Source organism: Lepisma saccharinum, unplaced genomic scaffold, assembly GCF_977018435.1.
Source record: "Lepisma saccharinum unplaced genomic scaffold, izLepSacc3.1 HAP1_SCAFFOLD_608, whole genome shotgun sequence".
Taxonomy (NCBI): domain Eukaryota; kingdom Metazoa; phylum Arthropoda; class Insecta; order Zygentoma; family Lepismatidae; genus Lepisma; species Lepisma saccharinum.
This window is the reverse complement of record NW_028143281.1, coordinates 7,621-79,709: the sequence shown is the minus strand read 5'-3', so window position 1 is coordinate 79,709 and position 72,089 is coordinate 7,621. Positions and strand designations below refer to the sequence as shown.

At 36.2% G+C, this 72,089-nt stretch overlaps 1 protein-coding gene across 1 annotated transcript; it reads left to right on the top strand.

The window, feature by feature from the left end:
• Nucleotides 1-33,068: 33,068 nt before the first annotated feature.
• On the top strand, nt 33,069-61,307 carry LOC145983064 (protein sidekick-1-like; the record flags this gene model as incomplete). The annotated part of the gene is made up of 9 exons (XM_083116340.1): nt 33,069-33,126; nt 34,544-34,662; nt 42,413-42,596; nt 44,293-44,598; nt 46,104-46,336; nt 54,599-54,671; nt 56,100-56,311; nt 57,176-57,381; nt 61,172-61,307. Coding segments are annotated over exons 1-9 (1,527 nt in total), but the record flags the coding sequence as incomplete, so codon positions are not given.
• Between the last annotated feature and the right edge of the window lie 10,782 nt (nt 61,308-72,089).

The following is a 72,089-nucleotide window of genomic DNA, read 5'->3' as shown; positions in this document are numbered from 1 at the left end:
GTCTGCTGAGCGTTCAAAACTTGAAAAGGTTCCGGTTATTTCTTGCGTCACGAAGTACCTGAACTCAATCGCTATGTAGTTACAATCTAGTTTTCTGATTCACCATTCCCATTTTCTTATCTCATTCCGAAAAGGAATGCCCTTTGATAAGGAAGGTAACTTAAATGGAGACCAATCTCTTCACGTCCTGGACGATATAATGGAGCGGTCCGACAACCGTGAAATTTTTGTGTTGGTTACCTGTCGAATCGCAAAATATATGAAGGTGTCGCACTTCGTCGTCCAAATAATTACAAATGAAGTTGAAAATGAAGGATGAAACTTCATCGGAATCCTTCTTCCCTATGAACTCTGGATATGTAAGAAGAACTGATTTTCGGAAGAGAAGGTGTGTACATTGAAGGAGTACATAGATAGTTCTCTCTTGTAATATACGTCATTTGTATTTATATTAGGCAATGAGACATTTTTTTTGAAAATCCATTGCAATAGCCTCTACATTCTTCTCCTGTGTGGTCATCCTACGAACCGACCTTTTCCGGTCATAAAACACCTGTGCACGAGTTTTGTGTAACTGGTTCTCTGTAGACAATTTTGTTATTTCAATGGTGTCCTTGATAGAGTCTAGACTTTTGAGTCTTGCAGTGAATTCGTCGCACGCACTACATGTGTCCGACCGAGGATATCCGAAGGATATGTTGAACCTTGTAGTAAATATAGTACGATACGAATCATACGAGACTTTAACATGGAAAACTTTTCTTTGAACATTGCAAATAACATGGAAATATTCAAGTCCTCATGTACATATATTTCTTTTGAATCATGAAGTCTATAGTGACTCACCCTTTCTTTAAATGAATAAATATGTTCCTCAATTTTGTTAAGTGTTTCTTTACGTAACTGCCGATGTTTTGACGAATGCTTATCTCGTTTATCAAAAGGAGCTATGCTATTACACTTAAGAGATTTTTGAGTACGCCCCAGTCTTCCTTTACTGATACCATGCACTGCAGTAGTTGTATTCAACCCGGTTCTGCGCCATCAATAGGGTCTCAGTGTTGCCAACTCACCCCAAGAAAATTTCACCATGTGACATTTTACGGGCGAAGCTAACCTACAAATAGGAGTTGGCAACACTGAGTAGTTGCTTCTCAACGTCTTGGAAAACGTCTTAAGACAAATATCTTAATCTTTAAGAAAGTCGACTTCCGGTATGTCAAGATGTTACTTCCGGCCTGTCAAAAAAATTTTCTTAAGACAAATATCTTAAGACGTTTTCCAAGATATTGATTTTTTTGGCTCCTAATTGAGCTAGGATGATGATTTTAGGTTTGTTGGATAGGATTCGACAAGAACTATTTGACTATCAAATAAAATCGATTCTACCCCCTCAAGTTTCTTAAATACAGACATTTTTTTTATTTTTTGAGAAACTTGATTTGCTGATACGACACTGTTGTCCGGGCTATCGAGGAGCATCTGGAATCAATAAACGGTAGATTGGAGGATGTGGAAAGCGAGGTTCGAACCAATGTAAACACTCTGAACGCCAGCATCGACAATCTCAATCCACTGTTGTCATTGAACTGTACAGCATTCCAAACAGGGAATTTTCCTCGCTCTTCCATCCGGGTGCCAAACTCTACATGCTGACTCCTGCCAAAGCCAATCACCAGTTTTTCCTCGCTGGCACACATCAGTTCGTCAAGGCTTCATACTGGTCTTTGCCTCACGCAACCCACTACCCAACCATGACCGTGACGAACATCAGTGACGAACCTAAAATAAGAGGAGTGGAGTTGGTCGATTTCATCCACCCCGAAACTCGCGAGACTGCCTATGCCGAAGATGCCACTCAAATTATCGACATAGAAATAGGTGACAAGCTGTACATAGAAAACCCGGCATTGTCTGCAGCCAGAAATCCCATCCAAGCTATATTCTTATTTTCGCGCAAAGTCTAGGCAGGCTATTGTGAACGAGCTGCACAAACCTGCACGGCGAAACTACAAACGACTGGCGGTAGTGACCAATGGCATAGACGACCTGTGGGAAGCTGACCTTGTGGAAATGAGCAGTGGCAATTTAAAAAATTTACATAAAATCAACAAGGGATACAAGTATCTTCTCACCGTTATAGACACATTTTCAAAATTTGCGTGGGCTTTATCCCTCAAGGCAAAAACAGGAACCTGTGTAGTGGAAGCTTTCAAAAGTATTTTCGATGAAAGTGGCAGGTGACCTCGATTTCTTCAAACAGACAACAGAAAAGAATTCTACAACTCTGTTTTTCGGCAATTTATTCAAAAACAAAATATTCAACATTACTCCACCTTTAGTCATATCAAAGCCAGCATAGTGGAACGTTTCAACCGAACTCTCAAAACACGCATGTGGAAACAATTCACGCTTCAGGGGAATTACAAGTGGCACGACATGCTTCCGGAACTTGTTAACAGCTATAATCACAGTTTGCATCGCACGATAAACATGAAACCAGCTGATGTCAACAAATCTGATGAGCGACGTTTAATTTCCACGGTTTATTGCCCAAAGTACAAATTTACAAGCAAGACACCGAAATAAAAAATTGGAGATCAGGTGAGAATCAGTAAAGTTAAGCGTGCGTTCGAAAAAGGCTTCACTAAAAATTGGAGTACGGAACTTTTCACCGTATTTCGAGTCTTACCCGGAAACCGTCACACGTATATAATAAAAGATAATCGCGACGAAATTCTGAAAGGAAGATTTTACGAAGAGGAACTTTCTAAAACAAAATACCCCGACACGTATCTTATTGAAAAAGTATTACGTAGTAAAGGTGACAAACTGTTGATGAAATGGCTGGGACTCGAGGGAAAATGTTGGATAGACGCAAACGAGGTGATTGTGTAACAGGTGTTTGGGATGTGGTACGGCGACTGCCAGATTTTCCATCGGAACGTCAGGATAGGAAAAATGGCCAGCTTCTACCCGACAACATTCGCTGCCTCATTGTTGGACCTTCTGGATGTGGAAAAAAACGTTACTTATTGATAATTTTCTTCTTGCACCCAACTGGTTAAACTGGAAGAACAGGCACCTGCATGTTTTCTCCAAAAGTTTGGAGCAATCGAAGTATCGCCAGCTGTCGAAACTGTACGAGGGACTAGGCATAGCTATATTTACTTCTGAAGTGATACCACTAGACTGCTGTCTCGAAAATTCGGTGGTGGTTTTTGACAATGTGATCCTGGAGAACCAGAACGAAATTCGCAATTTTTTTACTCAGGGTCGGCACAGAGGCATGGACTGCTTCTTTCTTGCTTAGACTTTTTCCAAAATCCCCAAGCAGCTACTCAGAGACAATGCTAATTTTATTTGTTTGTTTCGTCAAGACTACACCAATTTAAAACACGCTTACGATGATGGGGACATAAACTACTATCAGTTTTCCAAATTTTGCTCTTCATGCTGGAACGAAGATGATTTCGGATTTGTCACAATCGACATGACGAGGAAACCCAATAACGGAAAATACAGAAACAAAATTAATAATTTTCTAAACGTTGCAACGTTACAAGAAAGGTCTTGACCTATTATAAAGAAATACATACAAAAAAAATGAAACGCAAACTTGCAGACGACAACCTGAAGCTGCGTAGACTAAAATCATTATCCTAGCTCAATTAGGAGCCAAAAAAAATAATATCTTGGAAAAACGTCTTAAGATATTTGTCTTCAAAAACTTTTCTTGACAGGCCGGAAGTAACATCTTGACATACCGGAAGTCGACTTTCTTAAAGATTAAGATATTTGTCTTAAGACGTTTTCCAAGACGTTGAGGAGCAACTAGTCAGTATTGCCATCTCCTATTTGTAGGTTATCTTCGCCCGTAAAATATCACATGGTGAAATTTTCTTGAGGTGGGTTGGCAATACTGGGACCCACTTGATGACACAGATCCGGGTTAAAACAACTACTAATGTTAATTTTTATCAATATTAAAATTACATTCATGTTTTTAGTGATATAATCGCAGGTAAAATCAATGATCTTAAGTGGAAGTTTCTTTCTTGCTCTGAACTCAGCCGAAAGGCATTTCGCACCGATCTAATACATTCTCCAATACATTTCAAAATGCAATTGATTGTTTCATGTCGATAATTTGATCAATGCATTAATTCTTGACGCTGAGACGATATTTTCTGCAACTACCTATTCTCTCCTCTCCTCCCCAGTTCTTTGATTTCTTCTACCCTGCTTCTCCTCTGTCTTTTTCACATATCGCCTTGCCTACTTTTGTCGCAACTTGTCTCCATCCCACCCTTCACTACTCTTCTTATCTCCTCTCCTGTCTTCGATTTAGGACTCTTCTCCACTCCTCTCGTCTACTCCCCTCCTCTCCTCTCCTCTCGTTTTCCTTCTCTCTGCTCTTGTTTGCTCCATTTTCCGCATATCTCTTCGAATCTTTTTTCCTTTCTTCACGTCTATTCTCACTTTCTTAGCACTTATACTTTTCCTTTTTGTTTCCACTTTCTTCTCTCCTTTGTCACCTTTCCTTTCCTCTCACCTCTTGTTGATTGTTTTTATTTTTTTCGCGTATATCATAAATATCTATCGTGCCTGTGGCAACCCTGAAATTGAGCCTAGTTCTACAGGCAACCACCAATCCATTGCCTTGTGTAAATTGGGTTGCCTAGTTTAAAATGTCGTTATCCTAATACATGTGAGAGATACTGTACAAGGTACTACAAAATAAGAAGTGCATTGGCATTTTAATTTTTGTAATTTGACGTCTCTTTTTGCCAATTTTGGCTAATGTGGAATTAGGATGACTGATGGTTAGTCACAACCATAAGTACAGTGCAAGGCAATGGAGCGCCACAAGCACCGAGGCAAAGTGTGTGCTGACCGAGCAAGAAGAGAAAACGTTGGAAGAAAGTAAACGCCGCGGGTCCCTTTGTAAATATTGACTGTTATTAAATTACCATTATTGCCAGAGTAGTAGTATTTACAATATTATAAACCCCACTTACAAGTGTAGAAAAGAAGAGGTTATTTGATTGAACAACCCGATTTGCTTACACTTAAAACAATGCTAAGAGGGGCTTATACCCCAATTCTTCAAGTGTGATATGCTCTGAATTTTTAAGAATTTTGAATTCTAATGTAGAAAAGAAGAACCCCCTCAGACAGATTTGCCTATACTTAAAACAATGCTAAGAGGGGCTTATACCCCAATTCTTCAAGTGTGATATGCTCTTAATTTTAAGAATTCTAAATTCTAGTGTAGAAAAGAAGAATTCTTAACAGCCTGATTTGCCTTTACTTAAAACTAAGCTAAGTTCCTATAAGATTTTATTGTTTATAGTGTGTTTCTCTGTCAAAATCCCAGGAAACTTGAATTCTAGTGTAGAAATAATAAGCCCCCCCCCTCAGATTGATTCTGCCATATGTACAAAGGCTGAATCTCTCAGTTTGCAGTCTATAAGATTGTCAAAAATATGCCCCTCTTAATATTGTTTTAGATACACTTGAAATTAAGCGAAAAATATTTATATTCTCAAGCAAAATTTCCCGATCAATACATTAGGACAAGAGCGGGCAAGCATAATTAATTACTTGCATGTTTTTTCTAATCTTTTGATCAGTTCCATGTCCCAGCAGGCAATTAATTATGCAGGCCTGGGAGATTTATATGCGTGCATGTATGAGATAAAATCTACATTGTACCCTTTTAGGGAAAATCCCCCCCCCCCCCGTACATGCCTTCATGGTATTGACTCCAAGGGAAATTCTCAGTAATGAGAATATTGGCCCCTTGCATGTTGTCAGACAAGCCGGAGCACAATTCTGGTCTTGTCTTGTTGTGTTAATATAAACCCGAGCGGGACTTACAGAATATTCATTGCACAATTTCAAAGTCCAACTTTGAATTGTATTTAGCTGATATATAGCTCATAACTCCTGGGTTCTGATATTCAATATGTATTGCATGTGGACATAGTCCCATGGCTTATATGTTTTATAATCAAGGCTTTTGGGTTTAAGACCCCCCCATGGAGAAGTGTTAACATTGTTGCCTTGTAAACAAGAGCTCTGGGTTTGAGTTCTGGTAAAATGTGAGGCCTCCCCTGATGGCAAAGTGTTAATATTGTTGCCTTGATTTTGTTTTGGCTACACTTAAAAACTAAGGCAAAAGCTCTTATGAGCATTTTACTTACACAATAATGTAATGTAATATATGCTTAAATACTTGTTGCTGTTATGTTAATATGTTACCTGGAATATGCTCAATATTTTAATTGGACACCAGCCTCAACTCATATATCTAATACTAAGACAATGTACAATGTAATATGCAGAAATTTTTCTAGAATTGCTCTGTGACTCTCTCATTTCTTACATCATAAACATATGATTTTTCACCTATGAGAATAACACTACATATGGTGTCATCAGGTAATGCCTCATGGAATTCACAGATAATTTTAATATTTGTCCTGTCATTAACCACAACTTGTTTCCTTTTTGAAGTGTTGATTACAAACATGGGTCTCTGTGTTTTGAATTCATCTGGTGTGTAATACATGTCAGTATTGCCAGTAGTGACCCTTGTGTATGATGTAAATGCCTCATATAATTTGAGGAAATCATCCTTGGACATGTCTAAATTATAATTTTCTCTAGGAAATACCTCATTTCTGCCATTTTTAAGATATATGTTCTTGATGTTGCAGTTATCAAATTTACTTGAATTTTTTTCCTGATTATTGTGTCTTCCAGTCTGAAACAGTACCACCACAAAATCCGGCATGTCATATTGTATACTGGAGAATGAATTTGTAGCATCAAACTCATAATAAGTACCACTTGCGGGCTTCTGTACACATTGATATGTATAAAATTGTAGAGGAATCTGTGGATTTTTTATTATATCAGCTTTGTATTTAAGGACATAACTGGCTTCATATTCAACAACTGGGATTCTTAGCTCCATAGTCTGAATAATGCACTTGCCCTCATCAGGTAGGGTATTAGGCAGAGCTTCCCCTGTAGAGTTTATTGCATTGTACCTCATCAAAGCATTATTATCATTGGCAGCTCTTCTAAATGTGATTCTTAAACCACCCTTCCACATAATATCTTTGTAATCTGAGAAGAATCCTGGCAACAGGCGCATAGGGAACAGCACTGTGTGGCTCTTGGATATAATTTTTTCACCAGCCTCAAATCCACCTATTTTGTAGTAAGAAGCCTCGGTTTTGGATAATTTTAGTGTGGCCAAAGCTGTGGAGGTAATGCCGGGATAATCTATTCTGTTTATAACAACACCATGCTTTCTGATCTCAATTTCAGAGAACAGATGCGGCACAAAATTGTCCACCAATCTTATATTTGAATTTGCCGGATAATCTGTTCCATCGAGCTTTACAACATCAAATTTGATGTATAGATCTGCTCTGTGGGGGTGTATAAAGCCATCCCCTACATCAAGATCAACCTCAATCTCTGTATTGGGTTGATTTAAATTTGCAAATGTCCTCCTGTTTGGGGGGAATGATTGTAGCTCATAACTCTCAATATTTTCCATTTTTCTTGTATGTATTTTTATTTAAATATTAATCTCTATGATTGCAGTTGTTGTGGCTCCAGCAAAATCAACTAATTCTTCTTTTTCATTAGTGACCATCAACTCAATGTAATCTATTCTATTATGACACACAGGAAAATATAATGTTGGGGATGGATTGTAGATGATGGGCTCCATGAATTCAGAGTTAGGTTTGAATGTTGCAATAATGCCAGTTTGTTTGTGAGTGCCTATGCCATTTGATTTGGTGATCATACCCTCGGCCACATTACAGTGAATATTCAGAGTCTCTATGGCTAAGAATTTAGGTATATTAATAGCAGTGTGTTTGATACCTGGTTCAAGTTTTGTGTTGTTCTCAAAGCCTAACAGCTCTCCTATAGTACCCAGATCCACTGTTTCTGTAGCAGATACAATCTCTACTCTGTAAGTGACAGAATTTTGAGTTAATACTATACCTCTGGGTAATTGAGCATTTAGAGTGGACAGATTATACTGCCCTGGAGTGATGACAATATTTTGATCCCCAACTCCAATTTTGTTGTTGTGGTGTGTAATATTAGGGATCAAGTACATGCCATAAAATGCTCTGAGAGCTATTGTTTTGGGATACACTATATCATCATGTAATTTGAGTTTCAATATTGAATTTTGGCTGGTGAGATGGAATACCCCCATGATGTTTTAAATACCACAAGGCTTTTTGAAAATTTTCAATTGATGGTTTATTTATTTGAGACATATATCTAAGAACAGATAAACACAAATGTCCACAATTAACATCTTTGAAGTTTTGAACACGGGCATTATTGTAATAAAGATTAGCTGATTTTAGATATTTTATTAAATTTTCAGGTGGAACACCTCCAAATGAATCAAACACAAATGCCTCATTGTTTAAATATTTAAGATAACAAATCCAGTGAGTGCCCTGATTTTTGTACTTATCCAAATTAACAATGCCACACTCTTTGTTGAGTGGTTGTTCTGGCAAAGAATCAGACATGTACACACCTCTAAAGTTTTTGATGCCCAGTGGCTTGATTAAAGCTTCAATATCTTTGTTTGTAAGCGGCTCTTGTTTTTTTTAAACTTATTCATGGCTCTCTTAACACCTTTGCCTTGTTTCTCAATGGCCAGGTTATGGCGCTTAAATTCATCTAATTCTGCCTTATTCTTTTTGGCATCTATTACTGTTTTTGCTATGGCAGCTGATCCCCCAGCCAAGCTCCCAACAGCCCCAAGTGCTGCTAAGATGGCCGGGATAGTAAATATGAAACCCCCTACATGTGATTTTTTCCTGGATTGTTGTAATTTTTTTAATTGGGGGGTACTAAGCAACAATTTCATACCATGGCCCTTTGCAAGACAAGAATTTTTTTCTTCCGCTGCTTTTTGGTTAAAAGGCTATCAATAGTTTTAAGAGATTTAAGACCTGCATAAGGTATTTGATACAAAACACCCTTGGCCTTCATTGTAGGTTTATTATATACATATTCACAGACCCCACCCCAGTTTTTGTTTGGTGTTCATAGCTATGGTGGTCCCCAATGCTGCTATTTTTTCACTCAAAGAAGCATCTTTGCTTACAAATCTACCAAATGCAGCCTCTTCTAATTTCTTGTCTGCAACATGTCTCTTGTCAAGATCAGAATGTGTGTTGTATGCTATGTCATGGTCTCTACAAGCAGCATATAGGGGATTAACACCAGGATCCCCTCTGTTTAATCTATGGTCCATATTTGTGCCTGGACCACAATACTGATAGCCTGGAATGTGTAGTTCAAATGGCAGCTTGTTTATAATGTCATTAACCAACCCCCGACCCTCAGAAATATTCCAAAATTTAGGTGGTAGAGTATTAATAATTTTTATAAGATATCCAATCCCCTTAGTGTCATTCACTATAAAATTAGACAATTTTGTGCTTATCATGTCCATAATTCCAACCTTTTCATTGTAAAAATTGTGGTTGCCAGCATTTTCCTCCCCAGCTATCACCAATAACCTGTCTACAAGTTTCCTGACATCATCAACCCACACAAATTCTTTAGGCAGGGTGTTGTATTGTTTGATTCCACTGCCAGTCTTAATGTGTGACCATATGGGCTTGATTAAATTGTTGTATTTTGCTCCACTGCTAGACTTGACTCTTTTTTGTGTGGGATCATTGTTCTGGTATAGAGCATCTGATTTTATTAATATTTCTTTGTAGTGTTCATAATCTTGATCTGTATAGCTGCCAGGCCTTTTCCGAGTCATCAGTTCCCACAATCCAGGTGTGCCGGGATATTTAACAAAACCACCTCTTTGTCCAAGATGAGATTCTGAATATACAATTATATCATCTCCCATAAATGTTACTCTGAAATTGCCAATTCTATGTATGATGCTACCATCTCGCTCTGTGTCAGCATATAAGCCAAAGACCTCATCTTTGTTGTCTTTAGGTGTGCTTAAATATTTTTGAGCAAGAAGACCCAATTCAATAGGATCCTGAGTAGCTTCAATTCTTCGAGGAGGAACAGGACTAGGTGTATGAATACTGGAAAGTGGGGTGATTGGATAATCTAATATGTTCCTTGCAGCTACAGGTACAAGCTCTGTGATCAAATTTTGATTTTGCTCTGTAACAGTTTTGATATTTTTACCTAATTCACTAATAGCATCAATGATAGGCTGTTCTGTTTGTTTGTGTTGTTCATAAATTCCTCGGTTCTGTGATTTCCATCCCTTAAATCATTTTACAAGATAATCTCTTAATTTAAGATCATCAATGATTGGCCTTTTCATGGTTATTTATATATGTTTCAATGTCTAGAAAATTGTTGATTTTATTTCTGTATTTGCCACTATTGGGTTTTCTTTTCATATCAATTGTGGCAAACCCATAACTGTCCTGGTTCCAGCACCTACTGCAAAACTTGGAAAAATCATTGTAGCTCAAGTCCCCACCTACATATTCATCATGTATGTGTTTGAGGTTGGTATGATCTTGATGAAACACACATATAAAATTGCTGTTGTCTCGGATCAGCTGCTTCGGTATTTTTGAAAAAGTCCGTGCCAGGTAGAAGCAATCAATGTTTTTGTGTCGGCCCTGTGTAAAGAAATTTCTAACCTTGTTTTGATTATCCAGTATAATGTCATCAAACACAACAACAGAATTATCGAGACATTCATGAAGTGGCTTAACATCTGATTCAAAAGTGGCTATATCCAATCCATCATATAGCTTCATCAGCTGCTGATATTTTAATTGTTCCAAGCTCTTAGAAAAGACATGCAAGTGCCTGTTTTTCCAGTCTAACCAGTTGGGTGCCAATAAAAAATTATCAACCATTAGTGTAGTTTTACCACAAGCTGATGGCCCAACAATAAGACATCTAATATTATCAGGTAGCAACTTGCCATTTCTCTTAATCTGCTGTTCAGGTTCTGGCAGCCTTTTTATAACATCCCAGGTGCTCATATTATTATTTTGTCTGCATCGATCCAGCTGTGTTCTGGAAGTCCTAGCCATTTGACAAATAACTTGTTGCCTTTTCTGCGGATGATTTTTTCTATGAGATATGTGTCAGGCTGTTTAGTTTTGGTGAGTTCTTCTTCATAGAACCTGCCTTTGAGAATTTCTCCTCGGTGGTCTTTTATTATATATGTGTTAAGGGTCCCAGGATTAATTTGAACCACTGTAAATAATTCAGTGCTCCAGTTTCTTGTAAAGCCTCTTTTGAATAAGTGCTTATATTTGCTGATTCTTACTTGATCACCCACCCTGTATTTGGCTTTTCTTGTTGTTGGCTTGTATCTAGGATAATAAACAGTACTGATCAATTTTTGCTCATCAGATGAAGTTACTTCAGAGGTTTTCATGTTGATTGTGGAATGGACCGAGTTGTTATATTTATGTAGAAGTTCTGGAAGAATATTAATCCATTGATAATTACTTTGAAGTGTAAATTGTTTATACATAAGATTTTTTAGGGTTTTGTTGAATCTCTCTACAATTGAGGCCTTGAGATCACTGTAACTCGGATAATGTTTTATTGACTGGCTTTTAATAAATTGTTGGAACACAGAATTATAAAATTCTTTGCCATTATCTGTTTGCAAATAGCGCGGTGATCTTCCACTCTGATTGATGATTGTCCTGATGGCTTCTGTAACACATTTTCCAGTCTTGGATTTGAGTGGCACAGCCCAGGCAAATTTTGATAATGTGTCTATTACAGTGAGTAGATACTTGTAGCCCTTGTTGATTTTGTCTAAGTTTTTCAGCTGTCCACTTGCCATCTCAATCAAGTATCTCTGCCATAAATCATCTATGCCTTTTGTGACTACTGGCAGTCTCTTATAATTATGTCTGGCCTGTCTGTGTAATTCATCAACAATAATTTGTCTAGACATAATATGAAAACAAGAATATTGCAACTATGGGGTGTTCAGCAGCTGATACTACAGGATTTTCTAAATATAATTTGTCCCTATTTGTATTTTAAATTCCAGAAAGCCATCATCTTCAGCATAAGATGTTTCTAATGTATTGGGATCTGTAAAATCCTCTAATTCTACACTGGTGATTTTTACTTTGTTGTCAGCATTTGTTATTGATAAGGTGGGGTAGTGGTGTGCCTGTGGTTGTAGCCAATATTTGATCTTGATTGGTCTCAATGTGCCCCCAACAAAAAACTGGTAATAAAATTGTGCAGGGGACAGCATATATATTTTGCCACCTGGTGTAAATGGAGAATCATATTCTTTGTTGGGGATGCTGTACAATTCAAGAATTACTGTATGTTTTGGATTCTCGATTATGCCGGTTATTTCTTTTTCTGCTGTAAGCAATCTGCTTGTTACAGATTCAAGATGCTCATTGATGGTTCTAACAACATCATCATGGCCTGGCTTGATTCTTATGTCCACAATAAGTTTCTTGTATTGTTGCACAATCTCTTGAAGCTGGGTGGCAAAAACAGACAGAGCATTTGCTTGATTGGATTCCATGGTTCCTATCTGTTGCTTGATATTAGCTACAATTTGTTGCAAATTTTCAACAACTGCCAATTTTGAATTTTGAGCAGTAAGATCATGGACCTGTCTTCCGATATCCTCAAACAGGGCATGCAGTTCATTAATATGTTGAATAGTTGGTAGAGTGGCCACTGTCTGAGAGAGTTGTTTGATCTCTGTCTGGATATTCTTGATATCTTCTGATTTCAATATGCGATTCACTGCCCTCTTAATATTTTTTAGTTCCTGTGATGTAGGCAGATTTGAAACAGTATTCTGCAAAGATTCAAGTGCCAATTTTACATTATTTAATTCAGAAGCATCAGCCACATTTTGCATAGCATTTTGGAGCAGGGCTATATCTGCCTGAGTGGGTGTTGATTGTTGTAAAATTTCAAGTTTTGTTTGGATATCATCAATCAAGTGATGAAAATAAGATAGTTCAGATTCAGTGTTGAGGTTTTCAAGCTTTGTGATTTGTTGCTGGACACTGGCAAGGGTGTCTACAATACCAGGCAAGCGGGATTCTAGAGATTCTTGTACATTTGTCAAATCACTTTGCACTGCTGCTATTGTACCCTCAAGATGGGTTATGGTACTTTGAATATTTCCAAAATCTTCATATGTTTCAAGTTGCAGCTTAATATTTGCAACACTCCGAGTTATTGCACTCAAAGCATCAGAAGATGGCAAGTTGTTCATAAAATTTTCAAGTGTCTCAATTTTTTCTTTACCCTCGGCTATGGCATTGTTCAAGGGGTCCAGATTAGGTATCTGGAGTGACTGAATCTGTTCCTTTAGAGTGGAAATCACTAAATCAAAATCTTCTTGTGATTTTATGCTTTTAACAATTGTTTGGAGCTGTGCCTGGACATTATTTATCTGCTCTTCCAATTGCTGTTTCAATTGCTCAGAGTTGGTGGCCTGGGTCATAAATTTGGCTTGAAGAGCTGCTACAGCTTCTTCTAAACTTTGAAAATTATCTAATGTGGCCAAATCAGTATATTTCTGAAGCAGCAATTTGAGTTCTGAGTCAATTTTAAGAAGAGGGTCCATGCATTGTGATTGCAAATTTGTAATTTCTAATTGAAGACTGGCATTAAGTGTGGTTTGTAAAGCTTGTAAATCACTTCTTAATTTCTTGACTCTGACATCAAGCATCAGAATCTCATCACTGTGATCTTCATGTCTTGTATGGCCAAATATATCATTAGGCATTTTTGATTTAATGGTTATTTATTATTGAATATCTGATTCTTAATTCTATAAAAAAAGGTATAAGCTTGTCATATGATCCAGGGACCTCAATATATAAGCAGTCACCAGCAGAAACAGTATATACCGTGCCAGAAATCATGTTTGAGTGCTTAATTCTATAAATATTTCTCCCTACTGAAATCTTGACATCACCCTCAGGGGTTGTAATAAATTGTAATTGCCCACCTACAGGTAATTGGTAATGATTTAAATTATTGTTAAATATGTACAATATTTTACCTGTTTCTTCATCAACATCTGTAAGTATGCTGTTCAGATGAATAATTAACAAAGCACTTAGTTTAGATATTATATCAGAAGAGGGTTGTGCTGTTGGCAGGTCCATAATAGCCTGTTTTTGGAACCCAAATAAGTTCACAGGCATGTTTGTTTATTTCAAATCATGCTCTTTAATTGGGCATTGATTGCCACTTTTGAAATCACAATGCCCCCATGGTAGAGTATGTATGCCACATGATAAAATCCATCTCTTGTCATCATCTGGGTCCTGAGCCACTTTTCTTACAATATTTGTAGTCAATAAGTGATTCACACTCTGAATTCTATTTTCTGATGTTCTGATTGCGCTACATGATTTGAGGCAATTTTTATAATCTTCAAATTCAAGCTCTTTTTCAACAGTCACTCTGCCAATGCCCTTGGCTTTTTTGGCAACAACACCACTACATGTTTCAAAGCTGTACATCTTGGCCCTTAACCCAGCAAATGCCACAATAACATCACCAAGTGTCTCATCTTTTAACTTGCCAGGCACCTTTTTGTTGTGGGGTTGAATCTTTGTATGTTCACTGGTATCAAAGTATTGAAACAATTCAGGCTGTGCTATATCTTGATAAACATCTTCTGTTTGAATATCAAGAACAAAACTATCAGTGTCCATGTACATCAATTTTACACAATCACCATAAAAAGGTTTCAACACATCATAATACAATTTTAACATGTGTAATTTGGCCAATTCCAATATCACAGCCCCTACATAAATAGGTTTATCAAACTTAATCTTTGTTTTTTTCATGTTGAAAAGTGCCATATTTTCATCATAAATTCTTCTATAATTGAAATTAGGCTTTGCAATCAATTTTTTGCTCAGGCTGGGGTCAGTAATTATGTTTTCTGACATTTTCAATAGTTTTGCCATACACTGAATTGACCATCAATTTAAACAAGGTCTTATCAAATTGGCTCTTTGCAGATGTTCGAAGCTCTGTGTTTGTATCAATATATGACTTCAACCATTTTGAATGCCTGAACCTCAAAACTTTTCCAACTTTGGTCACTTGAACACCATGATTCATCCGGAACTGGAGGTTTTTGTAATATATGACATAATCCTGTTTCGGCTCTAGAGTCATCATCAAATTCTTCTGTTTAGAGCCAGGTGAACACTTAACCTCGGGAATTGGGGGCAGATAAGAAAATATGTTGTGTAAATTATCAGGAATTGTCAGATCAACCTCTAAGAACAGGCCATAGTTACAGTCATCAAAATCCTTATAATCTTCAATATTGAAATCTTCAACCCGCTCAAGCCCTGCATATGGCAGTTTTTTCATCATATCATAACCATAGTGGCTGTTTGCATCTACATACAGTATATAATTTGATGGCAGTGCTGGATCATAATCAGGAATATATTTGTTATTTGCTCTGCCATATCTCTGAGAACATTGCACCATGCCTCCTCTTATACATTGTTCCATAAACAGATACATATCTTGATCCTGGATCAGATCCAATTGCATTTTAGTCCTCTTAACATACAGATTTTATTAAAAAAATTGTTTCGATTTTAATGTAATTTTTTTAATACTCTGTTGAAATAATCAGTTAAGAACATTATATATGGTTATAATAATGTTGATTGTTGACAACTCAACAATGAAATACATGCGTCTGAAAAGCCCCTAAGATAAAATCCCGAGTATACTCGTGCTATGAATGAGTAAAATATTACCAATAGAACTTGTTAAAAAATCAAGGTAAGTTATTTTAATAATCAAAATAAACACAAAATAGCACTGAAACACTAATTAGTGAACTTGAAAACAATTGTTTATATTATAGGGACTTTGTCATTAGTCCTAAAACGTGTATAAGTGTACCCACTAAATGTGAAATACATTGTTTATATGTTACTGACTGTGTGATAAGCCCTGAAACATGGATCAATGCACAAAGCTACACTGCATTCCTCACACATGTATCTGGATTCTCTTCTAGCCTTCTTCCCTCTAGCATCACGCACACTGTCTGGCACTTGCAAAGTCAGTTTCCGATGAATCTGACACATCACTTTCTTCTGAACTTTCTTCATGACTTTCTTCGGAGCTATCTGAACCGTTAAACTGAATATCAAGCTCTTCTTCACACTCCATTTTCACAAAAGAAGAAGAATACAACCAAGAAACACGGAAGAAAACAAAGGCACCCTAACTGACTTTCTCACACCTATGCCGTAGACGAAAATAAACATCAAAAGAAGGAGATTAGTGACATCTACCGGAAAGACAAAGAAAAACCTTCAACAGCACTATTAGTGACATCTACCGGAAAGACATTAAACAATAACTTCAACAGCACTATCTAGCGGAAACATGCAGAAACATTGAAAAACGAGTATAATCGTCCTTTTAAAATGTGTACGGATAAAAAGAAGTTACCCCGAATATACTCGGGATATTATATTTTCGTGGAAATTAAAAACCCGAGTATACTCGGGCTTTTATGTTAAAAGGTTAAAAACATTGCGGACCATGCTAGGCCCGGAGCACTGTAAAAATATATTGGATCCAGTTTATAATTTTGCATGGAAGATTTTCTGAATGCTTGCAGTATATCAGCTAAGAGAGTGACATCAAGTTTTAAATATGCCTTGTGATAATCACCAAATGTCTGGCATTTTAAATTGTTCCACATCAACTGGGCATGGTGATAATCTTCATCAGTGATTCCAGATCCTCTGATTTTGCTGTAAAACTCTTGTTGTGGTGGCAGAGAACACTCATCAAATTTAGAAAAATCTGTAACATAATCATATGGATATACACCCTTCCGCCTAATTAATTTCAGGTCCTGATTTGGAAACAAGGCACATGTGATTTTGAATTGTTCATCAGATAATTGAGTGGCCAGTGTAGCCAGGCTAGCCGATAAAATTCTGTATGAATCAAGAAATCTTAAGTGAATAGGAACACCATTAACTTTAATTATTTTGCTAATAGTTATATATTTCTCATCATTTTCTGCTAAAATATTTAAATTCTGCTTGTTAAACCACTCGTATCTGATTAAATGATGAAAATCATAATTGGATGCACCATGGCAAAATATGGGGACAAATTTTAGTCTCTTGATCTTAATATTACAGCTATTGCACAGGGCCATTAAGAATTTACCATCTGCATGAGAATGGCGTTTCACCTTGATATTTATATCTGAAAATTCAGAATCACATACCGGGCATTTTTCTGCATTGTTGAAATCTTCAATCTGTTTCTCTGTTAAAGGCATCATAGGTTTTGATTTTAATAAGATATTAGATGCTATGTCATGGCACTCATTTTCTATTCTATGCAAATTCTTTGATGGCATCTGGTCCCATGTATAAATATTCTTTACTAACCACACCATCCCTTATAACTATATAACAAAAACTGGAGGGTTCATGTAACTGGTATGGTGTAATTGAAGATTCATCAGGGTCTGGGCTACAGAATGCAAGAGGTTTGAGATTTGATTCAAAATCACAGACTATATATGCTGGGTGTTCCAACAAGGCTTCAAACTTTTTGAATTTTGCATTTTCACTTGGCATTGGCATCACCATATGAACAGGTTTATAGTTGCCACAGTATTTTAAATGTTCAATTAACTTGTTTTTAGCAATTTCTGCATTCACTTCCCGAACCCCATTCACCATTTTTTGACCATCAAATACAGTTAAACATCTTCTGCACAACTTGAATATTGTATTGGATTTGTCTAGTTGTTTTCTGACTAAAGCTTCAAGATTATGAATCAGAGTGTAATGATATGTATCATCCCCTTCAATTAAGAGCAGATCAATCGGAACAGCAGAATCATCATCAAATGTACTGATTCTGAGAGGTGCTATCAAGCAATTGCCATGGCCAGTAGAACAAATAAATACATTAATAGATAATTGTTTGCCATTGATATTCCTGGCCTTTTTTTCAAATTTATCAATATTCTGAACAGACATTGGATATTCTAAACCCTCCATTGCTTCATCAAAATCATGCTCATATTGTTTATAATAAGTTATTCTCTCAGGATGCCTTAAAACTGGATACAAAGCAGCTAAAATACACCACAAAAAGCATTTCTCATCATTATTTTCTATATTAACCACTGCTCTTTTGTTTTTAATATTGGCAGGTAATGGCAAATATGTAGATCCTTGTAATGGGTTGAATTCAGAAATATTAACATATAACTTGTGTGGAGATCCGCATAGGCTCCATCCAGACTCTTTTGCTGCAAATTCAGAGTGTTTAATATTCAATTGATCTATCAAACTGCTTATTATTTTGTCTGAATTTGCATTTGAATATACGGGTACAGTTTCTGTTATGTGGGGCTGTGTAAATTTTGCGCCATTTGGTTTCTTGTATTGTGCAAACAATTTGAGGGACAGCTTATAAGAGCCATTTTGTGCATTTAGAATTGCCTGCACATCAGGATTTACACTGTTCAAAAAATTATTAATACCACATCTTGGCTCTGATACAAACCGATAATCTCTTAATTGGCCATTAAAACTGCTATGGATAGGTGGTGCATAGCGTGGCTGCTTTGCTGGTCCAGCATTAACAGGTGTTTCATGCTTCCTTTTCAGACCAGATGTAGATGGTTGTGGGGGCAATGTTGATGACTGTACATAAGAATTACACTTGTGCCATTTGTAATATGCCTTGCTTAATATTTTATGGCATCTTGGACACATTTTTGTGGTTTTTCTGCATTTCTTAGAGTCACAAATATGCCGGTGCCTAGACCAATTAGAACTAGATATATTTTTATTACACTGATTGCAATATTTTTGTTTTGGCATTTTTGTTGTTTATTTATATAAAATTTCTTGGTCCAAAAAAACAGAACTATGCCAAAACAATAACTAGGCTCTGGTGATCCCCAATATAAAATAATTTTGCTTTTTTATGCTGTTGTATAACACTTTTTACCAGGTTTCAGATCTGGGAGCTATCAATTATATATCAACTAACAATAATTATTCTCTAAATCTCACGTATGGAGATATTATATTGCCACATGTATTTCAATCTTACACATTTTGTCAGGACTCAAACCCGAGCCTCTTGTTTACAAAGCAACAATATTAACACTTTGCCATCAGGGGAGGCTTCACATTTTATCAGGATTCAAACCCTAGCCTCTTGTTTACAAGACAATAAAAACCATGGGGCTATGCACCATACTCTACTGGGTCTCAGAACCCAGGAGCTATGAGCTTTATATCAATGTACACATGGCAGAATCAATCTGAGGGGGGAGGTGGGGCTTATTATTTCTACACTAGAATTCAAGATTCCTGGGATTTTGACAGAGAAACACACTATAAACAATAAAATCTTATAGGAACTTAGCTTAGTTTTAAGTATAGGCAAATCAGGCTGTTAAGAATTCTTCTTTTCTACACTAGAATTTAGAATTCTTAAAATTAAGAGCATATCACACTTGAAGAATTGGGGTATAAGCCCCTCTTAGCATTGTTTTAAGTATAGGCAAATCTGTCTGAGGGGGTTCTTCTTTTCTACACTAGAATTCAAAATTCTTAAAAATTCAGAGCATATCACACTTGAAGAATTGGGGTATAAGCCCCTCTTAGCATTGTTTTAAGTGTAAGCAAATCGGGTTGTTCAATCAAATAACCTCTTCTTTTCTACACTTGTAAGTGGGGTTTATAATATTGTAAATACTACTACTTGCCAGTTTCTAAAGAAATTCCAAAAAATTTTCTTGCCCGCTTCGCTCGCAATGCTGCTAATTATGTTGAGTTGAGTTGGTGCTTTAAGTCCACTTTATGCACAGCAACGCTAATCGGGACTTGACCTACTGTTTAAAGTGGGAACCGAACCACTATATTTCCACTGGGTATCGCATCCGGGATCCCTTCATTACAAGGCGACGACGCTAAGACTGTGCCATCTGGGAGGCCTCCAGCTAATTATGTGCAAGGAAGGTATTGAGGGTGGGGGGCATTGGAAGTGACCTCTGTTGAAGACCTGTATTGCAACGATAGAATTTGCACAGTTCGAATTTTGTGTATGTACAACACACATTTATGCACATAATCTTTCTGCCGAACTTTTGCCCATTATTTATATGTATGTATGTGCAAAGGACTTCAGATGAAATGTATGTATTTTTGTTGTTTTTTTTAAGACGGAAGATATATTAATTTTTTTCTGTTTGAGTGAATTTGTTTGTCAAATATTCCGCTTCTTCTTTTCTTTTGTGTATTTCCTATGTGCCGGATTAAAGGGAGACAGGGCTGACCGTCCGCCCTTCCCTTCAACAGATGGTTATAATCTTGCACAATTACTTTGGCTTACGGTCACCATTTTGAGAAGAATCTGCAATATTAGACATTTTACCATTTGATACAGGTATTGCGGGAATAGTGACACATATCAACGTCTGGTTTTATCAGAAATGCCTGAAATAGTGTAAACGTTCAATAGAAATCAACAAACTATATTTGGAGCGTATTTGCTTTTTGTAAAATATTACACCCCTTGTTTCGCATATTTCGTGTATTATACATAGTTCAGAAGAATCAGTTATTGTGTGGTTTGGATTGGTTGGACATTTGCATTTAGGTTTCATTCGTTTCATGGTATTATTGAGATAGTAATACGTATATGTTTATCGGAAAGTCAGACATTATCGTCACTCAGATACAAAGGTATGGTTAAGTTACTCGTGCACATAGCACCGTGCCATGAAGGCACAATTAGTGGATGTGTGGGTAGGCCCCACACATTCTGAATCTAGACCATTTTACAATAATTATAATTGAATCACTCACATGAACAAAGCAATTTTGGTTAAGACAAGTGCACAAAGAATATTTGGTGTGCCCAGTTAGATTTTTCTATCTTATCATTAAGTTGTGGAATTTTTAAAAGTTATTCCTCGTCAACAAACACTGTTCATACATAATTTATTTCTGGCATTTCAAATGAAGTATCTAAGCAATCAATGTGCAAATTTGGTGAGTGTAAGAAAAATAAACATTTTAAGATATACATTTCGACCAATTGTCAGGCTATTCAAATTCAAATCAGTTACTATTTACAGATTTATGAAAATATTTTGGTGGGGATTATGGTGAACGAATTTGGGGAGGAATGCGTCCATGGTCTTAAGGGGGGATTGGAATCCCCTTGGAGATTCTTCAGACTTTCTCGATTCATATAAGTAAATTCATATACTTTAATTAGTTTATTTATACATTTTGTTTAAAATCTATTTAGTCGTGAATTAGTAACATGCTGCCCAGGAAGATTGATGTTTTTTTTCTATAGTTGTCGACGAGTAATTTCAATTAGTTTTTACTGTTAGTTTTAGTTATTTCTGATTGTGCTTTTTAAATATTATGCGTCGGGAGGATAATTTTTTTATTATTATTTTCTTTTTTTAGACATTTAACACTCACAAGTAGGTATACTGTGCGATTAAAGTTTTTTGAACCAATGGCATTAATTTACCTATCCAATTTCGGCTACTACTAAGTGGTAAATTTTAAGATGTTGAAAGCTCTTTTTAATTAGTTTAGAACGATTGCAAAGGTCGACGTGCAAAATTCTTATTTACGGTATCTAAAGAATGTCCTTCAATTAATTTAAAGAAATTGTTAAATTCTCTCGAATTTCAATACATTCAACTGTCAGGGTGAAGTACTACTATTGCAATATATAACGAACTTCATATTCTGTAGCTTATTTCTTCGATTTTTTGAGGAGACCTGAGAGATATCTGATATATTTTCCATAATTTTACTGAAGGGAATCCCGAAAATTTCAAACTACATTTTCTCTCAGGAAACTGTGGAGCGAGGCCGCACATAACGGAAGATATTCCAGTCAATGAAAAGAGGAAAATAGTTGAATGTTCGGAGTAAATCCAAAAGAGCTGAATTTTTGGTCAGTTATTACATCACTACTTGGAGTGCAAAATTCCAACGCAGACTCTTACTTACTGGCCTGTATCTTCGAAACTAATGACCGAAAGTAGAAAATCTTCTTTCAGTCTTGCTCTTCATTAGATGGATGGACTACACAAAAGGTTCTGTTTCATTTCTCCTAATGTGGATGGTTGTAATTTAAATAATCATATTTTGAAATGTATTTCTCTAGTTGGTTTTATAGTTTTTGCCTTTTAACGTTTAAATAAATTAAATGACAGGAAATTGTTTAGAATAAAAGTTGTGGCCTAAATTTTAATATTTAAAACGATATAAGATTAAAAGTATTCTCATTAAGATGATATAGCCTAATATTATATCGTCCAAATGGAGGATACTACAAATAAAGTGTGTCTCTTAACAACAATATTTTTAAATGACCGACGACAAAGTCCTGATTTATTTACTTTTGGTAAAAATAAGATGCTTGGTAATATTATACAGGGTTATTACAAATGATTGGAGCGGTGTCATGAGTTTACTGTAGCTATAATATTTGACATATTGGCATGAAATTTTACAGTAATGTAGAAAAACTGAAAAAGTGTTCTTGTCGTGCAGGGGTGTTTCAGATTTTTGTCGGGAGAGCGCAGCACTGAGCAGGGAGTAAAGATATCGACAGGCGCTGAGAAATATTATTCTGTGCTGGAATTTCATGCATATCAGTCAGTCAAAATAGTGCAACGACAATTTATAACAAATTTTCAGAAACATGCACCAAGTGCATTATCACTATAAACAACTTTTTCACATAAAACATTCTCTTCCATCAGTTGTGGCATTCGTGTAGCAAACTCCTTGCGAACCATTTCGTCATTCGGCGTGAGGGCCTACCCATTGGTTTCCCCTTATAGAGGCATCCCCTAGTTGTAAACAGTGCATACCAGCGCCGAATAGAGTTGGCACTCGGTGCATCTTTCTGGAACTTTGTTATAAAGTGCCGTTGCACTGTTTTGACAGACTGATATGCATGAAATTACAGCACAGAATAAGCTTTCTTAGCGCCTGTTTACTCACTGTTCAGTGCTGCGCTCTCCCGACAGAAATTCGGAACATACCTGCAAGAGGAGAAAACTTTTTCAGATTTTCTACATTACTGTAAAATTTCATGCCAATATGTCAAATATTATAGCTACAGCAAACTCATGAAACTGCTTAAATCATAACCATAACTCTGTATATTTTAGGTATTTTCAGTGGAGAAGCCCAATGTCTATCTGAGCGTGCTTACGGGCACCATTTTGAGAAGAGTCTGCAATATTAGACATTTTACCATTTGATACAAGTATTGCGGGAAGAGTGACACATATCAACGTCTGGTGTTATCAGAAATGCCTCAAATATTGTAAAAGTTTAATAGAAATCAACAGGCTATATCGTATCAATCCCTAAGATTATATGTTTATTTTATTTAAGTCTCTCTGAACGCTTCATGTTGACCAGGGCATTCACTTGTTTTTGTCAGTTGTCTCAACCTCTGAGGCATGTTTACAATGCATTGTGTTGTGCCATGCAAACCTCCTGAGCATTCAGGAAACAGGTAATACTTCTGGTTATAGAGTCAGCGGTTTGCATGGTAGCAATTAAATAACACGATTCGGCATAGAGGAAGAGCTCGATGGCCTAGGAATATAGAGGTGAGACAAGCTGAGAGGGGAGTGACTTTTGGGATTGAGTGGGGAGAGAAGAGGTGGTCAGCAAGGCAGTAGGTCAGAAGTGGAACGACGCTCTGGTCGACGAATTGGAGAAGCTTACAGAGGACTTCGCTTATTTGATTCAGCTAAAGACTTCAGATAGACAGGTAATTATCCTAACACCCAGCCATGATTCAGGTTCAACGGTTCAGAAAACCCAACGAGTGACCATTGCCTTTTCTGTAGTTTAGTTCCTTAGTCTGATTTTTTACCTTTCGCATAGCCAAGCGTTAACTCGTCATGCCAATGACGAGTGGTCTCATCAAGAGGATGAATGATGAGTAGTTTACATCACCCCAGCAATTAATTGGTTAACAGTTTAGGTATTCATAAGATCCCACGAACTTTAAGGTTCGTTACGTGGTGGAGATTAGCGGGTCTTTTCATTTTTTCAGAAATGAAAAGAAGTTGTTAACCTATTCAACCCCACCCCAAATTTTGTTATGTGGTGAAGATTTGGACTTCTCATCCATTTCCTCGGAAATGCAATGAGAAAATAGAATGTTATCAAGTAGAGGTTTCAACAATTAGTTTTAAATTTAAACCCACCACAAAATTTTGCTCACTTGTTTAGTTTTTTTTAGCATGTCCTTGCCATATTTGATTTTAAAAATACATAGGGATTAAAGTTTTTTTTTACATTAATGGGGGAGAAGAATTTATATGCCATGATGGATGTTTAGTTTAACATGAGGATGAATGCGATGAAATTTATCGACCTCAAGTCTGGGTCGGTAATCAGCGAAATGTAAAATGCAGAGGAACCTGCGCCCTAACTCTGTCGCGGTTACCCGCGTCGGGCTGGCGCTTTGGTATCAGGAGCGTCCGGCATTCCGCGTGGCGGAAGGTTCGATGTCGGGTTTCAGGCAGCCACATTTTGCCAAAAATGCGGTCGGCCAGGAACGTCCGTGGACGTTTCCCTATCATTCCGCTCCTGGTAGCACCATGGCTACGACAAATTCCCACCTGGAAATTTTTTTACCATCCAGAATTTTAGATAAGGAATAAGGATAAGGCATTTAGATTTGATGATTTCTTGCATTGACAGTGATTTTAGAACATAAGATGTAGGAAATTTTTTTATATGATCTTGGATACGAAAATTATAACAACGTTGGTTATGAGGATGCAGTAAGCTACAGTAAACAGTAAACGATTTTACCTTTAACATTTTAATTAATTAATAACGTGGATTAAAAGTGGATTTTAAAGTTATATTATGAATGAGGAAAATAAATTAGATTTTATTGACTCTGACTCAGTGGCACTATGGTGCATTTTAAGGAGTCATGGCACAGAGTATGCTTGTTTGAGTCAATATTTTGTTTTTGTTATTATTATTAATAGAATTTCCTTAAAAGTTTGATTTAAATTTGGTTTAAAACTGACCGTAACTTGTAAATCATTTAGAATGCTTGAACTATGACTGCTAAGATTATTGCAACGAGGATATTACATTTTTATATATATATATATATAGTTTTGGGAACGAATAAGGCCCCGAGGACCACTCATTTATATTCTTAATGACTGAAGTCTCCTAGCACCTCATGAAGGGAGCTTAGATTAAGGAGATAGTCAAGTTCATACGAGATAGTCACTTGCCTTACGTTACCTTAACTTACTAATACATTGCCTGAAAATTTTAATCCATGTTAATATGTAAAGAGACGAAACGCCAATTATATTCCTCGACCCGCTGTACAATGTTCGTACCGTGATTTAGGATATAAACCGCCCGATTAATTAAAAGTTCTAGTTGAGAAGTAATAGATGTATAAATAGGCTGCAGTGACGAGAGATGTCCGTACAAAGGTAAGCAGCAGTGACGAGAATGAGTCCGTAAACATATATACATATACTTATATGCTTTAAGCAAAGTTAGGCACAGCCAACTTATTTTGAATAACTAGAAGAGTATTACGAGAGCATTACACGGCGTGGACGTTTCTCACATATTAACGAGATTTTTTTTGTTAATATATATTTTTATATTTTTTTTCCTGTCCGAAACATTGTTTCGTTTGACAGTTGATTATTTATCCTTAGCACGTTGTAGCTTCGAAAGTTAAAAACTTTAAAATGTAGTTTGTTTTAAATTTTTATAAGTATTAATATTTTTGCTCCAAGTTACGGCATTTATTAAAGTGAAACAGGTCTAATATTTTAATCCACTCACGTGATATAATAATAATTTATAATAAAATGGCACTAATAATATTAAAGGTTAAAAGCAGACTTATTATTTAATAATGTGCTTTAGGCACAAAAGTTTTTTGCAGTATGTAATAATATTAGCTCAGCGAATACATCACTAGAATTTTATAGTTACTCTTTAGAAGAAGGTATATGATTATATTAGCAAAGTTTATTTTAAGCGCCAATTATGAGAATATTTATATTATATTAATATGTAGACGTCGACGTCAAGATTTTATTGCGCTCCAATAACAAGTATTTTCCTTCGGATATTGGATAGCTACCGATAATCCTGGAAATCCATTCTGCCATCGCAGAATGATAATGATTAAACCACAACGGTTTTAGTTTCTAACTTTGCCACAATAATATGATAAGCATATTTTAGAATGAGTTGAGAGAATTAAAGATTCTTCAAGTTTTAGTGATGTTAGTATTTTAATGCATTTAAAGATTGCATAAATAATAAATATTATTTTATTTCAGGTAGTCAGGAGTAAATCAGTCTCAATTTTTTCCCTTACCTTATACCTCAGTACGGTTCGATTGATTTTAAGTATTTAAAAATAAAGATAACACCTGAAATTAAATAAGATAAGTTTGCAGTAAAATTTAAAATAAGATAAGTTAAACAGTGCTAATAAATTTAGAGAATAAATAAATTATATCAAATAAATAAATTACGCAAATAAAGTGAGCCTAGAGTCAGGAATAATTAAAGTTGAGTTGAAATACCTACTAATTTAGACTAGGCAGGCTTAAAGTACGTGTTAGTTTTGAAGAACTGTTTGTTTTGATTGCCTAAGCAACATGAAAATCATTGGGATTTTAGTTATTTTAAACGGATTTCTTTTATACGTAAAAGCTTCAAATTTTATTTAACTGTTGAACACGTCCTTTGACTATCCTTATATTATAATTACAAGTTTATTATTAATAACATTTATTATTAGTATTTTTATAATTTTCATAATTTGTTACTGTCAATGTCAACGCAAGAAATTTATTACTTATGACCATGAGTGTACCAACGAATTACCATTAAGCAAACTTAATAATGATTCACCGTCCATTGACCAGATTTACGACGATGTTGCATCAATGCTTGAAGTGGTACCATTGTAAACGAGTCACCCGCCAATTCCCCCACCCCTTCCTCCGTCCGTTATTATTCAATCCAGTACACAAAACGGAGTTAAGGATGTATCCCGAAATATTTTAGTCACCAAAGACGACATTTTAGATTTGCCGAAGAATATTGTATCTGTTAAAGATAGAGTTGAGGAGTTTGCCTTAAGCAAGGGTCCAAGTTTTGTTCAAAACAGTCGAAAAATTGAAAGTGAATTGACTATTTCACCCTGTGTCCAGCCAGTTGTAAAAGTTAAAGATTTATTTGTGAATCAGTCAACAGCTAAAGTCGAGAAAGTTCCAAATGTCACTCTAAAAGCAGAAAGTAAGCCAAATTCTCAGGTTTCCGAACCTGTTGTATCTTTCACGGATCATATTTTTTACGACTATACTTTTGCCTGGAATTTTATTATTCATTGCGTTCTAAAATTTTAAGTTATAATCCATTTTTTAGGTTTGATTGTACTTTATGCAAGGTTTATTAGTCATTTGTTTTATTAGCACCTTCCCAAGTCTTGTTATTGTATGATCACGGAAGTGGTCGAGTTTATAAACACGCTGTCGCAAGCGCGACGTATTTTTCTCCTTCTCCATCTCGCCTATGACGTAATTTCAAAAGTCCTTGACTTCATTTCGAATTCTCGCAGCTCTTACTAAACCCTGTTCGTAGTAATTTAAAGTTTTGTAAACATTCACGCATCATTCAGCGCGTCAGCGAATCATCGCCTTTCATTTTCTTCCTCCGCGTGTTGGAATGTTAGCTTTGCCCGCTGCTCAAAGCAACGATATTTTTTTTTGTCCGCTATTCGGACGGAACCCGAACTTACCCGAAGTCGCCGTCACGGCGGCGAGCCTGCGAGTTTTCTCGCTGTAGCGGTTGAGAAATTTTCAGTTACGTACAGCGACCACAAAATGCAACGTTGCACTACTTAGAATATCTGATGTTAGCAAATTCCGTCCTCCGCGTTTACGCCTTCCAGAGCACGTTGGTAGCTCAGAAAAACTTAGCATACACTTTGCTTATTTTTTTTCGAACCAGTTGCGTTCGCTCATTATAATTTTGAGGGTACCAGTTTAGTTACGCATATAGCCATTAGAATTTGATTTTCACGACAGAATTTCATGTAAACAATGTTAGGGATATTTTTTGTTACATAGATAAATTTTGCCATAAAACGTCGCATTTAGGTACTGCAGACTAATCATGACCTATAATTTTAACTAAGGAACAACAAGACGAATTTTTTTTGTTTTTCTCGCAAAATTTCGCAGTTTTTGTTATAGAGATATTTATAGTAAGTAAATTTTTGGGAAATTGACGCATTTTTCATTAGAATCAGGATAAAGATAAACGAAATTTTGATACAATCAGGGAAATTTTACAAAAGTGCAATTTTAGCACTTTATGCACATAGAGTAATCAAAATTGTTAGCAACAAGCCCAGGCTAAGTGATTAGCACAGGCATGTCCAGCAAAAGTCGTCACGGAACCGTTAGCCTTTCCAAATTTAAACAGTGTGGTTTACCACAAATGTTAGAATTAGAGAATTTATTATTATTATTAATATTTATTATTAGCAAATTTAGTTCATTTACCCAATTTGCACTTTATTTGACATTGCAGCAATAAATTCATTACTTCTTACTGATTAACTTCATGTTAATTTTAGTACAGTAGGTAATAATTAGTAATTCGTATTTATATTTTAATATATTGCATAACTATCCTCGATCTAATTTTGTTTGGACAAACCTAAGGGATTGACGCACCGAGTTGTTAAATTTCTTTTGTTTAAAGAAAATTTGAAATTGAGAAAGTTTTTTATTATCTTTATTGTGTTTAAAATTTGAATTTTACCTTTTTCATTCCCTGATGCTATATTTGTTACCACCTGGAGTTTCAACGAAAGACAGAAGTAACATCTACTGAATTTTTTGTTTTACATTGCATATTAATGAACCACGGCAAATTGCACCGGCCTATCATTTATTAGGAGGCCATTAGAGGCTTGCCAAAGCAACCTCTTAGGACACTAATAGCTTGCTTTGCGCAACTCAAATTTTATATATATTTCCTTTTTTAAGGGTTCACAACATAATAATTTTTTTTACATTTAAACAGAATTCAGAACATGCTTGCAACACTTACTTTTGTTTAATTCTACATTTTGTAATTTTGAAGTGAAGTCTATTACTGACAATAAATTATTTCAGTTTATCAGAACACGTAATGGTATTTTAATATCAGGCTCAGGTCAATTTATTGTCATTCAGAATTTGAATAATAATTTGAACACCCACAGATCTATTCAGATTAACGAGGGGCAATCTATATTTTTTAACTACCAGGATTTTTCTCAGATTATTGTTAATCAACAAATTTTACATACAAGAATTTTAGCTTTTGAACAGGTAAAAATGAAGGAAATTGAATTATTACTTAATATTCCCAAGAATTTATCTGATTTCACTATTCCCCAATGGACTCCGCTTGAACTTGCCTTAAGGCAACTTAATCAATCTATTAGTAAGGGCATTTCTTTTCAGGAATTAGTGTTAAACCCTTTGCCCATGTCTATATTAGTATTTATTATTTGGAATTTATTATTAACATCAGTATTAGGGTATTATTTGTATAAGCACCATCAGCTTGCGAGACAAGTTAATTCAGAGCAGCATAGTAATAATTAATAAGTTAAGGCAACACATCAATCATGGACATTAATAGTTTAATTACGGTTGTATATTTTATTTAAATTTTCCTTATTTATTTTCAAAGAGTTATGGCAATTATTTAATCAATTTATTTTAATTTTATTTTATTTTGTTGAGGCAATTGAATTTAATTTTAAGACAAGGCAATGGAAATGAGTTTGGTTTTGTGTGCATAAACGTGAGTTATATTTACCGATCCTTTGCAATTTCCTTTCTTTATTATAATTTTCCCTTGTTTAACCTAAACTGTCTATACGGAACAACGTGGACAAGCAATGCCTACATTAATCTTGGGCATTTTGTATGAAGGACTTCCGCAGAAGCTACCATGCAGAAATACTCATCACCATATTACAATGAAGCATGCAGACATTTTCTTCTACAAGACGACTACATTTTTTTCGGAAAGCCTATATTCAACCAGGAACTTTCCAGTTTAGTGTCACAGACTATCAACGACACCTAGTGAAGGAACCAGATAAAGTTTCCCTCCGCACTGTTTCCAGTTGGGACAAATTTTTCCCATTTCCCAAGTTTTACGGGTAATTTATCACACTCTTTACATTGCCCAAATTAAGTCAAGACGAAAAGCAATATGAAGAAGAAGAGAAGTAGAGAGAACATATATTCTACAAGCAGCAGTTTCGGTCACAACAATAAGTACAGAATTGTTGTTCAAATTGTGCCACAGTGTTTTCCCACACATACGCATGCAAGCTTATGTCATGTGTATTCATGTGAATATTTACCGTGCATTATGGAAAACAATACTTTTCCATGGCCCTTCTATACATCTTCAGTTTCGTACCATGCATGCTAGCCAGTTTTTACATGCATTATAGTTTACTTTACATTACAAGGAGACGACAAGCGCCAGTTGTGTCAAAGTATCCAACGATAGCAATTAGTGTGTTAATTTTTTTTAAGAAGACAATTTTTATTATGGATAACCAAACGAACATGTAAGAAATAGACAAGCATAACTACAGCACTTTCGAACATTTCAGGAAGCATGCTTTAGTGCCAATGTTTTATGCATATGTTTATCCCAAGCAGTAAATTTTTGTTCACCTACCAGGAACATCGAAAGCGACACATTTGTTCGCAGAACATTTTCGGATATTTATCATCAGAGTAGACATTTGGTGGATACGTGCAAGATTTTGTGTGCAGTTACACACGAGTATGTACAAGGCTATATAAAATACAAACAGTTTTCTGTGTAATTAATTGTGTGCATCAAGTATTTTTAATCAAACACCGGAATACGCAAGATAGCCAGTGAAAGTTCATATATTTGAAGTAGTCATGAGTGAAGTGGCTACACATTTAGCAAAACATAGTACATGTTGGTGTACCCAGGCTCTTCTACAGGCAAAACAGTGCGATGTGTATATTGTGATAAGGTTACAGCGAACACCTGTGTTCTACATGCTAATTTACGATTGAACATACGTCTGTACTTACTTGTACACCTTTTTAAGGTTTTGTAGCTTATTTGAAGGGTCCCCAATGGGCTTACTTTCACGGAAACATTTTAACTCCAGTTTTCCTTGCGAGAACTACGACCATTTCAGGTCTTATTTACATGGGAAGCCAAGCCTTGCACAGACTATTGACCAAGCGCTCGCGAATGGGCAATTCTACATAACAAATTTTTCACATACGCACAAGTGTGGTATATCGCGAGTAATATCACTTAATGACATGAACTCTTGTAATTACTAGTCATATAATGGTATATAATATTGTTTTTACATTGTATAAACATACGAACTTGTTATTATTCATTATAATGTTTTAGGGAATATAAATTTTTTTTTAGGGATTAGGACAACAAGCGAAAGTTATGTTTTGTTGGTTTTATATTTTGTCTGTTTGTTTTTCTAAGAAAATACATGGAATTGGCGAACCTGGGTCATGTCAAGCTTTGCGATTTGACTTTTAAATTTTCAACATAGAACATTTTCTCCGCGGCGTCAGAACGTATCAATCCCTAAGATTATATGTTTATTTTATTTAAGTCTCTCTGAACGCTTCATGTTGACCAGGGCATTCACTTGTTTTTGACAGTTGTCTCAACCTCTGAGGCATGTTTACAATGCATTGTGTTGTGCCATGCAAACCTCCTGAGCATTCAGGAAACAGGTAATACTTCTGGTTATAGAGTCAGCGGTTTGCATGGTAGCAATTAAATAATACGATTCGGCATAGAGGAAGAGCTCGATGGCCTAGGAATATAGAGGTGAGACAAGCTGAGAGGGGAGTGACTTTTGGGATTGAGTGGGGAGAGAAGAGGTGGTCAGCAAGGCAGTAGTTCAGAAGTGGAACGACGCTCTGGTCGACGAATTGGAGAAGCTTACAGAGGACTTCGCTTATTTGATTCATCTAAAGACTTCAGATAGACAGGTAACTATCCTAACACCCAGCCATGATTCAGGTTCAACAGTTCAGAAAACCAAACGAGTGACCATTGCCTTTTCTGTAGTTTAGTTCCTTAGTCTGATTTTGTACCTTTCGCATAGCCAAGCGTTAACTCGTCATGCCAATGACGAGTGGTCTCATCAAGAGGATGAATGATGAGTAGTTTACATCACCCCAGCAATTAATTGGTTAAGAGTTTAGGTATTCATAAGATCCCACGAACTTTAAGGTTCGTTACGATATTTGAAAAAAAAATAGTTTTGTAGAAAAGGAGGAGCAGTGGTTATATCTATTTGTAACATTTTATAAGAATAACTGTAGGTTCGAAGTCTTAATAATTTTCGAAGCAAACCATATTATTTAATAATGTATTTTAAGGTCATGAAATGTTTCTTAGAATACTCAATTTAAACTTCATATGAACTGATCCCTTTAAAACTATTCTTTAATATTTATAAAGTTCATAGAAAGGTTTTTTTCACTGTAATAAAATTCTACTAAAATTACAAAATTCTAACTTTATGTTTTCTAAAGTCCGTTATCTTTATGGATTTTGGGCTGCTGAGTCGAGAAATAATAGTCAAATATCGTTGCCTCTATTTTTCAAGAAAAATCGACATATATCTTGTACGTGTATGGTATTGTGTCTAATGAAACACAAGGCAAGGACGTCTCTGTTTACACTCGTTTCCCAATGTATGAAACCTGTTGTAGTCTCTATCTGCAAGGTTCAGCAAATACACATCATGTGTATCATCGATAACTTTATGTGAAAGCACGAAAGCAAGGCAGGTATTTTGTATAGGTCATGTTTCGACACTACATGCAGAGGCCTACACGAGACTCGGAGGAAACCCTTCTACAAGGTATTGCGCCTGAGATAATATGCAACACGCCCGGCAAGCCAAGTGATGGACATTGCGCAAGCGAGCTTCCCTGTAGACGAATCAACAGGCCTTGATGCCTGCAGGTTTTTATCTTTACCCGGGTACTAATAAGTCACGTGAGACCCGATGTAGTTCCTGCAGTCAGACGCGAGCCCCACCGTCAGCATAGTCAACGGCCATTCTATTTCACTACGTTCATTATGTTCATTTTAAGTTACTTTTCTGGTTTTCAAATTGTAAATCTTCTCTTGGTTTCATATTTACGTCGTTTGTTAAAATATGTGGGCCAGAACTACCTGATATTTGCACCCGTCTGAAGATACAAGCTAACAATTATATTTTGCATCCTGTTACTATGAATGCGGTCTGTAGAACTAGATAACTCGCAGCAACCTGAGCAAGAGAGGATTTGTTGAAGTAGATGGCAATATGCAAAACAAAATAAATACTGATTTAATGATGCATTTATCTACACCCGTGCTTTACTGTTCAGCAACACGTGATGTCACAAATATAATGGTTGAAAGAAGTACTGTATTTCACCTAAATTGAGGATAACATTCAATAAGAATGAATTTTACCAAAACAAATGAAGCTAGATCAGTGACTTAGTGGTCACTTAGATCTTGAGCAACTAATTCGGATATAAAATTTGCAAAATTACAAAAGAGAGAAAATCTGTAGCAACCACCAACAACGCAATGTTCCAAAATGTATTTACGATGGCAATTTTGAAGACACTTGGTTCGTACTCCTTTACGCGTGTCAGTAATGCAAATGTTTTCTAGCACGAAGTAAATCTCTGCAATATCAAATTGATGAACGTGAACAACATTTCAAGTTCTCCACGAACAGTGTAGAATCTAAATGTTGACAACAGTAACTGTATCACTCATGTATCGGGAGACCGGAATGACAGAAATGAAATGAAATGTAGATGGGTCTTGGAAGCTTACAAGGCCTGCCAGTTACCCTTGGGTTTTCGATTCTTTACGGTTGAAAAACCAGGCACACAGTTCTTACTCGATGTAGATGGGTCTTGGAAGCTTACATGGCCTGCCAGTTACCCTTGGGTTTTCGATTCTTTACGGTTGAAAAACCAGGCACACAGTTCTTACTCGCTGCCTCGCCAGGCAGGACAAGTAGTGAAGCCCGACTTGTCAACTAGGTGGGCACAGGAGACGAATCGGGCTGCTGTGCAGCACTCTGGCTACTTGGTCTTGGGTTATGGCATTTTCAATCCAGTGTTATTACTATTGCTGTATCAGGATGTTTGAGGAGTGAAGGAAAAATGTATGAGCTATCACTACTTCATTGTTCACATTTGTATGTAATGAATGCTATAATGTACAGATATTTAATATTCCATCATTGCACTTAATTCTGTTCCTCTCAGAACCGTCAGCAGTGGTCAATCTCCGAGTAACCAGAAAGGATGCCGAGGAGGTAGAACTCCAGTGGAATAAACCTCTTTACAGTGGAAGGAACATTCGTCTCTACGAAGTGAGTTACGAGGTAGGCAAGATAAGAAAGTATAAATTTAGTGAAATAACATTATATTTTTCGTTCACATGTAAATTCATTATGATGCCCTGAAAGGAAATGAAATATTTGGGAACTCTGTACAATGGCAATTTATTTACTTTTGATTTTACTACAAATTTACTTGATCGAAATAAAAAGAATTCTTCTAGCTTTGGTACCGAGCATACGTATCGATTTTAGACCCTATTTAATTTTGGACATCTCCAATTTACAGATTTTGAATATACATTAAAAAAAATATCTAGCTGCAATTCGAGCCAACCTTGTGTTTTTCGATTTCAATGTATTGGGCTTTTCACGTAAGTATAGTGATTTCCCGAATAAGAGTTGTTTTTGTTATCCGTGATAGTACGGGACTTTGCCGTCAGCGAACCCTTTTTGTTCGGAAAGTAAGTTACGGCTGTGGCTAATAGAGAGTAGGTGGTGTGTATATTTGTATATATACAGATGATCTACTTTAGCCTCAAAACAGATTGCCTGTTGAAATAACCTAACTTCGATCAAAGAATGGAAAATAATTTTTGAACAAACTTGGACTATACCTATCTTCGCAAGCATCAGCTACAGCGAGGCCGGGCTTGCACGCTAAACGATGCCCATTAAACTTCCCCACCACAAACGACAACTCCTTATTATGGCACTGTAGTAGATGGAAACTAGCTGTTCTAGGCTATCTTTCTTACTCAATTATTGCGATCTATTCATTAACTATTTTATCCAGTATTATGTAAATTATTGATCAAAATTAGAAGAATATTTTTTGTTACTTGTTTTGTTTTTCTTTGAAACACTTACTTCTACCCCGCCTTTAACACTTAACTATTGAGATCTACCTTTTGAAACTGAATATAGGTGATTATCAATGTGCATTTAAACGTAAAAGATCAAGTGCAGATCAAACTTTTCACATTAGACAGACACTTGAGAAAAAGTGGAAATATAATCAAAATGTCCATCAGCTAATCATTGATTTCAAAAAAGCATATAATTCAGTCAAATGAGATAAATTATGTATTATATTACACTATTTTGGAATATCTAAGAAGCTTGTTAATATGATAAAAGTATGTAACATTGAAACAGAAAATAAAATTTTTGTGGGTATTAATATGTCTGACATATTTACAATTCATGATCGGTTAAATAAAACAAGGAGATGCATATTCACCACTGCTTTTATTTTTGCCTTAGAATACGAACGACTCAGCCGTTAGCATAATCAGATGATATAGAGTTACTGGGACATGATGTAAATCAAATTAAGAATAAAGCTAAACTATTTTTCAAAGCAGCTAAAGAGATAGGTTTGGAATTAAGCAAAGATAAAACTAAATATATGCTTACAGGCCGAAAGCAAGTGTTAGGTAATAATCAAAATCTAATTATTGATAACAAGTCGTTTGAACCAGTTTCCAAATTCAAGTACTTTGGAGTAATACTAACAAATGAAAATGATATTAAAGAGGAAATAAAATGCAGGCTTTGTTAAGGAAAGCATTTTCTATTCATAAACATTTGTTTTCTCGTTAAATATCTAAGAAGCTAAAAGTTAAAATATACAAAACAGAAATTTTGCCTGTAGTAATATATGGATGCGAAACTTGGTCCCTTACATTTAAAAACGAACATAAATTGAGAGTATTTGGAAAATAAATCCTTAGAAAATATTTAGGCCTAAAAGGGATGAGGAGACAGGCGAGAGGAGAAGGTTTCGTAATTTAGAAGTACATAATTTGTATTCACGTCCAGATATTATTAGAATGATTAAATCAAGAAGAATTAGGTGGGCAGGCCACGTGGCACGAATGAGAGAGGAAAGAAGAGTTTACAGAATTCTTGTTGGGAAACCTGATGGTAAGAGACCAATAGGAAGACTAAGACGATGATAGAAGAACAACGGTGAGATGGACCTAAAGGAAATCGGTAGGGATGGAAAGGAGTATATAGATTTTGCTCAGGATAGGGGCAGATGGAAGGCCTGTGTTGCTGCAGCCATGAACCTTCGAGTTTAAGAAGACTAAAGAGTCAATTAGTTATTAGAGCAAAAAATATGCTTATTTTATTTATTATTAGTTTTCAATGTCTTACTACTAGGTCTACGACTAGAAAGTATACAGTTCATGTAATGATGAAGGTATTTCAATTATTTTTTTCTTTTATTTGGCTTATTTTGCGTTTCCCTGCATGCATCTTGAGACTCGAGAGTATTTTTTTGGGCCTTGTGACTGTGATCTGTTTTGTTTTGTCTTAGTGCGTTAGTGAAGGAAGAGTGCACGAAAGCGTGCCCAACGTTCTGTGTAAATTGCGTGCCCTTGATCGTATTTGCTTGAACGGTTCATGCACTACGATCATGATGTGTGAGGATGTGCTTGCTTGCGCGACACCGAATAATTGGAATGCAGATAATTATATGGATGAATACTTGTGTGCATCCAGTGAATTTTAAGTTTTGTTATTTTAATGTTTTTTTGCTTGAACAAAATCCCATGTTGAACTTCGGTTGAATGTTTTCTTCTTTGTCAGACGTTTTCACGAAAATTTATAAATACCAAATGTATCTCCCCTATTAATTTGCATCTTAACCATTATTTAAAAAAATGCAAGAAATGAAAGCATAAATGCTTCGACATCAAACGAAAGACCACGACTTGCTCAACAAATATTGTATGATCATATGTATACATCATTGGATATATCAAATCAAGCATCTGGTATTCCTCATTTCTTCGCCAAACTGAAGCATCAAATCACAAATAGAATTCGCAGTATACTTGTGAGACATGTTATAAAAATATTTCTTACTTCATGATAGATGTATGTAAAGCCCCGCAATGAAATAGAAAAATATTACCATTCTACCAAAGTAAATTTTTAATGGTGATGACACCTCGCAATTGGATTATATTTATCACATTTTTTGTTTGCTAAGCATTTGATGAAAAACATCAACAGTTCAAGAATCAAAAGTCAGGATAGTTCCTTTGCAGCTCCTATTTGAACTTCGTGTGGAAATAACAAAATATGCAGTTTATCGTGGAAAAAGTTTTATCAAACTGCCTCCAAAAATTAAGAACAAGAAAGCGATATTGCTTGTTTGTTTCAGTTTCTTTTAATGTCACTTTTATGCATCTATGGGCTAATCAGTACAGGACTGTGATTTGAATCATTGTGCAATATGGTTCAACCGGGTGAAATCAAGAGTTTTAGAGATAAAGCAGGTCGTGCACCGTGGCTACGCTTACAGACAAAACACATGTTCCAGATGCTCCATACACTTTTCAAAAGCGCTAGGATACTTGCTTTACACTCGAATGAGTCTTCGTCGAAAATGATAAAATCCTATTCCACTTGCAATCTCTCATTTGACTCCCTTCGTGTGTGTATTTGCGCATGCGTGTGTCTGAAGGAATTACTGAGTGAATACATAGTTGGTTGTACAATTTATAGCTGTGTACATAATAATAATTTTACTTTCTTATTCCGATCCTCTTCTACCGATTGGTGTCGAGGTTTTGCAGAGAGCTCGCCATCTGTAACGATCTTCTGCCAACTTCCTTCCTTCACTCCACGAGATGTTCCTACTGGTCAGGATATCCTTCATTCCCTCATTCCATGTCCTACGTGGTTTTTCTTTCGGTCTCTTTGCATCCAATCATTCCATTCTTGCTTCCTATACCTGTTTAGGTATTCGATGTTCAGGCATTCTGCTGAGGTGTCGAAACCATCTGAGTTGTGCTTGCTCAACATCCTGATATATTGGTTTTGTGTTTAATGTTATTCTGATTGTTTGATTTCTGATTTTGTCCCTTTTGGTCTTTCCCACTGTTCTCCTCAAATATTTAATTTCTACTGTTTGTTAGTTTTGTTTTTGTTTTTCATTAATTATCCAGGATTCACTTCCATATATCAATATTGGTACATAAGTTGATTTGTACATAATAATTTTTGTTTTTGTGTTTTTTTTCCTTTTTCCCTTATAATCCTTTATTTATGGCATAATATATTAGTGTTTAATTCTTCATCTATTTTTCCATTACTATTGATTGTAACACCTAGATACTTAAAACTTTGTACTTGTTCCAGCTCTGAATCTTCAAGGTTATTATGCAGGGTTTTCTATTCTCCCTATCCTTAACACGGTTGTTTTATCTTTGTTTATTTTCATATATTTCTTTGACATATTACCATTTCATATTTCTAAATTTCTTCGTAGGTTTGATTGTGAATTTGGAAACAATACAATATCATCTGCATATAAAAGTTCAGATACGGTTTTCAGTTTCCAATTTCCTACATTGAATTTCCCTTATTTGGTTTTATTTCTTGGAGAACATCATCCATCAGAATGATAAACAAGTATAGGTATAAAATATCACCTTAGCTTACTCCTGTTGTTGTCATGAATTCCTCTGATATGTTATTGCCAGTTCTGACATAGCATTTATTTGTTTTGTAGAAACTTTGTATTTCTTCTACTAATTGTTTGTTTACATTGTTTTTCTTTAGGGTTTTCCATGGTTTTTACATGGCACCTATCGCAAGCCTTTTCCAAGTCTATAAAGCATAGATTTAAATCTTTATTGTATTCTATAACTTTCTCTATTACTTGCCTTACTGTAAATTTGTGATGTTGGACACCTCTACCTGGTGTGTCTCCTCTAATTTTTCCTCTATTTCTTGTCTTAGTCTAGTTTCCAAAATTCTTGAATAGACTTTGCCAGGCACACTGAGTAGTGAAATACCTCTGTGATTTCCGCATTCCCTGTTATCTCCTTTTATATTGGTATTAGTGTTGATATTTCCCAATCCTTCACTATCTTCTCTTCCTTCCATGCCACATTTATTATTCTGAGCAACAGATCTTCTCCTTCCTTTCCCATATACTTGATCATATCTGGTGCAATGCCATCATGACCAGCTGCCTTTCCTAGTTTCATTCTACTAATAGCTTTTTATCTCTTCCCGTGTAATTACTTCTTGTTCTACATCTAGGATATCTGGTTCTTCAGGCCTTCTCTCCTCCTCCTCTTCATTTCGTACGTTTCTTCCTTCATTTTCATTTCATAATTTTTGGAAGTAGTTTTCCATCTTTTCATTATTTCTTCAGAATTTGTTAATATTTTCTTATTTTCATCATATATAAATTTTAAAAGGCAATCTTTTTGTTTCCTCATGTTCTTCAAAACTTTGTAAAAAAGTTTTTGATTTTCTTTACGATTTTGTTCCATATTTCTTACAGATTGCTCCCACATTTCTTTCTTTGCCTGTTGAACCACTTTCTTTACTTTATCTCTGTGGTTTATATATTCTTCAAATGCCTCCAGAGTACCCACTGACAGGTATTTCTTCCATTTTCTTTCTTTTCTTTTACCTCTGCTTCTATTTCTGGATTCCACCAATTTGTTATCTTCTTCTTGCTTCCTACCCTAGATGTTCGACACACCAGTTCAGCTGCAGATATTATTGCCCCTTTCCATTTACTCCAGAGTTTTTCTAAATCCTCTTCTCTTTCTTCTACTTGCTCATTCGCTAGTTCTTCTTTCACTTTCTTCCTAAATTATTTTTCTCTTTCAACTTGTATACCTTTATCTATTCTCTTGTGTTGTAATTTATAGTTTTTTTCCTTCTATTCATCCTTGATGAATTACTTTTAACCCCTATGGTAATATCTAATATGAGAAGTTTATGATCAGTGCTTACTTCTGGCCCTCTTTAAACTCTTGCATCTCTTACGAACGTTTTCATCTCTCTCCGCACAATGATGTAATCTATTATAGATTTTTCATTTCTACTTGGTTCTTTTCTAGTATATTTGTGTATGTCTTTATATAATATACATAGTGTTGGTGACAATCATATCATTTATTACACAGAGTTCCAATAGTCACTCTCCATTGTTATTTATCACTTCTTCTCCATACTTTCCTATTACTTTTCCCAATCGATCAGTTTTATTTCCCACTCTGGCATTCATATCTCCTAGGATCATAACTTATTTATCTATGTCTTCAATAGTTCTTTGTAGTATTTCATAAAACTGATCTTTGTTTTTTGAAGTTTCATTCTTGTTAGGGACATATATAATCACTAGAGTTAAATAGTTCTGCTCTCAAATGTCTACTGTCATTATTCTCTCATTTATAAATTTCCATCCCTTGATATTTTCCTATCTATCTTTATGTATCATACATGCCACTTCTGATCTTACTCTTTCTTGTTTTGGTACTCCACTGTAGAATAGAAGAAACTTTTCATCAAGTTCTTCAATTCCATTACCTTTCTTCTTTGTTTCTGTAACTGCAAGGTATTTCACTCTTTTTCTTTTATCTCTCTTACTAATTCACATTCTTTTTCATTTAGACACCTTACATTCCATGTTCCAACATTCACTGAGCCATATCCTCGCCAATTCGTGGTCGTCGTGATTTGTCCGGCTTGCTCTCTTGTTTTTATTTTAATCATTGTAGGTTCAAATGTGCAGGGGTTTGGCATTCAGCATTTTAGCCCAGTGGAGGGGGGTTGCCTCCTTTCTGCCTCTGGGCTTGCAGTGAGCATAGTGTAGCTGCTCTGCTCTATGTTTTACGGGTATAGTTAATGTCCCTCACTCCAACCCCCAACCTGGGGGACCAGGATTTTCTTTCTGGGTTTACTCCCTTAGCCTTTGAATTTCCCCTTTTCCACAAGGCAGTGGTTTCCCTCTTCTCCCAAGAGGGTGGGTTGCCTCTTCCGTCATCTCTCCCGTTCCGAAGGTCTCATTCTCCTCCACAGATGTCGTTGAGGTCTTCACCGTAACCTTGGCAAGGGGCTCTTACAAGATGCTACCATCCGGAGCCAGATGGACCAAGGTTTTTTTAAAGAGATATTACTGCTCTTGGTTCTTCCTCCTCCTCAGCCGTTGAGATGACCAACCATCTTCTTCCGCCTTTGGAGCCGTTGACCGTGAGGTTGCTTCTTAGTCTGGCTCTTTACCCGCTAGCCTGCCCGTAATGGGAGACCCTGCCAGTAGTTATGCTACAGCCGGTATAGCCAAGGGGATCATCAGAGCACGCAAGCCCAACTACCAACTACAAGGTCCTGCAACCACTAGGTTAGGCCATAATAATAATAACAATCATAGAATATCTATCAGAAAGCATACTGTTTGTCGTGGTAATTTTAAGTACGCAAGATATGCATACTTTTGGAAAATGCGAAAATATTTAACTCTCTATGAATAATCATATCTAGAGACAGAATGAGTTTATAAGCACAGATGGGTTGTACATTCATGTGATATAAAGTTGTAGTTTAACATCAATGAGAAAATAGCAGCATGAACTCCACTCTCTTTTCTGGAGAGAAAACGCGACGTATGGGAAGTAAATGAGGCATCCTTCATCAAACCTTAACATTGACGAATAGGATACTTCGTCACAGAACTTCTTTGCCTCTAGTCTTTACCCCTGGTAGAACGTTCCTTCCACACAGCCCAAGGACAAGCAACTTTCTTTCTCCTAACTCAGTAAATTCTTTATTCAGTAATCATAATTGCAACCAAAGCTTTAATCAATAAAATAAATTCATCTAAAACGTGACCATTCTGTGCCTGTGCCTCTGACAACCATCAAACAAGAAAAGTATTAATGTTAATAGCATTTATTATCATAAAATTACACGCAAAAATATTTGACTAATAAGAGAATATGAACATGGTTTGAAATGTAATTCTTGTGGTTTGTAGTGTTTGGCATTCATCGCAAAGTGTCCCTTATCGTGCCAAAATTCTAAGGAGCGATTGAACGTCACTGCTCCAGCCGTAATTCTCCACGACCTCCTTCCGTTTGCCCAGTACGAGGTGAAGGTTACTGCTTACAATGCTGCCACAGGCTGGTCGGCCAGACTCTTACTAGGTACAGAGGAGAAAGGTAGGTACATTTTCATATCGTTCCAAAAATGTCAGTTACTTATTGACTTAAACCACAGTTGATTTTGTGGTTGAGTAGTAAGGTGGAAAGGTTTGTAAGGAAGATCTAGTAAAAACAAAATGGAGGAAACTGCACTTATTAATTTTAAATGTGTCGGCCTAGTTCCGACAGTCCTAACTAACAGGTTTATCAAGCAAGTCTTACAAGCTGTTACAATGTTCGAGAATTTCGAAGCCAGAACTATTCCAACCGCATCACCTCACCACTACTAAGTTTAAAAAATTCCGTAGTATAACCTTTGAGGTTTAATTAAAAATTGTTACAATTATACGCAAGCTTTCAACTTGTAAGTCTTGCACGGAATTTGTAAGTCACAGTAAAGTAATTATACCAATAATAATAAGAAGAACTTACTCCTAACACGCAGGCATGTTCATGTATATTAATGAAAATCATGCAACATAAGCCAATGTAAGTAACTGCATGCAGATCAACGTTGAAGCAACGAAGCAACTGAAGTAGTTTGGTGTTTTATATTCAAGAAAAGCGAATACAAGCCACTTCAATAAACTTATTATTGTGAATTCATTCAGTAGATTGTTCAATAAATCTCATTGAACAACAAGGATAATTGAAGAAATATGAATATCTTTGTTTAGGGAAGCCAATAAAAACATTAACAAATGCTCAATCCAACAACCGTGCACGATAATTAATTCAATCGTATAATTTTAAATTTGTGTCAACTGTTATATTATATATATCAACAAGTTTGTCATTAACAACCACAAGACATTCCCAACAAGGAAGTAACCGTGAAATTAAGCTTCCATTCTTATGAATCGAGATGATGACGAAACAGAGTTTTGCATTCACACGACAGCAGGATTAGCGGAATAGGTCATGTTGAGTACGTACATAACATGGCGAATTAAATTACATCATTATTATGACTACATTGTTTGAATAGTTCCACGATGTTATCAGGAAGTAAATTTTTCTGAGCATTTTTTGGTTAACTACTCAAATAATAAGTTGTATTACAAGACTCGATATGAAGCGATTACAGCAGCATACAGGAATATCAGTTTCATTTATGGTTGCACCTGGAATGTCTTACCAAAGAGAATGTCTAATATATCTAAGATAGAATACTTTGAAAATGAAGTAGAGAATTTCATTTTTTCCAGAGCACTGATCAAACTCTATGAAGTAACTTCTGTGCTTATGTTATGGTTTCATTTACATCCATTTTTTATTTTCAATTTATATACTTGTCATTCGCGATATTTTTGTTTGTATGATTTTATCCATATGATATATATAACAGTTATTTGATGAGTAGTAGTATTCTGTGGATCAATTTTGTATAATACTGTTCTATATTCGGAATCACACATCAGATATGTAAATTTAAATGTATTCCAACACAGAACAATCTCAGGCTGAAGCTCGCCAACGCAAATAAAGAATTTGAATATGACTCTCTTGAATACGTTATCAAGATTCTAGATGGTTATCGCAATAGAGTCCGGACACTTGTTTTGCTGTATTCCTCCAACGATTAGTAATATGCATAGAACTTTAAGATAAAATACCTTACAATATGTTGAATAGCTGGGTCGTAAAATGCCAATTACTACACATTGACTACGTCAGTTTAATGTTGCATTTTCAACACAGTATTTACTTCTAGTTCCAGATATAGCTCCAGAATTAAGTGAGATTCCTGTAGTTAATCGAACAAACACAAGCTTCGTTCTGAACTGGAATCCTCCTCGAAACTGCTCTCTTGTAAATGGCTTCCTCACCGGATACATGTACGAGGTTAGGACTCTCGGAGAAAACCCCTCCCGGCTGAGGGGTAAAGTAAGAAGCACGACAGCACTTCTCGCGAACCTCATGCCTTACACGGAATACGAGGTTCGTGTCTACGTCTTGTCTTCAGCTGGATGGAACCCTGAGATTTATCTGGCCTTCTCTGCCAAAACAAAGCCTGCAGGTGAGTTTATCTTTTTATGGTATAATTTTTATGATTTGTTTTAATTTGATGTCAAACCTTGAAATAATGAAAAAAACGAAATAATAACTTGTAGAAAATTTCATACGTATGAGGAATTATGTTAACTTAAACATAATAGATTCATTGCATTTTTAGGGAATATTGATCAGGTTTTCGAGACTTGACGACATTTTGATTTAAAAGTCTAAAATGTCTGGAAAATATTTTAGCTCAGAAATCTACCCAAATCTTATCATGTCAATATCCCGAAAAATCTCTTGTTGCCAAGAAATATGGAATACATATTTTGGTTCCATCCACATTATGTTTAAAATATTACATTCCCTGTACCAGTAATGTAAGGAAAAGTCACATAACTTAATCCGACATATAAACTGGTCCAACAGTCGTATATCGTTCAAACTACTATTCATACTCGTAAGTATTTGGCAACACGATGGACTGACTATGAATTAGAAAGTTCCAATACGTTTTTGTTAGGAAAATGTGTAGCAACAAGCCATACGACTTGTAAAGCATGTTGTTGTTAATTACATGCCCTAAGAGATAAATTTTGATTTGGTTAAAAATGTATCCACACAGTGGCGCTCAAATTTTTCGATTGGTTGATTGATTGATTTGCTTAATTTTACTTCCCTCTTTGTTCCACTTTTGGCTAATTTGCGAAAGATGGGTTATGAGTGATGATATGATGAAATTGATGAATATAGACTCACAAACATCCATGCCCAGGCCGGGATTGGAGCGCGGGAACCCTGGCGTCGTAGTGCGATGAGCTAACCACTCCGCGAAGCGACCGACTCAATTTTTTTCAAAATTTGTCCCTTGGCAAATGATTTCATTTCATTTAAAAATTACACGAGTAATATCATACTTTCCCCATCTATACAGGATTGGCAACTTTTTAACTGTCTTACTAAAGTAACTCCTTTATCTGCATACGACGTGAGTATCACATGCAAAAATGCTTTATGAACATCTGGTTTGATAATTCAAGATTGATTGTTTACACGAATGAATAGCAGTTTCCTTTGATCAAATCATTTCCTGGCTACTAATGAAAATAAAGTTAATTAATATAATTCCCATAAAAACTTGATGTCAATTATTAGTTTTAGAAATATATAATTGCCTTCACAGTGATAACCAAAACCTTGAAGGGAATATGAGCAATTCTATTTCAACTAACTGACCCACACTTAGTCTCTAAAGGAATGCATGTAAGAAGATATACTACCACCTTGAACCTATATGGCTTTGTATATTTTAGTCAGATTTCAGACAGAGCACATTTCCACCCGTCTTCAAACATGTTCAGCCATGTTTTTAAGTACAACGAATGTATCTGCACTTGTATGCAATTAAAGTAGGTTTCATCTCACAAATGCAGAAAAATTAAACTTGAAACAGCTTAAGCATGTAATAGGAATTATATTAATCTTCAAACTGGTAAACGATAATACAAAATGAGTCTATATTGTTAGTTCCAGATGTTGTGCAGAACCTCACCGTTTACAAGAAGGGACGAAATACAGTTGGTCTCCGTTGGTTACCTCCAGAGGACTCAGCCGGAAACCTGACAGGATTCTCCATCAGTTACGTACAACGGGGAGTCGTTCAAACTGAAACAGTCCCTCTCAAGCCCTGCAAGCCATGGCCTAATATGTACTGCCACAAGCTCAAGGGTCTCCGATTCGAGAATGAATACAATATTTCGGTAAGCTTTTAATTTATACACCCTCTCCAATTGTATCCCGTAACTCAGGTACACTATAAACATGTGCAATTATTATATGCACAATAATCAATTTCTAAACTCAAAACGAATATTAGAGTTAGGTGGTAGAGCAGCCTACGGCTGAACTTCGCCCGCTGAATAAAGGAACTATAATAATAATATTATTATTCTTACCTAAAGTACGGTATTTTCTAAAACCTAACTTCTTGCGATTAACTAACATGTGTTACCATGTATTATATTCAGTACAATTATTATGGTGTACAGGACCCGTTAATACAATAGATTTTTAGGAGACCACCATTTTATTACGTTGGTTAAGAAGTAATTGAGTTTTTTAATCATCAGAGATAATATAGCATTTCGTAGCTGCGAACATCATTACTTGCAATAAGAAGCGTTAAAATCTATATATTTTCAACAAAAAATATAAGTCATTATGGAGTAGTAAAGGAGACCGTTAATTCTTGGATGGAATGTCCACCTGCTGCTTTCTTATAATGTATTCGTAGCCCAGCTTTTTCATTTTTTATACGCCATGCGTAATATATTCTAGAAACACTGTTTCTTTACGACTTATAAACGATGAACGTAAATTCGTTCATTGTACGTTTTCAATTGCGGTAGCAACGCTGGTCTACTGTGACCAATTCGTCAGAATTCAAGACCCTTTATTGAATGATTCCTTTACGTACCGCCAACTCTGACCGTAAATGTATTTCAAGAGAGCTATCTTTCGGAGGAGTAGTTTTCTGCTTGGAGCCAGTGCGCTGAAAGCTCGCGGTAAGCGTGCAGAACGCATTTTCTCCGTTCATCACAACACGTGCATTCTGAAACGTATCGGTTTTGTTGCAGAGTAACGACATTTTCAGCATGTGTCATACCCATTTTTCCACATTTTAATTTTTTTGCAGTTTGGTGCAAATAAAGAGCTAAGTTGTAAAACTTGTTAAGTTAGATAATGTACGTTTGAAACTTGATTTTTTGGAAAAAAAAATCTGAGTTACACATCGCAATAAATTTCTTAATTATTTACAGCACATGAAACTGGTATGTGTGTTTACTACTATACAGACACGCAATTTTATCCTAAATAATTTATTTGTAGTGTAACACGCGGTTTGATTGGGGTTGTTCAAGTAATTGTTGTGGTTTCTGTACTTTAAATGCAGAGGTACTACCAAAATGTGAGTGAAAAGATACCGCTTATTCTGTAAATTTTTCTATCGTATGCAACAAGATTTTGCACAATAGAAGGTACCATATGGGTATGAAGTCAAGGCAGCACTTCACATCTTTTAATTTGGAACTGCGAACAGGTCAAAGCGAAGTGTACTTCATCGAAAATTTGCTGTTGAACTGTTCAAAGAAGTTAAGTGTCCAACCCTATCTCTCAATTGAACCATTTCCATCATGATGGTGTAGGTCTCAGTGACACGCAAGGCAGGCAAATCTTTAATTGACAGCATCAGACTCACTGCATATTGAATTACGATATTACTACATAAAGATAGAGTTTTCTGTCCCCTCTCCTCGAAACAAATCCATTAAACTCGTAATGGCTTTTCGAAGTGTGGAATAATCGCACAACACTGCATTAGTGCATTGCTAAAGGACAACGAAGCTTTCATGTTGCAGGTAAAACATGGTATCTTCAAGTAGCATGAATTGCGTATATCCAATGGACATTTCCACTACTTTTTTTAAAGATCATTTTTAAAATCTACACGATCGATAAATAACCCCTGCAATTTCCCATGTTCCTGTGCGTTCATTATTAGGTAAAAATCGAGTTTCTAATTTTCGAGCCGAGCGTTGCGCGCAAAACACACCTGCGCCATGTTGTGACGTCGTCGTTCGGCTCGTGCTGTCGTCTGCACTTCGCGTTGGCGCATTTGGTGTTACGACGTTGTCTGTGTTTGCTATGAGATAATGGATTTGAAAAGATACGTAACTACTAGATCAGGAAATGGTAGTTACCACTAAGCAAGCACTAAGTAAGAGCTTTACCACAGTCTTCTCTGCTGAGCAAAATATTAAAAAAAAAGATTTTTTGTTGCCTTGTGCCGAAAGAAGTTTCAATCTTGTTAGTTACAAGAGCAGAGCATCCCGAATTTTATAGCTGGTCAGTGTTATTGATATCACGGTGGAAAATAAATATTTCACCATTTTGCACAAATACAGGTACCAGATGCTCCAATACGATATTTCTCAATGTACCCACGAATGGAAAAAAAACATGACTTGTTTGTGTGAGATTTACGTGGCGAGGCCACATGAATGATAAGCTACAAGAACAATGCAATTGGTCTGTGAAAGCTATGTAAAAGTTGAAGTTACTAAATATACTGTTCTATTTGATTACATTGTAGTGCATTATCATGGGTGTAGCCAGAAATGTTTGCACGGAGGATGGGTGTTCATGTTCTTATAATAGTTAAAACATTAAGAATAATAATAATGGTTATGATGCACAACAATAACTATTATTAACTAACAAAAGAAAAGTTTTTATTTCTATAAGAATAATAATTTTATTACATCCTTCCTTGGGCAGGCTGCTCTATTCGGTCCACCAGATGAGCGAATATGCAGCGCAACTATTTTCTATTTTTTTCTTTTTATATTTCAAATACAGTTAGTGTAACGGTACTGAAATGCAAAATACTATATTTTGTTAATACATTAATACGCCTTGTTCAAGAAAACAATTAAGTTAGGAGTAAATTTTGGTCATATGATGCGACCTCTCACATAAAAAATCTATTTTTTTCGAATTTTGAAAACTTGGCCAACCTATTCCTTGGATGAAATAATAAAGATATGGTTCCTTCATTTTACAGTCAACGTTTTCGATCTCGCTCATCTTTTTACTTTATTTTTTTCTGTTGGAATCATGGGCGTCGGAAGGAGGGGAATCGGATGCCCTCTTTGGAAATTGGCATCGTTGACTTCAAGTAAAAAAAAGAAGAAAGCTTGATATTTTTATTGTTAATAGGGGAAATAAAGATCATATAGTTAGTATTTGAACAGAATATAGCGACAGTAGAATGTGTGTTAGTTAGATGAAATAAATGAAAGGAAAATATAGGAACCAAGTTTATCTCCATGTTCTACCATTTAACCCAAGAAACAAATGGTTCCACGGTTTTTAATATTCCAAAAAATATAGTTTTATGGGAGAGGTCACAACATAAACCTTATGAGTAAAATTTTCCTCTGCCTTTTACAGCCTTTTCTCGAATGATGTATACAAAAGTTAATAAGAAATAGAAAAACTGTGAATTTCAGTACACTGAGTGAAATGTGAACAAAAAATGTATGAAATAACTTTGTACTAGACATTCACTCATCTGTTTATTTCTATTAGTATATAATATTTATTATCGTTAAATAACAATTTTATTATTATCAATTTTTATTACTGTTATCATTTCTACTATTCATGTTATATCATTTCCCAAGCTCCAGCAAAACATTCTTGCAACGCACATGGTTGGAATAATATCTAACTGAAATGTATTTATGTTATTATTTACAATAAAAATAATATACTTTCTGCATTTTGTAACATGAAATGAACCATGTCAACTTCTAGGAGCTGGTTCGAACGCCCGCCCTTCCCGACGCTCATTTTCATTACATACATTTGTTTTCAGCTACGCAAGAAAAAAGAAAAAACTCTGGTTTATACCGTCGTGCAAAAAGGCACTGACATTTTCCTCTAGGTAAACTTATTGCACTGTAATACCAGCACTACTAATAATAACTGAAAATTAGGAATGATTGCTAATGAGAAATATCTTTCAACATTGTAATATTAAATTATCTTGAATAAGCTGTCGATGAAAGTAAACACCATGTCAAATTTGCCTTGCAAAACTTAACTCGCTGCTTTCGCTCCTCTTTGTGCAAAATATGGAGCTATCGTGAATGCATCTGCACATGTTAGATTGTCGGAATTGGCTTTGGTACATCTCTCGCACGTCATAATCAAAATATTAATTTTAAAAATCACACTGTATACTCTTCAGTATTCAGGGTTACAAACACGAGGAGCAACGAACGCCTTCGTGCATGGATTTCAAGAGCGCTAAGGAGACGACCGAGTTCACTGCCGAACGAGAACGTCATAACTGGAATATCCAATCAGAGGCCGTTCGGTTTTCGTGACGTATAACATCAATTTAGCACAACTTCTAATGCCAATTTTTCACAAACCATTTCGAATTAACACAAACTATTTTCCACAACGTTAATATAAAATTAATGGCATGCAGTGATACAGTTAAAATCATATTTTAGGTTAGAGTGGAAATATCCATTCGAAAATCAAATTTCTACATAACTACCGAAAATACATGTTTCTCTATTGGATGGCAGTTCACATTTAGTTACAACAGTAAAATTTATTTAAATTTTATTTTGGTTCAGTTTACTTGGTCTTTCTGCCACTTTGGCTAATCTAAAAATATATATATATATATATTCAAAACTTCCATCATGAGCACTGGTTTCAAAGAAATGGGATATATGTTGGCATGCATAATGCACAGTTTTGGGACAGGTTCTGAGTCACGGCAACTATCATCAACAAGGTTCATTCTTTACGTCGCACCAGTACGAAAAAGACCTTATAAAATATCTCCTTTTCCAGTCGACGTATTGAACTGAAATTTGGACAACCGAAGCAACAAGTTATAAATGATATCTGGATTTAGTTTCATGGAGATCAACTGAGTATCCACGAAGTAAGGGCGAATTGCTTTTTAAAAGACTATTGATGGGCAAACTACGTATCTCGAAGATAGGCGCCAGAGAGGCGAGGACTTAATCCCACTGCACCTACTTGAAGACACGCCTTGACCGCGTTGAAACACAATAGGTCCAGGGTAAATGTACTCTGTTTGAACAGAAGCGACGCTCGTTTAACGCCTTTCCAACTGACATTTTCGAATCTGGTATAAAACTGCGGGACTCCGAGTATTTAACACAGTTTGTCAGGATTTTGGTAGCGAGAGCACCTCTGTGCCAAACTTATTGTTTTCGTGGACTTAGGTTCTTTTCCCGCGAACAGTCAGCAAGTGACTGCCAGTGAGTTCATTCACGTGTGCTTGATTATGTGAGATCATACGCAGTGAATTGTTTTGCGAGACAAGGACAATCAAGAACTATGGCATGCTAAGAGGATAAGAGGAGAGAGAGACGTCGGGTTCCCAGAATCCCTAACGCCGCCACTACCATCCGGCGCCGAAGCTACAGACAGAACGAAGGCGTACCATGCCATGTAAACCAGCCAACGCCGACGCCAAACACCAGCCGCCGCGATGCTACATCCCGAAAATACAACTCCCAACTGTAACGATGAAGAGACGCCCGACGCCGAAGAGAGATAATTCCAAACCGACGCCCGACGCTTGAGAGGATTCCAAGACGACGTTTGGGAGATGCACGCCAGAGGAAGCAGTGGACCAGAGAGACGCCCGAGGAGAACTAGATGACGACCGACATGGGAAAACGACAAGTCAGGAGCGCTACACGAGGAACGAAAGTGCCAAGTATGATCGACGAACGCCTATCGCCGCGGTTGTTATACCGAAGGAACATTTTCTCTTCGCAATGAAACCAAGAGTGATTAACCGTACTAAGGAAAGATGCACGACCCGACGACGTAGCAGAGTCTGGTACAGTATTCTTCTGTCGATTCACACCCACGTTCGAATGTATTGTTTCCTGTCATTGCCCTACCCCAAAAGCTTAACCCATATTGATTCACGGTATTACGACGTGACTCGGAATTCCAAACGTAACTTTCTTGTCTTGTATTTTGAGTAATTGTTGTAATAGGTCGTTTCATGTTTGCATTTTTAATCTTTTTAAATGTTAGTATTTAATCATAAAGTTCCTTGATTTCGTTAAATTCCATTGTAACTTGTCAATGTGTGCTTCATTGTAATGTAATCAGCCGCCCCAGTCGTTTAAATAACTTATCAACGGTTCACTGTTTAGTCTGTTATTTGTGAGTAATGTATGTTAAATTCCCCAGGTCAAGCAAGTGAGTTTTTCTCTGTTGTTGAGTGGCAATGTAATGTTTTCTCGCGCCGATGGTTAATTGAAGTAATCCGGCACCTGGAGCGTAATTAAGTATTGCATCACGCAGCAGAGGTGTAATTGTTTTTAAAGGACGAGAGAGGCTTGTTGTAATACCCCCGTCCGATAAATGTGGTAAATTTCGTACTTGCGGAATAGATGCGTATGTTCTTCTGAACAAAGGTTCAATCAAGCCGAGCTATTTTCCTGATGATAGTAATGAGCACACGAGCAGATAGATTAACGACCTAATTGAAGCTCATGTTAACAAAAAGAAAGAGTACTTAATTAAATACGAGCCTTGTATGGGTACTTTAATGTTGATATATCCATAAAGAATTAATGAGTGAGAGAATGAACGAATGAGTCAGGTGGACCTGTAAGGTGTTTGTTGTGTAAATATTTTGATTCTAATATATACAGGGGATGGACAAAAATATGCAAACACCATGACATCGGAACGGGTGATATCGACGCAATTTTTCCACTTGAAATTGGACGAGGTGCGACTTTCGTTTTTTTTTTTTGTGCCTTGAGATAGGACCCTATTGGGACTGGTAGGAGTCGACAGTTGCTGTAGATAGCATTCAGTACAGTTTATGCTCAATCATGTCCAAGCTGACAGTGTTTCAAAGAGCGCAAATTGTTGGTGCCCACCTTACAGGTGCCACTGTTACCAAAGTAGCCATGTTATTTGGCGTATCGAGAGGGACTCTATCCAAGATCATGATGACATAGTGTGTCCGGAAAGACATCATCAGATAAACACCTGCGTGGACGAAAATGTACACTGCGTGACTGAGACAGACGGACACTGAGAAGGATTGTGCATGAATTGGATTGATTGATTTGGTGTTTTAAGTACACTTTATGCACAGTAAGGCTAATTGGGACTGGACCTACAGCTTAAAGTGGGATCCGAACCACTATGTGCCTCCTCCGGGTATCGAACCCGGGACCCCTTGGATTGTGCATGAAGAATGGTGCAAGATACCATTATCCACTATCCAGAAATTGTATTTGTCCATTCCTCGGAGACTGCAAGCCGTTTTGGAAGCTAAAGGTGGTCCTTATTAGCTACAGCATTCCAGCTTTTCTTCGCAGGTGTTTCCATATTTTTTTCCATCCCCCGTACATATTTTTAACGTTTGTACGAGTTATCATTTGATGTTTACAGGTACCATGTGTATCAGGTATAATGCTATTTGCTGTGTTTTGTTAGTGCCAACGGATGTCAGATAAATTGAAGGTGATATATTTCTAGGTATTCCCGAAATTCCCATTCCCATTCCCGAATTGAAAGGGTAACATTACCGTTCAAGACACGAACTCAACCTGGATCGTTTGCTATTGTATAATTTTTCACATCCTGCCATTTTGTGCGCTGGTAACTTTTCGACGGACCACATTTTCATTCGCGTTTTGTCTTCGTACTACATTGAAAATCTTCTAAACATCAATTCGTTGGTGGAAACGTAGTTATCAGATAATTTAGCATTATATCAATTACACAACGTAGGAAAGGAATTGGATTCATGCACAAACGAGTAGGCTAGTGTCAGGCGTAAGTTAAATTGCGGAGGAAAGTAGATCCGTAAGCAGGTGAAAAAGCTTGGTAAAGATTCTTCTGAACGAAATAAATATTTCGGCCCCTGTAATATATTTCTTCTCTCTAGAATCAAATATTAACAAAGGTCTTATACTTTCAATGAAATGTGTCTTAAGTAACGTAGAGATTGATTGATTGATTGATTTAGTTTATTTTACTTCGCGTTTTGTGCCTCTTGGCTAATTTGCGAAGATGGGGATGAGTGATGAAATTAATGAATGGACTCAAACCCGGGACCCTTGGCGTTACAGTGCGATGTGCTAACCACTCGGCACAGGGTCCGGCTTAAGTAACGTAAAGAAATATAAAAAAGTATCAAGTAATAATATGTCCATTTTCCAATATTTTTGACGCACTTTTATTGATCAGCTGCATAAACTTTTTGATTAGTTGTTATTCAGCACAACACAAGCATGTGTATACATGCTATTGCAAGTTTCTCCAAGATGCAAAAATACTTTTTTCTCACATTGTTTTACAAAAATACGTTTAGGAAGCAAGAAATAAAAGAAAAAATATTCTATATCCAATTAATATTTCAGGTTAGAGGAATGCACGAAGGAGTAAATGACCATGGAGAAGCCGCAATTGTGAAAGCTACTACAGTTGAAGAAGGTTTGTATTTGCGATTAGTAGATTTCACTGAAAATACCATTTCAAACAAAATGTAATTCACAAGAAATGATTTTACTTGTCGAGAGTGATCGTTACGGCCATTGTCTGTTGGAGAAAAAAATATTCTAGGCGTATGATCAGTAAACATCGGTGTGTTCACTAGTTGTGTATTCTATACACATATAATCAAACATATCTAGAGTCTCGGGTTTGATACCCGGTGGAGGCACATAGTGGTTCGGATCTCGCTTTAAACTGTAAGTCAGTCCCGATTAGTCTTACTGTGCATAAGGTGTATTTAAAATATCAAATCATTCAATCAATCAATAATATCTAGAAGCCATAGCTTTTTGATGGAAACAATATTGTTTGAGTTGGTGTTTTAAGTACACTTTTTACACAGTAAGGCTAATTGGGACTTTAACTACAGTTTAAAGTGAGATCCAAACCACTATGTGCCTCCACCGGACACGATATTGGTAATTACTTTAATATTTGCTTGCGTTATTGTTTCAGGTACAGGTTCATTACACAACTTGTCCCACACCCTCCCCCTGTATCACATTGGACGTTGTGAAGTTCCCTCCAGTAAAAAGTGCCAGAGCTACGGATGCAACGGGATCAATTTGTAGCATTAAATTTAGTTGTATTTCGCCAACTGTGGCCCTTTGTTGGGGAAAAAATTGCAAATAAAGGAGCAAATGCTACACTATGGTTTCAGCAAAATCTCCAAATAAAATTAATTTTATAAAGAGGTTCCAACATGTTCAAACACGACAAGAGTGGTCAAATGACCATAAATCTATCATATGAAATAACTGGTGGAATAAATACTGGTGTTGATATAATTTATCATAAACCACCAACCTCCTGCCACGGCCTACGAACCTCTCGTTATACCCTCATATGTTATCGTGGAACTCAACTATGGCATCTTCATTTTACAGGAGTATAAAAAACAGCAACTCCCACTGAACATATAGAATTATCATAACTGCCCTCTCGATTGTCGTGTGGGTTGGATATAGTCCTTGAACCGCAGGTCTGTGTTCAACGTCTCTACTTCATCATTCATATTCTCATATTCTTCCCTCTACACTAGTTTGTTATAATAAAGGTATGCAAAGCACCAAGAAATAATATATATAGATATATATATATATATATATATATATATATATATATATATATATATATATATATATATATATATATATATATTGGTTGAAGGAAGAAAAGTCCGTGGAAGAAAGAGATATCAGCTTATGGATGATATTAAATTAACTGGGTCGTATGCCATTACGAAGCGTAAGGCAGAGAACAGGGAAAGCTGGAGATTGCAGTGAAAAACCTGCCAATTAGGCAGAAAACAATGAATGAATGAATGAACTACTTATTGATAAATGGTAACTTTATATTTGTATCCAGCTCCCGATGCTCCTCCATATTTGAGAGTTACCTCTAAGACAGCCTCCACGCTGAGGGTTGAATGGGGCCACCCATTCATGGTCAACGGAATCCTAAGGTCATTCCTCATCAACGTAGAGCAAGTGGACACGTACAGCTCATCCGAGTGCTGCAAGTACTACCCCATCGCCGAACACCTGGTTAAATCCGAAGAGGAGAGCTACCAGTATGAAGTACGTTGAAAGAAAGAGTTAATATGAGTTTGAAAACAAGCTTGGATTCACCAACAGTATAGTCTATCCCGGGATTCTCTGTAGACCGAGTGGGCGGAGAGAAGCAGTACACGCTGTTACAAAGACTAGTAGCAACAGTCGCTTTCCCCCATTCACGCAATACAATTCTCTCTCACGTGTTCATTGGTCAAATCCTCTAGAGTCACTAGTACTTACGCAGAGACTTGCTCTCGTCCACTTGTTCCAGAGATTCCCGGGACAGAGTTTAGTCGCTGTTATCAGACAAATGTCCAGGCTATATTTGAATATGTATTACGTTATTAAATATTTGGAGCCCAGTTAGTTACATTATCAATTTCGAGGTGCCTTTATAATAACTGCAACTGGCTTAGTTTCTGTGACAGAAATTTGTTTTAAGTGACATTTTTGTTCAGATAGGCAAATCGGAAGTGAACTTTCAGTTTAAAATGTGATCCAAAATAAGTGAAATATGCACCACCGGAGACTTTTATCAAGACGCGAGAGTTTCGCGGTCACTTCAATTTTGTTTTAAAAGTAATTTTCGTAATCCGTGCCCTACGTATGCACATACACACACTAAACGGATATATTGCATTTTGCAAGAATTTGTTATGAGTGCTCCTCAGCAGTGGAATCTGAAAGCAGGACCTTACCTACTGTATGTCGAACTGTACGTACGAATATATGTCACGTTAGAAATGATTTCTATTTTATCCATAAGTATTTAAAATATCCGTTAGAACATAATTTTGGAGATCAGAGAACCGAAGTCTCACTCATTTCCTGTCCCTGTAAATTGTCGCCCAGTGGAGAGTGGTCTCTTGTACTACTAAATGTTTCTAGTTTAGCGATTTGGACGCAGCCTCCACGTACACCGTGAGTGTTTCTGCGAAGACAGTGTCCATGGGACCAGCAGTCACCTTGACCGCCAGCACGAAGCCTCCGACTCCTCTGATGGCGAAGAGTCCTTCTGTGCTTAAAGATGTTGCAGGCAATGGAGTCGTTGACGTCACCATTGAGGCTCCACAGGAATACAAGGATATAACAAGGTGAGCTGCTGTCTTGAAATACTAAATATTATTTTCAATGTAGCGTAAAGAGATGTGGCTAAGTCCGGTAGACAGGCCTGAAGACACAACGAGTTTAAGACATCGGCAAATTGGGTAGTGGATCATTTGTGAGACTGAAATTTCTCATAATTAAAAATGTTCAATAAAGACCATTATTTAATGTGCGTATGTCTCCCATTGCACTGAATTACAATGTCACGACATACGCTTCTTTCATAAAATATTACAATATAATATTTAATTTACGGAATTTATGAAGCATATTGTTAAGTACGTACCTATTATATTATTATTGTTTATTACACATAGGTAAAATTAGCAAATCCTTGTGATGGAAAATAAACTAAGTACGAAGGGTAGATATCAAAGAAAATTATATTTATATGATGGTTGCATTATGTCGCTTTTCTGCCTCTTGGGATAATGAAGGATTGATGAAATATTGTTTGTCAAGCGCCATGTCTTACCAGGGTTTGAACGCGTGAGCTCTAGTCTCGTAGCACGTTAAGGTTATTACTACATTAGGAAGCGAGTTGAATGAAGAAAGATTATTACTTCTAACTGTATTAAAACTGCTATTATGACATGTAACTTTGTTGTGTACTACTTTTACCAGCACTGAAAGTGTTGTAAAGTTGTGTAGCGGTTTGGTTTAGGAAGTTTTTTCCTCTGAAAATCAAGGAAATAAATATTTGTTTATAATTTCAATCTTCTGTAACAATACTGAAATTGTTCCAAGGTAATCTTCAAGTCTTTCCTCTTGTTATTCCAAAACTCCGTGTTTTGTGAATTATGATGGAAATAATATATCTATAATATAATGATATATCATTTCCACTTTCACCGATCGTTCATATTGTACTCTTCCATATTTTCCAAACCAAAGAGAATAAATTTGATTTCGTGTTTCTACCTCACTCACCATCTACAAAATGATATAACAAGCTATGTTCAATACCTGGCCTAACGTAATTTGTTACTCCATTTCAAACCTGACATTATGGTCTCTTACCACTCCTATACATTAACACTCCTATCCACATGTGCAAAGAGAAAGGTTGCTGTTATGACTCGTGAATTTCATGTGGGTTTAAATCACACCATACTAGTTTTTTTTTATGGAAATGAACAATACTATCAGGAGTAAACCCTGCTTCACCCAATACTTGTTGTACTAATTTACACCTACCGCAAGGAGAGCAACGCACGTTAAGAAGATTATCACCAAACATATCAGTTGCAGATCCTATCGTCCATTATTTCCCAAATATCTCACAATCGTTCATTTGCAAACTCACGTTTACACAGACTATGACAAACATAAACTCTCAGTATAATTAAAAAACAAATAACATAAACTTTTTCAATAATCTATTATGAAAATCAAAATTAACAGCTATACATTTTCTGATAATCAATAATCAGTGCAAACCAATTAATTAATGGGGAATATGAAGGAACTGCACATAAAAAAGAATTGTATTATTTCGTGCTATTTAAAAGCATTTTTGTCACTACGGGACATCACGCAATGTGATACAATCAACTCGTGTCAAGTTGATATGGACGTAACGTTATTAAGTTGTGTCGTGATAATTTAAGACTAGTAAAGTAGAATTCAATGGAACGTATTGAAGAACACAGATCCCTCTCAGTTACGGGGAATGTGTATAGGTACTGCCTATATTTAACACACAGAGAAGCGCAATATACAAAACATATTATTATGGAAAACACGAAAGGATTTATTACTGTATGATAATGAAAGTAACGTACATTCACAAAATAGATAAATAATATCGACCTTTATTTTCGAAGTCTGCTTTCACTTGCAATGGGTTCCAAAGCTTGCTTGACGATGTTACTCTGAGTGTTTACAGAAGCCATCATTTGAGATATAAAGTGAAGTCGATACGGTTTTGAATATAGGATGTTACATGGAAACAGGAGAGTGCTGTATGACATATAACCAAACGTAGACTTCAAGAATCTCCACAAAGTTTTGAGCCACTGAACGAAAGAAATAACTTGTAAAACCTCGTTGTACGTTCAAGCTCACACTGCCTCCGTGTTTGGAATATAGAGCAAGTTGTCTTGTTGGTGTGGCCACAGGTAAATTGCACCCTGAGAAATAACCAAACTTAAACCTCGACCTCCACACAAATTAACTGTCAGTTTTTAAAGTCATGCGATCGGCCTTTGTTTTGCAATGATTTGCCTGTAACATGTGTTTTACGACTGAAAACCGACTTGATTGCTGCATCCAACTTCCAGAAAGATTTCAGCAAGTCTATTGTGACATTCACCTTACTTTCACCCCAAACTCCACGCCATGAAGTCTGCGACAATGACCAAACAAATCTTGTAGGCGCAGTTCCTTGGACTGTAATCACACGGCTATGCCCTGGTCGACGATCTGCGACGATTATGTTTTTCTCGGACGAAATCTATCCAGTTATACTATTATAAAATTAACATAGAAAATAGGCATTTGAAAGTACGCGAAATATAATGCATATAATACAATGCATAATAAGGCAAAAGGAGTATAAGAAAAGGGACAATATGATACAATATAGTTAATACAAATTATATTTTTCCCCCTTTAAAACAGGGTAAGCTCATGAAAATTATGAATGATAACTCCATCAAAAATATGGTTGATTTCATTCAAAGTTTATTATCAAAATGGACCAATATTGACACCTTGTCTAAAACATAAGCTACTCATGTCAAAATACGGTTATTTGTACATCACTCTCCTTGTCATAAACCGGCCTTCAAGGTGAAGTTTTGAGCGTAGCGAGCTACGACGCCAGGTGTATCAGGTTCGAATCTGACCTTGGTATAGGTGTTTATCCATTTCTACATATCATCACTCATCCTCATCTTCGTGATTAGATAAAAATGATAGAAATGTGAAGTAAAATAAACCAATTCAATTAATCCATCAATCTCGTTATGAGCCAGAAGAGTAGTTTACATTACTATCTGCAATATTTCAGCATTTATTATTTATATAAGTAGAATTTACCCATTCAACCTGACACGCAACACCATTTGCTTCTTAAAAAATGTGAATATGAATTTATTATTTATACCAAAAATATGACTACCCTTAGAGAAATAACATTCTTTGAAAATGCAAATGCCTATACATAGTATCTCATTACACGTACGTACAAGCATACTATATTGCTGCAAGGATCACACTGTTACACACTGTGGTGAAAGGTAAGAAGCGTTATGGATCTCTGTTCGTATGTATTTCGTAAAATTGGCAGGAAAGCAAAACAAGTGAGAAAAATCCAGCAATCAATAGTGAAAAATAAGTAGTAAAATTAAGAATAATAGGTATAATATATATCTCATTAGACGTACGTACAAGCATCATTACTACATTGCTGCAAGGATCACACCGTTACAAACTGTGGTGAAAGGTAAGAAGCGTTATGGATCTTCTCTGTTCGTATGTATTTCGTAAAATTGGCAGGAAAGCAAAACAAGTGAGAGAAATCCAGCAATCAATAGTGAAATATAAGTAGTAAAATTAAGAATAATAGGTATAATGAATGGAATGAATTTTTAGGATGTTTCAATAGGATAATTTCAAAATAACGATGACGCAATATGTTTGCTACCCATACTATTCTATAAACGTATCATACGTTGTTGCACCTAGTAAGTGTTCACGAAGAGTCAATTTACCACACCAAAATGTTGATACAACTTAAGTAAAATTTGCCTAAAATCATTTATTTCTTCCCAGCGCTTACTTGGTGTTAGTATTTCCGCAAGAAACATCCGAAGAGATTCAGGAGGAGAAGTTTCACTCCCCCGCTGTCCAAGAGGAAGTGAGTGCTTTGATCAACAAGTCTTTCTACGTGGCTGCAGAGTTCTCTCAGGTACAGCAAACTACATTTTTGTATTAAATATGTAACTATATGTTTACTTATTTTCACCTAACGTTTTGGGTACAGAACTGAATATCCATATTATACTGAAACAATAACATTAGGGAACAACAATAACGTAGTAAAGTACAAGGTGGCAGAGAAAAAAATACACATGCATTGTCAACCCTCCGTTGCTATACGTGTTTCAGAGTAACGCGGTTGTTATACGTGTGAGCTCACATATGAATTTCATGTTTTGGGTCATTTCTTTCGAATATCGTTTTAAATTTATCACATTAAAAATGGTTTAGAAATATACACCTTGTATACAAAAACATTCCTTGATTATAAACATATAGCTATAGCATCGCTCTCGGTACTCATATTTATATAAAATTGATGCCATTAGAAACAGAAACTCAAAAAATTTTAATACCTCACTACCTACGTCAGTGGCACTCACTGTGTGCTCCACATGTCATCCTGCAAACATCAAGGCTATATTCCAACTTATGCCAGACACGTTCCAACGTATCTACAGTGACGGTCCCGATGGCGGCAATGATACGAAGTTTCAGATCTTCCAGATCTTGAGGCAGTGGAGGTACGTATACAATATCTTTTATGTGTCCCCATAAGAAGAAGTCACAGACAATCAAGTCATTGATTGATTAATTGATTGATTTGTTGTTTTAAGTCCACTTTATGCACAGAAAGACTAGTCGGGACTGGACCTAGAGTTTAAAATGGGATCCTAACCACTATGTGCCTCCACCGGGTATCGAACCCGGGACCCCTTGATTACAAGGCGACGACGACATTCAAGTCAGGGGACCTGGATGGCCGCTTGCAGAACATGCATATTTGTTTCCGGAGCACCCAATCCGTCTTCCTTCAAGTTTCTCATTTAGAAAATTCAGAACATCGAGATGCCAGTGAGGAGGTCTCCATCTTCTTGAAAAAAAAAAGTCATTGTCTTCTTCTTGTAATTGTTGAAAAAGCCACTCACTGAGCATATCAAGGTAATCCATGCTGTTGATAGTGTCGTCGTTAAAGAAACATGGCCCATACACTTTTAGTTTCGATACGGCACAGAACACATTTACCTTAGGGGAGTCAAGTTCAACCTCCAAAGCAAAATGTGGATTCTGGGTTCCCCAAATCCTAACATTGTGTTCGTTTACTTTCCCATTGACGTGGAACGTTGCTTCGTCACTGAAAATAATTTTCGCTGACATGTTCTTATTACACGTTCTTATATTACGTATCAAATTTGATGTATAGATCTGCTCTGTGGGGGTGTATAAAGCCATCCCCTACATCAAGATCAACCTCAATTTCTGTGTTGGGTTGATTTAAATTTGCAAATATCCTCCTGTTTGGGGGGAATGATTGTAGCTCATAACTCTCAATATTTTCCATTTTTTTTGTATGTATTTTTATTTAAATATTAATCTCTATGATTGCAGTTGTTGTGGCTCCAGCAAAATCAACTAATTCTTCTTTTTCATTAGTGACCATCAATTCAATGTTATCTATTCTATTATGGCACACAGGAAAATATAATGTTGGGGATGGAGTGTAGATGATGGGCTCCATAAATTCAGAATTAGGTTTGAATGTTGCAATGATGCCAGTTTGTTTGTGAGTGCCTATGCCATTTGATTTGGTGATCATACCCTCGGCCACATTACAGTGAATATTCAGAGTCTCTATGGCTAAGAATTTGGGTATATTAATAGCAGTGTGTTTGATGGCTGGTTCAAGTTTTGTGTTGTTCTCAAAGCCTAACAGCTCTCCTATAGTACCCAGATCCACTGTTTCTGTAGCAGATACAATCTCTACTCTGTGAGTGACAGAATTTTGAGTTAATACTATACCTCTGGGTAATTGAGCATTTAGAGTGGACAGATTATATGGCCCTGGAGTGATGACAATTTTTTGATCCCCTACTGCAATTGTGTTGTTGTGGTGTGTAATATTAGGGATCAAGTACATGCCATAAAATGCTCTGAGAGCTATTGTTTTGGGATACACTATATCATCATGTAATTTGAGTTTCAATATTGAATTTTGGCTGGTGAGATGGAATACCCCCATGATGTTTTAAATACCACAAGGCTTTTTGAAAATTTTCAATTGATGGTTTATTTATTTGAGACATATATCTAAGAACAGATAAACACAAATGTCCACAATTAACATCTTTGAAATTTTGAACACGGGCATTATTGTAATAAAGATTAGCTGATTTTAGATATTGTACTAAATTTTCAGGTGGAACACCTCCAATTGAATCAAACACAAATGCCTCATTGTTTAAATATTTAAGATAACAGATCCAGTGAGTGCCCTGATTTTTGTACTTATCCAAATTAACAATGCCACACTCTTTGTTGAGTGGTTGCTCTGGCAAAGAATCAGACATGTACACACCTCTAAAATTTTTGATGCCCAGTGGCTTGATTAAAGCTTCAATATCTTTGTTTGTAAGCGGCTCTTGTTTTTTTAAACTTATTCATGGCTCTCTTAACACCTTTGCCTTGTTTCTCCATGGCCAGGTTATGGCGCTTCAATTCATCTAATTCTGCCTTATTTTTTTGGCATCTATTACTGTTTTTGCTATGGCAGCTGATCCCCCAGCCAAGCTCCCAACAGCCCCAAGTGCTGCTAAGATGGCCGGGATAGTAAATATGAAACCCCCCACATGTGATTTTTTCCTGGATTGTTGTAATTTTTTTAATTGGGGGTACTAACAACAATTTCATACCAAGGCCCTTTGCAAGACAAGAGCTTTTTTTCTTGCGCTGCTTTTTGGTTAAAAGGCTATCAATAGTTTTAAGAGATTTAAGACCTGCATAAGGTATTTGATACATAACACCCTTGGCCTTCATTGTAGGTTTATTATATACATATTCACAGCCCCCACCCCAGTTTTTGCTTGGTGTTCATAGCTATGGTGGTCCCCAATGCTGCTATTTTTTCACTCAAAGAAGCATCTTTGCTTACAAATCTACCAAATGCAGCCTCTTCTAATTTCTTGTCTGCAACATGTCTCTTGTCAAGATCAGAATGTGTGTTGTATGCTATGTCATGGTCTCTACAAGCAGCATCTAGGGGATTACCACCAGGATCCCCTCTGTTTAATCTATGGTCCAATTTTGTGCCTGGACCACAATACTGATAGCCTGGAATGTGTAGTTCAAATGGCAGCTTGTTTATAATGTCATTAACCAACCCCCGGCCCTCAGAAATATTCCAAAATTTAGGTGGTAGAGTATTAATAATTTTTATAAGATATCCAATGCCCTTAGTGTCATTCACTATAAAATTAGACAATTTTGTGCTTATCATGTCCATAATTCCAACCTTTTCATTGTAAAAATTGTGGTTGCCAGCATTTTCCTACCCAGCTATCACCAATAACCTGTCTACAAGTTTCCTGACATCATCAACCCACACAAATTCTTTAGGCAGGGTGTTGTATTGTTTGATTCCACTGCCAGTCTTGATCTGTGACCATATGGGTTTGATTAAATTGTTGTATTTTGCTCCACTGCTAGACTTGACTCTTTTTTGTGTGGGATCATTGTTCTGGTATAGAGCATCTGATTCTATTAATATTTCTTTGTAATGCTCATAATCTTGATCTGTATAGCTGCCAGGCCTTTTCCTAGTCATCAGTTCCCACAACCCAGGTGTGCCGGGATATTTAACAAAACCACCTCTTTGTCCAAGATGAGATTCTGAATATACAATTATATCATCTCCCATAAATGTTACTCTGAAATTGCCAATTCTATGTATGATGCTACCATCACGCTCTGTGTCAGCATATAAGCCAAAGACCTCATCTTTGTTGTCTATAGGTTTGCTAAAATATTTTTGAGCAAGAAGACCCAATTCAATAGGATCCTGAGTAGCTTCAATTCTTCGAGGAGCGACAGGACTAGGTGTATGAATACTGGAAAGTGGGGTGATTGGATAATCTAATATGTTCCTTGCAGCTACAGGTACAAGCTCTGTGATCAAATTTTGATTTTGCTCTGTAACAGTTTTGATATTTTTACCTAATTCACTAATAGCATCAATAAGAGGCTGTTCTGTTTGTTTGTGTTGTTCATAAATTCCTCGGTTCTGTGATTTCCATCCCTTAAATCTTTTTACAAGATAATCTCTTAATTTAAGATCATCAATGATTGGCCGTTTCATGGTTATTTATATATGTTTCAATGTCTAGAAAATTGTTGATTTTATTTCTGTATTTGCCACTATTGGGTTTTCTTGTCATATCAATTGTGACAAACCCATAACTGTTTTGGTTCGAGCACCTACTGCAAAACTTGGAAAAATCATTGTAGCTCAAGTCCCCACCTACATATTCATAATGTAGGTGTATGTGTTTGAGGTTGGTATGATCTTGATGAAACACACATATAAAATTGCTGTTGTCTCGGATCAGCTGCTTCGGTATTTTTGAAAAAGTCTGTGCCAGGTAGAAGCAATCAATATTTTTGTGTCGGCCCTGTGTAAAGAAATTTCTAACCTTGTTTTGATTATCCAGTATAATGTCATCAAACACAACAACACAATTATCAAGACATTCATGGAGTGGCTTAACATCTGGTTCAAAAGTGGCTATATCCAATCCATCATATAGGTTCATGAGCTGCTGATATTTTAATTGTTCCAAGCTCTTAGAGAAAACATACAAGTGCCTGTTTTTCCAGTCTAACCAGTTGGGTGCCAATAAAAAATTATCAATCATTAGTGTAGTTTTACCACAAGCCGATGGCCCAACAATAAGACATCTAATATTTTCAGGGAGCAACTTGCCATTTTTTTAATCTGCTGTTCAGGTTCTGGCAGCCTTTTTATAACATCCCAGGTGCTCATATTATCACTTTGTCTGCATCGATCCAGCTGTGTTCTGGAAGTCCTAGCCATTTGACAAGTAACTTGTTGCCTTTTCTGCGGATGATTTTTTCTATGAGATATATGTCAGGCTGTTTAGTTTTGCTGAGTTCTTCTTCATAGAATCTGCCTTTGAGAATTTCTCCTCGGTGATCTTTTATTATATATGTGTTAAGGGTCCCAGGTTTAATTTGAACCACTGTAAATAATTCAGTGCTCCAGTTTCTTGTAAAGCCTCTTTTGAATAAGTGCTTATATTTGCTGATTCTTACTTGATCACCCACCCTGTATTTGGCCTTTCTTGTTGTTGGCTGGTATCTAGGATAATAAACAGTCCTGATCAATTTTTGCTCATCAGATGAAGTTACTTCAGAGGGTTTCATGTTGATTGTGGAATGAACCGAGTTGTTATATTTATGTAGAAGTTCTGGAAGAATATTAAGCCATTTATAATTACCTTGAAGTGTAAATTGTTTATACATAAGATTTTTTAGGGTTTTGTTGAATCTCTCTACAATTGAGGCCTTGAGATTACTGTAACTCGAATAATGTTGTATTGACTGGCTTTTAATAAATTGTTGGAACACAGAATTATAAAATTCTTTGCCATTATCTGTTTGCAAATAGCGCGGTGATCTTCCACTCTGATTGATGATTGTCCTGATGGCTTCTGTAACACATTTTCCAGTCTTGGATTTGAGTGGCACAGCCCAGGCAAATTTTGAAAATGTGTCTATTACAGTAAGTAGATACTTGTAGCCCTTGTTGATTTTGTCTAATTTTTTCAGCTGTCCACTTGCAATCTCAATCAAGTCCCCTTGCCATAAATCATCTATGCCTTTGTGACTACTGGCAGTATCTTATAATTATGTCTGGCTTGTCTGTGTAATTCATCAACAATAATTTGTCTAGACATAATATGAAAACAAGAATATTGCAACTATGGGGTGTTCAGCAGCTGATACTACAGGATTTTCTAAATATAATTTGTCCCCTATTTGTATAAGAAATTCCAGAGAGCCATCATCTTCAGCATAAGATGTTTCTAATGTATTGGGATCTGTAAAATCCTCTAACTCTACACTGGTGATTTTTGGTTTGTTGTCAGCATTTGTTATTGATAAGGTGGGGTAGTGGTGTGCCTGTGGTTGAAGCCAATATTTGATCTTGATTGGTCTCAGTGTGCCCCCAACAAAAAACTGGTAATAAAATTGTGCAGGGGACAGCATATATATTTTGCCACCTGGTGTAAATGGTGAATCATATTCTTTGTTGGGGATGCTGTACAATTCAAGAATTACTGTATGTTTTGGATTCTCGATTATGCCTGTTATTTCTTTTTCTGCTGTAAGCAATCTGCTTGTTACAGATTCAAGGTGCTCATTGATAGTCCTAACAACATCATCGTGGCCTGGCTTGATCTTTATGTCAACAACATTTTTTGTATTGTTGCACAATCTCTTGAAGCTGTGTGGCAAAAACAGACAGAGCATTTGCTTGATTGGATTCCATGGTCCCTAGCTGTTGCTTGATATTAGCTACAATTTGTTGCAAATTTTCAATAACTGCCAATTTTGAATTTTGAGCAGTAAGATCGTGGACCTGTCTTCTGATATCCTCAAACAGGGCATGCAGTTCATTAATATGTTGATTGGTTGGTAGAGTGGCCACTGTCTGAGTGAGTTGTTTGATCTCTCTCTGGATATTCTTGATATCTTCTGATTTCAATATGCGATTCACTGCCCTTTTTATATTTTTAAGTTCCTGTGATGTAGGCAGATTTGATACAGTATTTTGCAAAGATTCAAGTGCCAATTTCACATTATTTAATTCAGAAGCATCAGCCACATTTTGCATAGCATATTGGAGCAGGGCTATATCTGCCTGAGTGGGTGTTCATTGTTGTAAAATTTCAAGTTTTGTTTGGATATCATCGATCAAGTGATGAAAATGTGACAGCTCAGATTCAGTGTTGAGGTTTTCAAGCTTTGTGATCTGTTGCTGGACACTGAGAAGTGTGTCTACAATACCAGGCAGGCGGGATTCTAGAGATTCTTGTATATTTGTCAAATCACTTTGCACTGCTGCTATTGTACCCTCAAGATGGGTTATGGTACTTTGAATTTTTCCAAAATCTTCATATGTTTCAAGTTGCAGCTTGTTGTTGGCAACACTCTGAGTTATTGCACTCAAAGCATCAGAAGATGGCAAGTTGTTCATAAAATTTTCAAGTGTCTCAATTTTTTCTTTAACCTCGGCTATGGCATTGTTCAGAGGGTCCAGATTAGGTATTTGGAGTGATTGAATCTGTTCGTTTAGAGTGGAAATCACTAGATCAAAATCTTCTTGTGATTTTATGCTTTTGACAATTGTTTGGAGCTGTGCCTGGACATTATTTATCTGCTCTTCCAATTGCTGTTTCAATTGCTCAGAGTTGGTGGCCTGGGTCTTAAATTTGGCTTGAAGAGCTGCTACAGCTTCTTCTAAATTTTGAAAATTATCCAATGTTGCCAGGTCAGTATATTTCTGAAGCAATAATTTGAGTTCTGAATCAATTTTAAGAAGAGGGTCCATACATTGTGATTGTAAATTTATAATTTCAAGTTGAAGACTGGCATTGAGTGTGGTTTGTAAAGCTTGTAAATCACTTCTTAATTTCTTGACTCTGACATCAAGCATTAGAATCTCATCACTGTGATTTTCATGCCTTGTATGGCCAAAAATATCATTAGGCATTATTGTTTTAGTGGTTATTTATTATTGAATATCTAATTCTTAATTCTATAAAAAAAGGTATAAGCTTGTCATATGATCCCGGGACCTCAATATATAAGCAGTCACCAGCAGAAACAGTATATACAGTGCCAGAAACCATGTTTGAGTGCTTAATTCTATAAATATTTCTCCCGATTGAAATCTTGACATTACCCTCAGGGGTTGTAATAAATTGCAATTGACCACCTACAGGTAATTGGTAATGATTTAAATTATTGTTAAATATGTACAATGTTTTACCTGTTTCATCATCAACATCTGTAAGTATGCTGTTCAGATGAATAATTAACAAAGCACTTAGTTTAGATATCATATCAGAAGAGGGTTGTGGTGTTGGCAGCTCCATAATAGCCTGTTTTTTGAACCCAAATAAGTTCATAGGCATGTTTATTAATTTCAAATCATGCTCTGTAATTGGGCATTGATTGAAATTTTTCAAATCACAATGCCCCCATGGTAGAGTATGTATGTCACATGATAAAATGCATCTCTTATCATCATGTGGGTCCAGAGCCACTTTTTTTACAGTATTGCTAGCTACGTGATCCACACTCTGAATTCTATTTTCTGATGTTCTGATTGTGCTACATGATTTGAGACAATTTTTGTAATCCTCAAATTCAAGCTCTTTGTCCACAGTTACTCTGCCAATGCCCTTGGCCTTTTTGGCAACAACACCACTACATGTTTCAAAACTGTACATCTTGGCCCTTAACCCAGCAAATGCCACAATAACATCACCAAGTGTCTCATCTTTTAACTTGCCAGGCTTTTTTTTGTTGCTGTGTTTAATTTTTGAATGTTCAGTACTATCAAAATATTTAAACAATTCAGGCTGTACCATATCTTGATAAACATCTTCTGTTTGAATATCAAGAACAAAACTATCTGTATCCATGTACATCAGTTTTACACGATCCTTATAAAAAGGCTTCAACACATCATAATACAATTTTAACATGTGTAATTTGGCCAATTCCAATATCACAGCCCCTACATAAATAGGCTTATCAAACTTAATATTTGTTTTTTTCATGTTGAAAAGTGCCATATTTTCATCATAAATTCTTCTATAATTGAAATTAGGCTTTGCAATCAATTTTTTGCTCCGGCTGGGGTCAGTAATTATTTTAACATCAATATGTTTTCTGACATTTTCAATTGTTTTGCCATACACTGAATTGACCATCAATTTAAACAGGGTCTTATCAAATTGGCTCATTGCAGATGTTCGAAGCTCTGCGTTTGTATCAATATATGGCTTCAACCATCTTGAGTGCCTGAACCTCAAAACTTTTCCAACTTTGGTCACTTGAACACCATGATTCATCAGGAACTGGAGGTTTTTGTAATATATGACATAATCCTGTTTCGGCTCTAGAGTCATCATCAATTTCTTCTGTTTAGAGCCAGGTGAACACTTAACCTCAGGAATTGGGGGCAGATCAGAAAATGTGTTGTGTAAATCATCAGGAATTGTCAGATCAACCTCTACGAACAGGCCATAGTGACTGTCATCAAAATCCTTAAGATCTTCAATATTGAAATCTTCAACCCACTCAAGCCCTGCATATGGCAGTTTATTCATCATGGCATAACCATAGAGGCTGTTGGCATCTACATACAGTATATAATTTGATGGCAGTGCTGGATCATAATCAGGAATATATTTGTTATTTGCTCTGGCATATCTCAGAGAACATTGCACCATGCCTCCTCTTATACATTGCTCCATAAACAGATACATATCTTGATCCTGGATCAGATCCAATTGCATTTTAGTGTTTAAAAACATTGCAGACCATGCTAGGCCCGGAGCACTGTAAAAATACATTGGATCCAGCTTATAATTTTGCATGGAAGATTTTCTGAATGCCTGCAGTATATCAGCTAAGAGGGTCACATAAAGTTTTAAATATGCCTTGTGATAATCACCAAATGTCTTGCAATTTAAATTGTTCCACATCAACTGAGCATGGTAATAATCATCATCAGTGATTCCAGATGCTCTGATTTTGCTGTAAAACTCTTGTTGTGGTGGCAGAGAACACTCATCAAATTTAGAAAAATCTGTAACATAATCATATGGATATACACCCTTCCGCGTAATTAATTTCAGGTCCTGATTTGGAAACAAAGCACATGTGATTTTGAATTGATCATCAGATAATTGAGTGGCCAGTGTAGCCAGGCTAGCCGACAGAATTCTGTATGAATCAAGAAATCTTAAGTGAATAGAAACACCATTAACTTTAATTATTTTGCTAATAGCTATATATTTCTCATCATTTTCTGCTAAAATATTTAAATTCTGCTTGTTAAACCCCTCGTACCTGATCAAATGATGAAAATCATAATTGGATGCACCATGGCAAAATATAGGAACAAATTTTGGTCTCTGGATCTGAATATTGCAGCTATTACACAGGGCCATTAAGAATTTACCATCTGTATGAGAATGGTGATGAAACTTGATATTTGTATCTGAAAATTCAGAATCACATACCGGGCATTTTTCTGCATTGTTGAAATCTTCAATCTGTTTCTCTGTTAAAGGCAACATGGGTTTTGATTTTAATAAAATATTAGATGCTATGTCATGGCACTCATTTTCTATTCTATGTGCAAATTCTTTGATGGCATCTGCTCCCATGTATAAATATTGTTTACTAACCACACCACCCTGTACAACCACATAATAAAAGCTGGAAGGTTCATGTAGCTGGTATGGTGTAATTGAAGATTCATCAGGATCTGGGCTACAGAATGCAAGAGGTTTGAGATTTGATTCAAAATCACAGACCATATATGCTGGGTGTTCCAACAAGGCTTCAAACTTTTTGAATTTGGAATTTTCACTTGGCATTGGCATCTCCATATGAACAGGTTTATGGTTGCCACAGTATTTCAGATGCTCAATTAACTTGTTTTTAGCAATTTCTGCATTCACTTCACAAACACCATTCACCATTTTTCTACCATCAAATACAGACAAACATCTTCTGCACAACTTGAATATTCTATGAGTTTTGTCTAGTTGTGTTCTGACTAAAGCTTCAAGACTGTGTATCAGAGTGTAATGATATGTGCCATCCTTTTCAA